Raw genomic sequence first — 72,089 nt, 5'->3', positions numbered from 1 at the left:
GCCTGATGTCTCTCCTACAGGGATATAAGTCTGAGTTAGCTTAACAGGTCATTCCAAAAGATGCATTGGTGTTTAATGTCTAAAAAGTCAAAACGTTTAGTGATTTGTTTCACGGATTATTGTTAAGAGCAAGTTGTTATTTTTCTCTTGATCGTGACTCTGGATTTTGACCATCTTCATGTGAACTGAAGTCACTCCACCTGGCCACTCCTTGTTGACCAACCTGAATGAGAGATATGGCAGTGCCAGTGTCAGTGAGGGTACAGTAGTTAATACCTATAAAGACAGGCAGCTCATCATTGTCTGCAGATACAGCAGTAAGGGAGGTTTGATATGCCTGGTTACAGACATACTGTAGTACTGTAGTACTTCGGGTGGGGTAAGTTTGAATAGTACGCCATTTTGTTATTTCTTGTTGAATGGATAACAATACATTTATAATGATATTACATATATAAACAGAGACATTTATAGAATATTAATGACATAGTTATGGAATGGCATAATTTTAAATGCCTAGGAAAATAATTGAGCAGGAGCACGTTAGACATATTAACTAATAAATAAGAGAGCAGAATATAAAGTAAAAAAGAACTTGAACCACAATAAAAGAACCACAATAAAAAAGGACTTGAACCACAATACCACTGAGGTGCAGTCAGAGAAATTCTACAATGGCAATAAAGTGGCACTAAGGTCACCCTTTCCACTAATTAAATAAGAAATATCATTGCAGTTTTCTTTGATTTTCTTTCCTGATTAAAATTAACTTTTTTGGGGTGGAGCAACTTCTCTAGGCCTCATGGTCATGAGGTTGATCCATTAGTGAAAATCATTTTCCTAAGGTTGTCTAGCAATAGCCAAGAATTTCTTGTGAGTCAGTCACTGAATAAGGGCCATGTGTCTTTATTCTTCTACATGTTTGTATACAAAACATAAAAAAGATCAGGCTAAAAAATGATGCATGGAGGACTTGAACAACAATGCCGCTGATATGCCATTAGATATGCCCACGGTTTCCACATATCTGGATTTTTAGGTGCCTATCAATGCATCTGGGTGGATTTTATAGAACCATCATTTTGTCCTCGTTTTACACACTGCAGCTCTTCATTCCCAACCAGGTTAACTTTTTTCAGTTCACACCCTTTTTTAAAATTATTTCCTACTGTATTATTTTTAATAAACATCAGAAGAACCTGCAATGGTAATGGGATAGATGACTGTTTCTCAAATTATGTGCAGTGCACAAAATGGAAGTAATTACAACCACCCAAGTGCACTTACTTGGAGAGAAACTCCAAGGGGGGTGACACCATTATTCCAGCATCCCCCCAACACACTCTCAGTTGGAGAACTTCTAGGGGTATGCCCCCTCAGTCTTCATTTTTCTTTATTATATTTTTGTGTCCCCTTTTTTGGCTAAGGACCACCATCTGCACTATTCTATAACCACCATAAAGCAACACTAAGAGCTCCCTTTCTAACGATCAAATGGCACACATTTAGCGATCAGAATCTGGATCTGGCTGCCAGAGATGGCAGTTCTTCCAGTTAAAATGTTTATTGGCAGGAAGAGGCAGGTCCAGGTGGAAAGTCACCATAGATGTGTGAAAGCAGTGTGAAAACTATCAATCTTCTGGCCTGCAGAGGGAGGAAAAAGAAAAGGCATTACCACCGAGTGCCAACCCCTGGAGTGGCAGGGAATTACCATTACCACAGCCCTTATACTATCCACTATGCGTACATGCATTACAAAATATAAATTAAGTAAAGGTAATTGGTGGCATGGCTTGTATTAGCAGGTGCTGAAACACACCTCAGCTCGGAGGCCAATTTAACCTGCCCAAGAAGGAATGCCATGATGGAGACACAGGCAAGAGAGTCTCTTGAATTACTCAAGGGATGTAAGGTATAACAGAAGGATAATAGAGAATGTACAATAAAAGATCACACATTCCCTACCTTGCTGGCAGCCAGAGGTTGCTATTGAGGCCCTCCAAGTTTATCTGGTTCATAAAACTTGACCAGCAGAGGGCACTCTGGGCAGAAAACCCCAAGGGTTTTGATACTGGCCTTACAGGTGAGTAAGGGTCTTCTATCCAATCATGCTGGGATGCTAGTCCATCTATGCTGGCATGACATGTCAGCCAACTGGCTGAGAAAAGAGAACATCTTGGTTTTGTTTCTGTGTACCCTTTATCTCAGTTTCCAGCCAGGTAAATGAGTAGCATCTTTACAGTCCATTACTCTCTCTCTCTCACTATATACAAGTATATACATATATATGTGTTGATCTGCCAGTCTGCAAACATCCACATGCGTTACCAGTTAGGTAACCACCCATACAATCAGATCGAGATTCAGACTACAAATGCTATGAATGTAATCACTCCGATCTCCAGGCTGTCAAATAAATGAACCACATGCCGTGGCGCAATGTAAAGAGGCTTTGCTTCTGACGCTGATATCTGAGGTTCGATCGCCGCGACGGGTGTAGTGAGTGTGTACGCCTGATGAGCCCAAATAAGGGCGAAACATGTGTTGCATACTCTTTGCATTATTTGACAGTAAACTATGTAACATTCTATGATTTGCTTCTTGCAACTGAGAGGGCCCCGTGGTGGATGTTTGCAGGCTGGCAGACCAACCACATGTGTTACCTGGTATGTAACTACCATACAATCAGATCGAGATTCAGACTACAAATGCTATTAATATATATATTATATATTCATATAATTCTCTTCCATATATATATATATATATATATATATATATATATATATATATACAGTATATATACACTAGCTGTGTAAGCCTGTGTTGCAAAAAGCCTGGGGTCCTAGAAACTGTTGCAATGGGCAGAAAATTATTTGAAATATACAGATGTCAGGCGATCGAAAGGAACTATTCTGGGCATCTCTCTCCTAGGAGGATTCGTTTTGCCGACGTGCTTGCATCGCTTGTGCATTAGTGTCGGGAGGAAAAGTAAAAGGGATACCGTTTTGCCGATGTTAGTGGCTAAGCGAATTTGTTTTTCTTCTGAGGATTCGTTTTGCCAAAGTGCTTGTGTTATTAGTGGCTAAGCGAGTTTCGGTTTCCTCGGAGGTGGAGCGTTAACCCGGCTCCGCCTCTCACTTCCAGGCTGGACAGACACACACACACACTTCCACACGTAGACGTTTATATATAAGATATATATATGCAAATATAATGACATGCGTGAGCATGGGAGAATGCTTAAGGGCTTTGGTGGTGGTATTACCCGCTGGACCAGGGGTTGTCACTGTGTGCTAATGCCCTTTCTTCTCCTCCCACTGTGGAAGGGAAAATTGGCAGCCACTCCATCTGTGACGTAACTTCAGTGTCCGTCCACCTGGACCTTCTACTTTCTGCCACTTAAACTCATAACCTGGAAACTGGCTATCTTGATTCTGTTGAACTCTGTTCTGAAAAGACTACTCTGCATTTACTGTTTCTTTTCTTTGTTTTTCTCATTCAGCTACACAGTATTAAAAGACACTCAACAAGTACACAGTATTAAAAGACAGTCAACAATTAGCGTCATTTACCTTCGTTCCCGCGTTTGACTTGTGCTGTAAATCTCTTCCTCGTTTTCAGTTCACGTGATTACGTAGGAGGTGTAATACATGATGACGCGATACGTGACTCCGCCTCCTCCATTAGAGTATATGGACAAAAAACAGGTTCCAGTTATGACCATTACACGTAGAATTTCGAAATAAAACCTGCCTAACTTTTGTAAGTAAGCTGTAAAGAATGAGCCTGCCAAATTTCAGACTTCTACCTACACGGGAAGTTGGAGAATTAGTGATGAGTGAGTCAGTCAGTCAGTCAGTCAGTGAGTCAGTGAGGGCTTTGCCTTTTATTAGTATAGATTACATATATATATATATACAGTATATGATATATGATTACATCTTGCCTGAAGAAGGGGCCTGAGTTGCCTCGAAAGCTTGCATATTGTAATCTTTTTAGTTAGCCAATAAAAGGTGTCATTTTGCTTGGCTTTTCTCTCTCTCTCTCTCTCTCTCTATATATATATATATATATATTGAATTTTTATACAAACTGTATAAAATGTGGATTGAACCTCTGATTGTTTGCCCCTTACCAGAGCAATTACGTTTTGCCATTTAAGAGTAGCAGGCAATCATTAGACCACCTTGATTTTCAAAGTGAAATGAAGGAGGAAGTAAGGAAGGAAGGAAGGATCTAAGTAACTTTTCCAAAGCCTTACTCAAAGGCCCATACTTTTCTGGACAAGTAAGCATTTTTTTCAGAAGAGAAGCGGTGGACTACAAAGATCAGAAGGTAGCTGAATAACAAGCTGCTGCTGTCTGCTTTCAAAGACATGTTGAGAGCAGCTCTTGATAAGAAAGAACCCCGCTAGCACCAAATAAAAACATCTGCTGGGACCGGTTATTTAGGTATTGTTGGCAAACACTTGAGACTTCGGCTTTTGAGTCCAACTTGAATAAAAGTGCAATTGCCGGCTGTGATAGCTTGCTAATATGAATATAATACCAGGTAATGTGCTACTAATGTTTTGTAGCCTACAGCTCCAGGTTTTTAATATTACAATGTTCCTTTGCATTTATAACAACAAAAATATTTAATAGGTAAACAGGAATCAGGGAAATAAATCTAGAGGGTTTACATCTTAATGAATTAGCATATAAATGAGTTCATATGATACAAACACTGGGAAATTGCCTATAGCTGTCTGTAGTTCAGAATATAGCCTATGCTCTGGTGATATGTGATAGTACAAGATGATAGAAAATGTAAATTAATGAACTTTATTGATTTATTCCTTTAATTGGATCATCTGCTTGACTTTATTTATATAATTATTTATGTATTTTTTGCTATGAACAAAATTCTTCACTGCCATCTCAGGTTACATCTCTCTGCCTAAGCCGATTTTTGCTGCTTTCTCTGTTTCATTCTCTGCTGCAATGTTGTCTTTCTTTCCCAATTCTCATGCCCTTCTTGTTTCTCTTTTTCTCTGATTCTGATATTCATCTGCTTGCCAACCATTTTTTGCCCCTCTATTTATCATGTATTTTTCTGTGTTTTCTTTTCAGTACGGCTGTCCAGCTTTGCTTTCTATCACAGTGACAGGTGATTATTCGGAATAGATGCTGTATTGAAAATCCCTTTAAAAACACAAGCAATATAATGTTTACATAGCCACCTCTATATATATATAATAAGATATAATATATATAATAATATGTATAATAAGATTGTTTTTCTGTCTGATACTACATCACACAAAAATGGCTAGACAGATTTTTATGACCCCGTGATACTGAACTGGTTAATATGATGTGGATAACAGATGCACTTTAATTAAAGTGTGTATTTAAAAAAGCTTTACACTCATACACATTTTATCCTTTCATATGCAATATATTTTTCTATTTCTTCTTTTTCTTCTTGCTATTATTATTATATTGTGTTACAGTGCTCATTTTTTCTTTTTATATGTTATATATTCCATCCATCCATTATCCAACCCTCTATATCCTAACTACAGGGTCACGGGGGTCTGCTGGAGCCAATCCCAGCTAACACAGTGCGCAAGGCAGGAAACCCCGGGCACAGCACCAGCCCACCACAGGGCATGAACACACACACACCAAGCACACATTAGGGACAATTTAGAATCGCCAATGTACCTAACCTGCATGTCTATGGACTGTGGGAGGAAACCAGAGCAACCGGAGGAAACCCACGCAGACATGGGGAGAACATGCAAACTCCACGCAGGGAGGACCCGGGAAGCGAACCCAGGCCTCCTAATGCGAGGCTGCAGCGCTACCACTGCGACGCCCATTATATATTCCTGATTTTTGTTTTCAATGTAATGCTGTAGCTATCTTTGAGAATAATTTTCTTGGGCTCAACTAGGAGAAATTCCAGAAAAGTTCTTTCTTTCTAGCAAAAGGGGATTAACACTGAAAACAATATTATCTTAAAGTTATGAGTAAAGTTACCACAAACTGGCACTTGAAAACTCTGAGACACTGGAGCACCACAAACACTTAATTATGAGACTTCTGAATTATGGCCATTCATAAACTTCCGCAATCCAACTTTTACATAGTCACATGGCACCTGAAGAAGATAACGGGTAGAGCACTGAGAGACGCCTCAACTAACAGACAGACCAAGAGAGACAGCATGCTGAATTTCAAATGAAGCTTTCCCAGCAGAGCCTGACGTGAATTGTGCACTTAATGAGTCCTCTTGTGAAAGACCACCTGGGCCCCCTGCAGTTTGCCTATCGGACAAAGATTGGTGTGGAGGATGCATTAACCAATCTGCTCCACAAGGCTTGTTCCCATCTGGACAAAGTTAACAGCACTGTGAGGATTATATTTTTTGATTTCTCCAGTGCCTTCAGTACCATCCAGCCATGTCTGTTTAGGGGTAAGCTCAGGGATATGCAGGTGGATGAGCCTATGGTGTCCTGGATAATGGACTATCTCTCTGGCAGACCCCAGTTTGCAAGGCTCAAGGACCGTGTCTCTGATTTGGATGTGAGCAACACTGGAGTACCACAAGGAACAGTCCTGTCTCCTTTTGTCTTCACTCTGTGCACCTCCAACTATAAATTTAACATCAGGTCATGTCACTTACAGAAATCCTCAGATGATTCTGCACTGTGTATTAATAGGGGATGAGGCAAAGTATAGGAGTTAGGAAGAGAACTTTGTTTCAAGATGCAAAGAAAACTTAACATTTGACAGTTATGGACTTTTGTCACAAGGGCAGTATTCAGGAGTGGATGTGATGGTGGTGCACAACTATAAGTAATTTGGGGTCCATGTTAATGACAAGTTGGATAGGTCTTGTAACACACTATATAAGAAAGGGCAGAGCAGACCCTTTTTTTCTTAGGAGACTTTAATGTGAGGAGTGAAATACTTTTACATGCTCTATAATTTTGTGATGGCGAGTGTGATTTTCTCTACTGTAGTGTTCTAGGCTGGCAACAGCCCACTGAATCAATAAGTGTAAAGAGTGCAGGCTCCATTATGGTATGCATTCTTTGCTCACTGGAGGTAGCAACAGAGGAGAGAGTGACAGCAAAACTGACAACCATTATGAACAATGCTGCACATCCTCTCTCTGACACACTAGCATTGAGGACTTTCAATTATTCAGCACAAGTGGGTCAAGAAACGCTGCTGGGGCTCCCCCATAACTATGGCAATATACCTTTATAACGCTCACTGTGACTTCTCTTTCATTTTTTTATGTTTTTTGTAATAATTTTGTGAATTTGACGGGGGTTATTTGTTATAATATTTTTTTAGCTTCTATAGACAGCTACATTTTTCTCCTTTGGACAAGTAAAGTACTATATATCTATCGATAGATATTGGTAAATACTGTATATAATCAATCATGTTAATTTATTTTGGATTTTTTTTGGTTTTATCTTATTATGAATTTTTTTTGTCTTCCATTTTCCCTTATTACCTATTTTTCTCAATGTCATTGTAGTTTCTGAAATAACATTTGTCAAAATTATTACGTCTGCTTTGGTTTTTATTTCTTTTGTTTGGGTGTTTACTTTATCTTATATCAGTTTTTATATCATTTGCCATGCTTTCCTGTTCGTTTTGAGTGTATTTTTAGGCAGGTCCTGTTTTTGTCAGCAGGCAGTTGTTTTAATTACCTGTAATGGTGCAGTGCATGAAAATCTGTTAGCACATCTTATACTGTACTTTCATGCAATTCCCTCTGCTGCATATTACTATGATGGATTTAAAGAATCTATCTATCTATCTATCTATCTATCTATCTATCTATCTATCTATCTATCTATCTATCTATCTATCTATCTATCTATCTATCAAATAGTGCCTTATCTATCTATCTATCTATCTATCTATCTATCTATCTATCTATCTATCTATCTATCTATCTATCTATCTATCTATCTGATGATTAATTTATACAACCATAGTATATAATTACTCTTTTGCCATTATTGTTTTTGTTGTATTATTGTTTTGTATTGTTGTATTATTGAGGTAGTTGTGTTAGTTGAATGACAATTCCACAGTGTATTTCCCCAACAAAGAAATTAATCCTTTTGTAAAGCTAAAGCTCTGTACTTGACACAGGAGTAGGGATGTATCAATCTACGCTGTCATCAACTTTCCACAGTACCTGGCTAGAACAATGATGGAGTTCCTCAAAAATAATCAACCTAAGCCTTCTCTAGAGTTTGTCAAAAACCACAAGAATGAAGAAGCTACAATCTGGAAAATAATATGAGTCATATGAGACCAACATGAAGCTTTTAGCCAAAATGTAAAGTTATACCTAACATGGTCTCATATCCAAAAAATACCATCCCTACAAGTATGGAGTCAGGAAAATTATGTGGTTGCACGCTTCTCATCATCAGGGAGTCGTCATCTTATAAGAATTTATAATTTTGGATGAAGCACAGTAGTATGTGCTGATGTGCAGTACCAGTAGCCCTAATCAAATACTGCAAAAAATGATGATTTGGATGTGTGTTTCAAGCATTTTTACTCCTTGCCAAATTCCATACTAATAATACCATCTGAGATGCTGTTACTTAGAAACCTTCAAACATTCATTAGTTTAGTTTTTTTTTTTTACTGAAAATGAACAAAACTGCTTCAACACTTTGCCAGAGACTGTTCCTTTAAACAGCCTGACAACAGGAGGAAACCAGCATTAAGGCCTTCATATGGGTAAAGGTAGGTAGACTAGGAGAAAATTTGCCTGTTAAAACAATATGGGAAACTGGTGTAAAGGGATATCAAGTGCTCTCCTGAAATGATTCTAATCCTAGTTAGGTGACCTCTGAAGTTGAAAGTGCCAGAAGGCAACTTTACCCTGGTGTCAAAATGGATGTTCAATGCCAATGCTCTTTTAGAAGGAGCATTGGGCAAAAGAAAATAGAAAAGACAGGGACATGTGAGTAAGAGAAGGTGGAATTGCATGTTGGAAAAGTTGGACAATTGTTCAATACACATCAGCTAACCTAGCCAGATGGACCCAAGGATCTGGTGACAGATTTATAAAACCTGCGTAAGCACAAAAAGAATCTTGAAATGTACATACACAGCTTTCCACACAAAAACAAAAATAGCTTAATGGGAAAGCATGTGTATATTTAAATCAACTCTGACCCATCCGTATGCAACATTGTGAAGAAACTAAGAAATGAAGACACGCTTGATCAAGTAAAGAAATGCTGAAAAAAAGCTAAATGACAAATCACACGTATATTAATTCATATCACAGAGTCATCATTAGAACGTGCATTGAAGTGACTAGCATATTAAAGTGATATGATGTACACACTACATTACAGTTACTTTCTAAAAGGGCCATTGCGGGGCTGAAGAACTTTTCTGTTTTTTCAACCTTATATATCATCTACCTGTGGTCGATTCTCAGGATTAGAAACCAAAGAACACTAAAAACACAAATGTGATTCATTCCCTGTTTACAGAAAGCTACAAATCCCATGCCCTACAGCCTTTTGATAGCCTAATGGTTTGACACAACATGGCTTGCTTGGCCCTGCTTGAAGATTATGCAAATGGTCAAATATGAAGGGAATGAGCTTTTAAGATTTTTTTACCCATGATGATGACTTGCTTATGAGCCGATTTAGACCTTCCAGAGCCATTGTCTTGAAACTAGAAGTCAAATTCCATTACAACGAATATCTTTACAACAAAATTTTCATTAAAACAAAGTATTTTATGGTCCCAACAGTTTCCCCATAAGACAGAGTCTATAAAAATCTTGTTACCACGAAATACATTCAGCAGATTTTTTCATTATAACGAAGTGCCCAAAAAACCTTGAAATGCCTGAATGAATCATCCACAGAGCAGTTAGTTCTGTGGTCGCAGCTCAGTTGTGCACAACGATCCCGGAATAGAAACATTGTAATTTTTTTTTCTTTCTTCGAACTTCACTCATACTGTTTTTTGCTGTGTTTGTTTTCTGTGGTTTTCAGTGATACCTTTTGCTTATTGCTCGTCAACATTTGAAAAACATCCATTTGAATTTAACTCATTGTCACAAATTTATAGAAACGGCAGACATGAAAAAACGACAACAGTTCAAAGTGGAAAGTAAAAAAACTTTGATTCCAGCAAAAACAAAAAAAGACGTTGCCAGTGAATTCTGAATTTTGCCATCGACATTGTCAACTTTCTTGAATGACCTAGCAAAAATAGAAGAAAAATCTCGGGTTGCAAACCTTGGGCCTCGGTGCAAATGTATGCAAACTGCTGCCTTTGAAGACATCGAAAAAGCAGTTATTCCTCTCATCATTGGCAAGTTGATCAGTCCTCATGTTTTAAGAGCATTACATTCCTTCCCTGCGAGTATAAAGCAAACCAGCGAGCTTGGATGACTCAAGACATTTTGGGAAACTGGCTGTGACAACTTGACAAGGATATTGTGACACATGAGTCCCTGTCTTGCACCTCAAAACACGAAGCTGAGTCTCAGTACTTTAGCAAAACCAGTTTTATTCAGCTTGAAAGAGGAGCAACACGATTATTTATTGTAGCGTGATCTGCCACTCTCCTATACACAGACACAGAAGTCAGGCAGGGTCGTGGCCAGGTTAGTGCCAAGTAATACTGTTCCCTGCATTTAAAATGTTCCTTGCATCACCCATCGACGCTACCGTGACCACGATCGGCTTGGATTTCCTTCTGCGTTGCTTCGTAAAGAGTTCAGACACCTCACTATATGAAGAAGAAGAAAAGGACGATTCTGCTTCTGATTGATAACTGTGCTGCTCACAGCATGCTTCTACATTTAGATAATGTTCGAGTTGAGTTCCTCCTACCCAATTACATGGCAGTGCTTCAGCCATTGGATTTGGGCATCATTCGCACCCTGAAAATATATTATCGCAAAGGAAATGCTCAGAAAAATTCTTGTCAGCATAACTTGTACACAGGAGGAGATGAAAATTAACATGAAAGAAGCTATTGAAATGATTACAAACGCTTGGACGCAAGTTAAAGAAAGCACTATAGCGACAAATATTGAGTGTCCGAATTTGGGCTCAATTTGTTCATATACTGGTTTTAACAACGTTTGGCTGTCAGGCAACAGGTGCGTAACGGAGAGAACTGATTGACAGGATAGGAATATCTCAGCCAAGCTTTGTCGCCATCATGCCTGCTGTGTTAAACAACTGACGAGGCACAACATTCAGTTTCCTTATGGCTTGTTTGCACAACATAAAAAGGAAATTTGTAGCAGTGTCCAGATTTCCTAACGCATTTGGGGCAATTGCCTCATATTGCAATAAAAGCATCTAGTGAGAATGAAACTGCTTTTGTTAACCATAAGCAGTTACACCCCATTGATGGACAAGTCATCTGCAATGCCAAGAGGAGACTAACAAACATTGAGACTCGGTGTCCTTGGTCAACCTATGATTCATTCATTTTTAGGCAAAGCAGTGGAGATCAGATGACTTGCTGAGGGTGCTGCATGTGATGGCTGGCTTGTTGATAAGGTAACTGGCTGAACCCTCAGTGTTTTACATGACCTGTACTATTCATTGGAACTGCATGCATGTCATTACATGTACCAGGCGGTAGTGGTTACCCACTCAGATGCTGGTGCCCTACACACTTTTGTGTGACCCCAGAGTACAGAGGAGTGGTGCTTTAATTCAGTGGGGGCTTGGCAGTGTCTGAATGTGTCAGGTTGGGAGGCTGCTCTATCCACCAATGAAGAGCTGCAGAATCATGACTGCATATGTATGAGGTTCATTAGCACAGTCCATATATGGTTGTTTCAGGCTGGCAGGCAGGACAGGGTTAAGTTTCGCACATTTACAAGATGATTGTGATTTATAAAGGTAAACTGCATAGAAATGTTCATATGCCTAGTTTTATCAATCAGATTTTTTTTTGGTTGGTGTATGTATTTTTTTACGCTCGAATCCATGCCAAATTTTATAAATGAGACCTCTGCTCTCCTTGGTGCCTTTAGTGGCAGCGTCACCATTACTGCTGGAAAGCCACACAGCTGTTCTCACTCTTGGAACTCATTCAGAAAAGCTTGCAGGTAACTAACGCTTAAATACTTTAACAAAATCCATTTGAAATTCAAAGGAATTAGAAGAAGATATCATTTGTGCACAATTCCTCCACAACATTTAATTCATTTTGACCTCATAATTCCTGTTCCTTCTGTGTTGTGGTGTAACAGATGGTGCTGACAGTATGCATGAAGTAATTAAAAGAAACAGAACCATGAACAAAGCAGGTTCACTCGTTGTGATGCACAAAGAAAAATAAAAAAAAGCTTTTAAAATATTGTGTTTATTCTGGCTGACATGTGTTTATATGTTAGATTCTGTTGCTTCTGTTGTATCATATCCAGTACTGAGTTATGCCACCCACCAATAAGTGAGCACAACAGGCTGTAAACTGTTTTAATATAACAAAGATGGGGGCATCAAAAGCTGTCAGAGCAAAGCACTGATTTTACTAAGCTTTAAGGAGGGGGCATCTTCATGGCACACATCACAATCCTCCAAGTATCAATGTGCATGCCAAGAATTCTCAGTCCCACTGCTGAGATCTACTCTTCTAGATTGTTTTTTCGTCCAATCATCCTAAATCCATACTGAACTACTGCCCTCTGTCTGCAGACTAATCAATGCTTCACAGTGCTATGTTTGGCAAAATTTGGCAGTCATTCTGACACATTAATTCCTTTTATATATTATGCATGCCATACTTCTGGGCATCCTACAAATAGGACAATCTGAATGAAGGAACACTGTCTCCAGGTAAACCTTGCAAAGATCGACCTTCTTTTTATCCCAGCTCGTCCATTTATTCTGCACCTCCTCTGTGTTTAGCTTGGCTCATTATTATTAACACATCTGTGATGGAATGACCAAATATCCTTCACTGATCATTTTTCAACTGCAATGAAGTAAGGAGATCATGGGTTCATGTCCCAGGTCCTCCTTGTGTGGTAGCACTTTGAGTAGTGAGAAAAGTGCTATATAAATGTAATGAATTATTACTATTATTACTATACAACATTGGCAAGATCAGACTGTATCTGACACAATATACAGCACAAGTTCGGGTCCGGGATGTGGTTGTGTCACATCTGGACTAGTGTAACTGAGTCACCAAGCCACTGTAGATGATTCAAAATGTTCAGCCAGGTGAGGCAGTGTTTTGTCTTGGTAGAGTATTAGATTGCTCTGCTTTCCCCTTTTGTATTCTTAATTTGTAGCCTTTGCAGAATGCCTCAAATTTCACAGACTTACCACTGCTTATAAGATTTTGTACCATATAACTTCTCCCCACCTTCCTTTCTACATGTATAACCTCAGGCAATTAGGTGTAATAAAAGACAAGTAGGAGTTAAGTTATAATTTAAACAATGTATTATTGATAATATTCATAAATAATAACAATATGCAAAGTACATTTGAATATTGGCAATCATACAACGTGATAAATGGTGATGTGTAGTTTCAGGCTGCACACAGACTTTTTAGTTACTTAAAAATGTCTCTAGTTAAGGCATCATTTGAGGCTGCATGCCTTTCTCAATATGGCTGCTGAGCTGTGCTCTTCATTGTGATGTCCTTTTCAGTTCAGGGTGTGTGATGGTCTTTCATCAGTTTGGTAAGAGAGAGAGAGAGGGTGAGGTAAAGCAATCAAATTTATAGGTTTTCTGTCCAACCCCTACAGCCAATAGGGCGTCATAATACTTAAAAGCTTTTGATACAAGCCAATTCCAAACACCCATACTTCAGACCAATGGGGGAATAGAACACCATCATACCTGCCATCCCCCAAAACCATATGTTAAGGTAAAGCTTGGCGGTTAGGCAGTCAAGCATTCCTATGGGGGTTGAGAGAGAGTCCTGCAGAGAAACACTTCCACCAACCCTGTCGTAAAATTACCCTAAAATGGGGGGGTGGCGGTTCTTAAACCATCAGACCATTGCTGTTATTATCAATAATGTAACACTAATATTACATTGCTTTGTCTAAGTTACAAATAAAGACATACAAAATATTTATCAACTTGTATGCAAAATTTCACATCACAACAGACGGGAACATGTCACTCCTCTGTTCTGATCACTACATTGGTTTCCTGTCACAGCTCGTATCAAGTTCACATCCTTGATGATAGTCTACAGAATAGTCAATGGGTCAGCACCTACATATATGGAGACATTTGTGAGGTCCTGTGCTCCTTCTCGACTGCTCATATATGCTGATGAATGGCATCCAGTGATGTCACCTCTGTGTGGCATCAAATCTCAATCCTGACTCATTTCATGCGTACCTCCTAACTGGTGGAACAAGCTGTCCACCTCCATTTGAAATTCTGACTCCCTCAATGTGTTAAGAAGCATTTGAAGACTCTCTTGTTGGGCAAACAGTTTTTAGGTTTTGGTAATGTAGGTAATGCTGATTTCATGGGCAACGTCATATTGTCTGTGGATAATTGATATGTGATTTGTAAATTGCGGCATCATTTGAATTCCTCTATAATAGATTGCAACAACCACTGCATCATGTCCAAGCTTTTGATTCTCTACCAAATAACAACAACTTAGCAAAGGTTGGGTTCAATTATACAAGATATTTTATTTTTGGCTATGAATAACATTTGACTATGATTTCTGTGCTTTGTGTTACTAGCTTTGATAGTTTTTTTTTCTGATTCTCTCCCCTGTATTTTTGACTCTTGTTGTTTGCCAACTAAGTAACTTCTTGGCCCTTTAAACTATTTCATCTCTTGGTCATGCTTGCTCTTATATTAACTCTATGCTTAAAAGAAGCAGTCATCTATTTCTTCATTCATTTCCTTAACCTTCTCATTCCAAAGACCTGCACCTATTCTAGCCAGTGATGGATCAGATGCCAGTCTGTTGTAGGACCCTCCCACAACCATGGCAAAATTAAGAGTTGACTCTTAACACATATGTCTTTGGGAAGTGGAAGGACAACTGGAGTCCCCAGAGAATAACACATGATGACAAAGCAATAAAGCACAAACGTCACCCAGATAATGGTCGGGTTCAAGCCCAGGATGCTGATTCATTGAAGCAACACAATGGCATATGAAAAATGGGAAATGATAGATCTAATTAAGCAAGCAGATCAACTGAAGTGTGTAAGAAGTCTGTTGTGATGTCCAATGCCCTCGGCCCAATACGTATCATACTCCCTGACATCTTGTAGTTCAAGACCGGGCACCAGAGAGATAATGAAGTATACAGGCAACTGCCATAGCAGTGCAAAACCAAACTTTAATTGTTGATTTGATTTAAGTTGGAACAAATTCAGTATTTCACGGGGTGCACTTTCTTCATCCTAACAGTGTTCAAGTTGGCTTTCACACAGAAAAGAAATACTTAAAATCTTAAACTCTTCTCTAATTCAACTTGTAAATGATAGAAATCCACTACAGCATTTTCCCTCCATTGCATATCTCCCCTTGTTATTCTAGGAAACGTGATCAAAAGCACTACCCGATGCCTTCCTTTCTGCCAAAATACTTACAGTCTTTTCTCTGTTTCTAGATCCTCCAACATCCATGATTCCTTTATGCACCGCTCTACTGGAATTGGATTGCTACCCATAATCTTCCCTGCTCACTCTCAATATGCTCAGCAGGTCCTGTACCAATCTAGAAGCACAGATCCTCCAACATCCAATATTCCCTTCTGAACAGGAATTGGTTTGCTACCCACAAGCTTCTCTGCTTACTCTCAGTCTGTTCAGCAGGTCCGCTACTGATCTGAAAGAAATAAGTTCAGTCACCAAAAATGCACACCACTCTCTAAGATCTACACTGGACCTTAAATACTTTCCAAAAGATGTCTACATTCAGCTCTGCTGCCTCATACTTAGAATGACAATTACACCATTTGGATTCTTACTAGCGCGGGACTGTTTCAATCATTCCTGAAGTCTCTTTAGTGAAACCCCATTTTTGACGGTAACTTACACTATGCCGCCTACACCACGTGGCCAACAAACACCAGCCTGATGTCTTTCCCCTTCCGTCTGTTGATGTGACAGTCTTAGAAACCACACAAACACATACCCTGGAAGAACCTCAGCTCCACACTTTCCCCCGTGCCAGTGCCAGACCAACAAAACACACTGCACCCTCCACCTCAGGTAAGTGCAACTGTTCCTAAATATTGTCACATACTTGTGCATAAGGGACAGCTTATAGGACTCTAGTAATGGTGATATCAAGCCAACGGTTGGCTCTGTGTAATAAAATCTTTTCTCTTCCTCCCTCTACAGACCAGATGATTGATGGCTTTACCACTACTGACACCACGTCCGGTGTCCATCCACCTGGACCTGCCTCTTCCTGCCAGAAGTCCTCAAAGCTGGATGACCCACCATCTTAGTTCAGTTCACTTTAAGATCTTGGCTCTGAAAAGACATTTGCACATTTATTGTGTATTTTCTTGCCTATTTTCCTTTCAATTACTGTATATCGGGTAACCAGGTTGGTGCCCTAACTCTTTCTTATTGTTTGTATGGATGCTTACACTATTTATTCTCACCTTCATCCATCCATAAATACAGTACCTGATTACCAGACACTTCAAAGATGCTACCATACAGTCAAAGTCTATAATGAAGCAGAGGAAAAGCTTTGGAAGTAAAAGAACTTTCCTCACTGGTACTGGAAGATGTGGGATCTCACCCTGAAGAAGGATAGTTGTTCTAGGAAGAAGTGGAAAAATATAAGCCACAAGAACATGGAAGAAGGAAATTGACATGGAGGTTAAAGGAGAAAACTACAGTTATATACAGCAGGGTTCTGAGCCAAAAATGCAAAAAAATGGAAATTAACAATGCATATTAATAAGAAATTATAGCCAAGAAACACAAAACAGCCTAGCTCCTTGAACAGTTTATTCACAAATTTGATGTATAGAATTTCACGAATGTGGAAGCCATGACAATTTCTGATTAAGATGGCATCATGTGTGCAACAGCCACAGCCATAAAAAACACACCATACTGGCACCTGTGATCGGAAATAAACACAAAATGGCAGCACGGTGATGTCACCAACAGGATAATAAAAATATAATAACAGTCAAAGATATGTTTAAAGATCAAGCAACTCCTTGAACTGGTTTTTATTTTCTTAGTGGGATAAACCATCAGTGCGAAGTGCAATAACTGGTTGATTTCACCTGGGAATTGTAGGGGGTATTTCTTGGCCAAAGTGGGCATAATTGAACAATACAACTGCAGGGTTAATGCATTCCAATGGTTCCCCTGATGAAACTGGGCATTTTTTTTGGTCACAGACACCACATCATAAATTCAAGTAGTCCCCTCTCAAATATTTGACTTCAGTAACTGTATTAACCATATTAATGATTCAGAGCCCTGATTTTGTGATCTTTGTTAACAAAGAAGCAATGTTTTGCCATTCAAGCCCAGTTAAATACCTCATATTGAAGATGTGTGCAGTGCACTGAAGTGTAATTTCTCAAATGCCAGCCATCCCTTCATTATCAAAACATTTTAGTCTTATTGAGGGTCATGGATGCCAGTGCACATTCTAGCACCTTTAGGTGGTGCCAGTCTATCACAGCTTATATTTGTACATATTCATTTAAACTTGGATAATTTACAGTCAATTTCATACTAGGTAAGATCAATAAATTACAAAGTTCAATTCTAGACGGTTAATCTTACTGTTCTGTGGCAGTGACATTAAAAATATATCTCTGAAACTTGAGTAGACATTGAGAACATAGTAGTCTTCCACAGTGAAATGGGGACTCACCTCCTTACTCCTTCCTTATTAAGAGTTATTCCTTATTAGAACTTTAGAAAATCTGTGAAGAGAACATGCCATTCAGTGTAACAAGCTCATTCATACTCTTCACCAAGATTGTCCAAAATAGCACCATGACCCTGAAGTCCTGCTTTTCAACACATTGCTTGATAACATATCCCATGTGTCCAAAGTTCTTTCATGAATAAAAAAATTCTAACATTTGTGCGAAATTTGTCCTTAAAAAGCGTCCAACGGTGCCCCTGTGTTCTTTTGCAGAATTTATTTTAAAGTAACAACTTGGACCTACTATACTAATTCCTTCCATAATTTTAAAAACTTCAGTAATGTACCCAGTACTTAAACTGAAAAGGTCCAGCTCCTTCAATGTCTCCTCATAGCTCATTTTTCTCAGTCAAGCCACTCTTCTTGGGACTTTCTCTAGTGTTGCTATGTCGTTTTTGTAATACGGAGACCAAAACAGCACACAGTACTCCAGGTGAGGCTTCACTGGAACATCAAATAAGTTAAGCATAACCTCCCCTGACTTGTACTGCACACACTGTAATATATAACCCAACATCCACATTAGCTTTCCTGGCCGCTTCCTAATGCTGCCTGGATGTAGACAGTGATGAGTCCACTATGACTTCCAGGTCCTTCTTATAAACAGTACTTTCAAGTTTTAGATTTTTCGCTGTGTATTTAAAGCTGACTTTTTACTCACTATATGTACCAGCTTATATTCCATGAAATTTTATCTGCCACAAATCTGCCCAAGTCTATACGCTGAAATAATTTGGTTGATTCTGCTCTGCCACTTAGTTTGGTATCTTCTGCAGACTTATCCAGTATATTGATTATATTCTTGTCCATATTGTTTAAATATATTAAAAAGATCAGCAGCCCCAGCACAGATCCCGCAGGGACACCACTTTTAACATCACCTAATTTTGAAAAGTAGCTTACTACCCAAGTGATGTAAATCCTGCCAAACAAATCAAATAAAGAGGTTCTGCTCCATGCATTTCTGAGTGAAATGTCCAGGAATGAGACCCCTTGATGAATCTGAAGAAACATCCAACAATTATTTTCCAACACTGTGTCTTGAAGCATGGTGTGCAGCGATAGGTGGCAAACAATGATCAGAAAGTTAGGATGCAACCCTGTGAGCTCCAAAAGCCTGGTGGCCCCTGTGCTGGGTTTGTTTTTGTTTTCGTTCCAAGATGAAATCACTAGAGACTTGATGACTTAGTTGCTGATACAAAAATCTATAATGAACCTATTATGCCACTGTTTCAGTTCTACGGGCAACAGCAGATGCTGATGGAAGCATGCCAGAGTTGTAAATGAACTTTAATGAATCACAAGAAACCAAATTTTGCATCTGAGTTTAGTCCGTTGATATCTAAAACATATTCTAGGCAAACTGAGATAAAAGTGTGCTTTGTAGTTGAACAATGAGACAAAAGCCTGGAGGCAAACGTAGGATGCCAGCATTTTTTTGTAGCTTATGGTCAGGCCAGCTGCTCCAAAAAGACCAGTCCCCAAAGAGCATTAGGCTAACAAAACCAACATCATGATACTGGGGGCAAATCTACTCCTTTGCTGGCCCCATTATTTCTAAGCATCGCTATTCTATGCACAGCATAGAAAGAAATGGAGAAATGGAAACTTACCAAAAATGTATGGAAACAAGCAGTTTATTATATGAAATATGGAGTTGCTGTGAAAATGCAGCTTGAAATTCCGGTAACATGGAGTCTCACTACTCACTAGCTATCCTTAGGAGTTTAAAAATAGTGTGCAGATAAATATACTGTACAATGAAGAGGTCTATTTGTCTTGCTTTTGTATACCATATATATATATATATATATATATATATATATATATATATATATATATATATATATATATATATATATATATTAAGACAGCCAGCATACAAAAAAATGTATATAACAGTTTACACAAAGTGGCAAGGTGCAGCCTGAATAATAAATGACCTTATAAAGAAAATCTTTAAAATAAAGTTATATTGTAAAAGCTTTGCAAAAAGATATAGCTTTTTTTGTGGCAAACATATTGCTTTCCTTTTCTCAAACAACAGACTGTAACCATTCTCTTATTTAATAGAGGCCCTGCATCAATTGAGCCAATGTGCTTAAAGTGCTGCACACAATGAGGATAATACATAAAAAGGCTCGAAACAAAGGCCTGGCGTGTTAACCAGCGAGGGCTCTGCAACCACTCCAAGAGAAAGGCAACAATGCGTCTACTTCTCACCCATAAACTGCATTGTTTTTTGGCTTTAAACGACTACCTTACTTTTTAATTTAAAAAACCACATGGGCTCTTTTTAATTATATTGATCGTTCATTCTGGACCACTAAGTATTTCCCCTCAAGTGAAAACATTTGAGAAACCGGCGTGTGCCAGGGGCCTGCTCAGATCTATTGCCGAAATCCTCTCATTGTCATACAATTGTATTTATTTTTGAATTTGTTTATTGAAATGGAGCTTATGTTATAAACAGGTTTAATTCTTAGTCATAAGTAATACCTAATAAAGTGCTTTTCATAACTATTGATTTCATTTGGTATATCTACATGAACTGCAGTTGTGTTTCAACATGAGAGAAAAAAAGACAGGATGTAAAAACTTACTAATTTTTTCTTTGGAAAAAGTAAACAAGTAATATGGAAAACTCAAAAGAATATGATTAATGTTTTTATGTTTAAAACTCAACAGTACTTTATAATATGTTTTATGAAAGCAGAATAGAAGTAGTTTCTAATGTTTACAAATACAAACAGAATACTGCAGAGTTTAAGAATACAGTATATTGTGTATGAATAATGCATTATGCAAATATGTTAGCGATGACTTACGGTTTATGTTCTGAGTTTTTAATCACATTACCTCTGAAAACAATGATTAGAGGTATTATGAGGAAAAAAGTGATGTTTTGTACATATAACAGGGAAGCTGATATTTCTTTTTTTTTAATTGCACTCATGGAAATTGTATTTTTATAAAGTAAAAGGATTATGGAGCTGTATTTTAGAAGGGGGTTAAAATATGAAAATGTATTTTTTATGTTCTGTTTTTGGTGTTTCAGTAATTTGTGTGTAATTTTAATATTGTTTGCAGATGATTTTTGATTAAAAAATTACAAATTTTTATTTTGAAAAATATCTTATATGGAGCATTTCATATCTAACTATGATAGATAGATAGATAGATAGATAGATAGATAGATAGATAGATAGATAGATAGATAGATAAGGTACTATATTATAGATAGATAGATAGATAGATAGATAGATAGATAGATAGATAGATAGATAGATAGATAGATAGATAGATAGATAGATAGATAGATAAGGCACTATATGATAGATAGATAGATAGATAGATAGATAGATAGATAGATAGATAGATAGATAGATAGATAGATAGATAGATAAGGCACTATATGATAGATAGATAGATAGATAGATAGATAGATAGATAGATAGATAGATAGATAGATAGATAGATAGATAGATAGATAGATAGATAGATCTGTTGAATCCATCATAGTAATATGCAGCATAGGGAATTGCACATCTTATACTATGCACTGCACCATTACAGGTAATTAAAACAACTGCCTGCTGACTAAAACAGGACCTGCCTGTAAATAAACTCAAAATGAACAGGAAAGCATGGCAAATGACATAAAAACTGATATAAGATAAAGTAAACACCACTCAAGGAAAATCCTCTTCCTTAGGGTGACAAATTAACAGACAGAAAATTAGGAAAAGTTAAATCATGATACTGAATAGAAGAACATGAACAATGCATAATTTATCAAATATATTATATATAATCACAAAGCCACTCCAGGAGAAATCAATTTATTATTGCAGCATTTACTTTAGAAGATAATGACATAATTGTATATAAAAGCATACAAAGAGAAAAAAATAAAGGCACTTTAAAGTAAAGTACTTTAAAAAATGTAAAGAAACTTTCAATTTAATATCATTAAGTGAACGAGACAAACTAAGAAATCCTGTAGCTTACCTCAGATAGATATGGTTTTGAAAATGGCTGAAAACAGACCAACAGGTGGAGAGATGGAGTTGATACTGTGCTGTTTGTACAATGTAAACAAAAAAGAAAACAACACCCCCAGCATTCCTGACTGTATACAAGCTTAGTGTATTTTGGCTTCATTAGATTTATGCACAAATGCCTCCTGTTACCATTTTGGTAATTACTTTGGGCACAATGGGCACTGGCTGGTGGCCCCAGGAGCTTAGGGGTCCACAATGTTTCTGATGCCCATGTTTGTTTCTATTTTCTATCAAAACAAGGGGCCCCAGCACACTACTTTGCCTGGGGGCCTATGATGCTGTAAAGACAGCCCTGACTTTTGGAGGAAACAGTTCAGTACAATTCATGTTTTTTGGTATACGGTAAGGTACAAGATATTAATAGTGGGAATTTCATTTTAATGAATATATGCAGCCTTGAACAAAATTTGACCTTTCCTGGTAAGATATCTATGGGTTTTGCATGTGTTTTTACTAGTCTGTCCTTGAATCTACTGTATATCTGTGGCACCCATAATCTGTAAACGAATTAACTGTTTGCAATCAAATTTATCACTTTTATTACAGTCCTGAAATGCTGGAAATCTATTGGTTTTGAGCTTTCATTTTACATGAATTAACCTTTTATGAAAAATAGTTCAGATAAAACCATAAAAGGTATACGAGCTTTCATTTATAGCATTTTTAAATTCTTTATATTGTTTCTGTCCTGTTGTTATTTCATTATGCAATGTTGTGGTGAGTTTCTGGAGTTTAGGATTCAAACAATTTTTATTAAGCCTCTAATCATAAAGTAGGCTTGGCCCTGAAACTCCTACACACACGCACACGAACAAATAAAGGCCAATCTTTCATATTCAAAATAAGGGAAAGGGAAACTGACAAAACTCCTGGCCTAAAGAACAAAAAAGAGTACTCTTTTTATTATACGTTTATTTTAAAAAGTTTTTAAAAAGGCAAGGAAAAAATATTGCTCCAAAAATAACAAAGGCCAAGTCCTGAATGCAAAGAACTAAATCTTAAAAAGCTGAAAGAAAATTGATGGAATTAATTATTATGGTTAAGATCTGACATAAAATTTTTGAAATGAATTTTTAAATTGAAGATATGTTGCTGTCATTGCAGACCTGAGCACCAGTTTGCCACAACTGCCTTGCTGACACTCTCCGAACTCGAAAGTTGTCACAGGGTTAACATAAAGGATCTGAAACATCTGAAAGCTAACTTACGTCTATAGCATCTGAGAATGTAAGAGACTCTGATGAATTAAACATTCTTGTACTCAGCTGCTCAGGAGCTCTCTTACACCTTATCAGAAGAACAACTTGTCCAAGGATGATGGGAGAGAAGATCTTGAGTGAGGATAAAAGTAAGGTGGAAAGGTTTCAGAACTGGTCTGTCTCCGATTAATGAGGAAGGTTCAATTGTCTTTAAATAAGTTGCATGAACTGACATATCTCATGGTGAGTCATGGCAAGTTCAGGTACTGCGTCATTTTGTGTATTACGGAGAACTGACTTAAACTTCTGAGTTTATACCCTATTTTAATGCTGGACATGTTTCATCTAATACAATCAAATTATGAAGAGAATGTAGGAGAGGGAATGTAAATGTATGTGAATAGCAATGGTAAAAAGTGAACACATCAAAATTAAAACTAAAATGTGTAATCCAGACATTGAAATACTGACTGAATTTGCCAATGTTACTGCCAAGAAAAAAATGTTAATGTTTATTAACTCAGCAACAGAAATAAATTACTCTGGTACCAAAACACTACTGATGAATTTTCTAACCCTGGAATGCTAGTGACTTCAACCAGGAGAACACTGGAAGGAACAAACTTCTATCAACATGTTATTTTTATGAATACAACAAACTGTACCTGCTCTATTCAAATGCTAATAATTTTAAATATAAGCCGATGGTACAACTGAAAAGATCTGACCACATCTTGTTGCCACCCTACAAGCCTGTTATCAGACGACAACAGCTCTTTTATTATCCAAGTCCAAGAATTACTTATCTGAGCTTAGGAGTTACAGTATATTTTGTTACAATATTGATATCTTTCTTGAGCTTTTGTACCTAGGCATTTCACTACAATTTCATCTACATGTATAACTGTATATGACAAATAAGATGTGATTGGATTATTAACCAGAAAATCTAAAAAAAGAGAAAATATACAGAGAGCAGATGAACAACAATTATGGGAAAAGTAACTTATGCTTTAACAAAGATGCTGAAGCAACACAGGCCTTAAAAAGAGCTAAGGTTGGCAATGTTTGGGGGGCCCACCTCCTTAGGCTCAATAGATGGAGAATACAGAGCATATACAGTGGGTACGGAAAGTATTCAGACCCCCTTCAATTTTTCACTCTTTGTTATATTGCAGCCATTTGCTAAAATCATTTAAATTAATTTTTTTCCTCATTAATGTACACACAGCACCCCATATTGACAGACAAAAAAAAGAATTTTTGAAACTGTTGCAGATTTATTTAAAAAGAAAAACTGAAATATCACATGGTCCTAAGTATTCAGACCCTTTGCTGTGACACTCATATATTTAACTCAGGTGCTTTCCATTTCTTCTGATCATCCTTGAGATCACCTTCATTTGAGTCCAGCTGTGTTTGATTATACTGATTGGACTTGATTAGGAAAGCCACACACCTGTCTATATAAGACCTTACAGCTCACAATGCATGTCAGAGCAAATGAGAATCATGAGGTCAAAGGAACTGCCTGAAGAGCTCAGAGACAGAATTGTGGCCAAGGTTACAAAAAAATTTCTGCTGCACTTAAGGTTCCCAAGAGCACAGTGGCCTCCATAATCCTTAAATGGAAGACGTTTGGGACTACCAGAACCCTTCCAAGAGCTGGCCATCCGGCCAAGCTGAGCTACCGGGGGAGAAGAGCCTTGGTGAGAGAGGTAAAGAAGAACCCAAAGATCACTTTGGCTGAGCTCCAGAGATGCAGTCAGGAGGTGGGAGAAAGTTGTAGAAAGTCAACCATCACTGCAGCCTTCCACCAGTTAGGGCTTTATGGCAGAGTGGCCTGTCGGAAGCCTCTCCTCAGTGCAAGACACATGACAACCCGCATGGAGTTTGCTAAAAGACACCTGAAGGACTCTGAGATGGTGAGAAATAAGATTCTCTGGTCTGATGAGACCAAGATAGAACTTTTTGGCCTTAATTCTAAGCGGTATTTGTGTGGAGACAACCAGGCACTGCTCATCACTTGTCCAATACAGTCCCCACAGTGAAGCATTGCGGTGGCAGCATCATGCTGTGGGGGTGTTTTTCAGCTGCAGGGACAGGACGACTGGTTGCAATCGAGGGAAAGATGAATGCCGGCCAAGTACAGGGATATCCTGGACAAAAACCTTCTCCAGAGTGCTAAGGACCTCAGACTGGGTCGAAGGTTTACCTTCCAACAAGACAATGACCCTAAGCACACAGCTAAAATAATGAAGGAGTGGCTTCACAACAACTCTGTGACTGTTCTTGAATGGCCCAGCCAGAGCCCTGACTTAAACCCAATTGAGCATCTCTGGAGAGACCTAAAAATGGCTGTCCACCAACGTTTACGATCCAACCTGACAGAACTGGAGAGGATCTGCAAGGAGGAATGGCAGAGGATCCCCAAATCCAGGTGTGAAAAACTTGTTGCATCTTTCCCAAGAAATAGAAGACTCATGGCTGTATTAGCTCAAAAGGGTGCTTCTACTAAATACTGAGCAAAGGGTCTGAATACTTAGGACCATGTGATATTTCAGTTTTTCTTTTTTAATAAATCTGCAACAATTTCAAAAATTCTTTTTTTTGTCTGTCAATATGGGGTGCTGTGTGTACATTAATGAGGAAAAAAATTAATTTAAATGATTTTAGCAAATGGCTGCAATATAACAAAGAGTGAAAAATTGAAGGGGGTCTTAATACTTTCCGTACCCACTGTAAATAATTACAAACAGAATAAACATACAAAACAACAGCATTATAATTGAAAATCAAAAATACTTGCAATGAAAAAAATAAAAAGCAACAATCAACAAAAATATTTATTTATATGAATATAGAAAATTAAATTAATATAGAAAAGTAACAAAAAAAACCCAACAAAGCAAAACATACAATGTTAATAAAATTAAACAAAGACCAGGAACAGAGCCCTGGTGGAACCATAATATTAACAGTGAAAGGTTTTGACACTCAATGGCATTGTAACTTCTTTTTTAAATGTTTTAAGCAAAAATGTTTGACAATTAACATATCAACTAACCAAGAGTGAGGGTCCTACCTACAACCACACGCTCATTCAGGAAGTGGACCCTGGAGGCAGAGAAGGCTCTGAGAGACTGTTTTGGAACTACAGACTGGGATATCCTGCAGGGATCACATAGTGAGAACATTGAGGAAGTTGTTGACTGCACTACTGACTACATCAACTTCTGTATGGACATTGTAGTTCCAGTAAGAACTGTACGCTGCTATGCTAACAACAAGCCATGGATTACAAGTGACATCAACGGCCTTTTGAACCAGAAGAAAAGTGCTTTTAAAGGCGGTGATCAGCATGAGCTCAAGCGCATGCAGAAGGAACTCCGAGTCCAGCTCAGGGCGGCGAAGGAGCAGTACAGGAGAAAGCTGGAGCAGAAGTTGCAGAATAACAGCATGAAGGAAGTGTGGGATGGGATGAAGATCATCACTGGCTGCAGCTCGAAGCGGGGTTCCACCATTGAGAGAGATGTGAAGAGAGCAAACCAAATGAACAACTTCTTTGACCACCCTAACACACTCTCACTCTCACCTCGGAGTACTGCACCCTCCACACATCCTTCTGCTGAAACCAGCATAGGAGAGACATCCCCACCCATAATTACAACAGTGCAGGTGAGCAGAGAGCTGAGGAGACTTTGTGCCAGCAAAGCAGCGGGTCCAGATGGAGTATCACCACGACTGCTGAAGATCTGTGCATTGGAGCTGGGTGGTCCTCTACAGCGCATCTTCAACCTGAGCCTGGAACAGGGGAGAGTCCTGAGGCTTTGGAAAACATCTTGCATCACCCCAGTCCCAAAGGTATCACGTCTTAGTGAGCTGGATGACTTCCGGCCTGTTGCTCTGACATCACATGTGATGAAGACCATGGAGAGGCTGCTACTTCACCACCTGAGGCCACAGGTTCAACATGCCCTCGACCCTCTGCAGTTTGCATATCAGGAGAAGGTGGGAGCGGAGGATGCCATCATCTATATGCTACACTGATCCCTCTCCCACTTGGACAGAGGCAGTGGTGCTGTAAGAATTATGTTTCTGGACTTCTCTAGTGCCTTCAACACAATCCAACCTCTGCTCCTTAGGGACAAGCTGACAGAGACGGGAGTAGATTCATACCTGGTGGCATGGATCGTGGACTATCTTAAAGACAGACCTCAGTATGTGCGTCTTGGGAACTACATGTCTGACATTGTGGTCAGCAACACAGGAGCGCCACAGGGGACTGTACTTTCTCCGGTCCTGTTCAGCCTATATACATCGGACTTCCAATACAACTCGGAGTCCTGCCACGTGCAAAAGTTCGCTGACGACACTGCTATCGTGGGCTGCATCAGGAGTGGGCAGGAGGAGGTGTATAGGGACCTAATCAATGACTTTGTTAAATGGTGTGACTCAAACCACCTACACATGAACACCAGCAAAACCAAGGAGCTGGTGGTGGATTTTAGGAGGCCCAGACCCCTCATGGACCCCGTGATCATTAGAGGTGACTGTGTGCAGATGGTGCAGACCTATAAATACCTGGGAGTGCAGCTGGATGATAAATTAGACTGGACTGCCAATACTGATGCTCTGTGTAAGAAAGGACAGAGCTGGTTATACTTCCTTAGAAGGCTGGCGTCCTTCAACATCTGCAATAAGATGCTGCAGATGTTCTATCAGACGGTTGTGGCGAGCGCCCTCTTCTACACGGTGGTGTGCTGGGGAGGCAGCATTAAGAAGAAAGATGCCTCACGCCTGGACAAACTGGTGAGGAAGACAGGCTCTATTGTTGGCATGGAGCTGGACAGCTTGACATCAATGGCAGAGTGACGGGTGCTAAGCAGGCTCCTATCAATTATGGAGAATCCACTGCATCCACTAAACAGTGTCATCTCCAGACAGAAGAGCAGCTTCAGTGACAGACTGTTGTCGCTGTCTTGCTCCACTGACAGACTGAGAAGATCGTTCCTCCCCCAAACTATGCGACTCTTCAATTCCACCTGGGGGGGGGGGGGTAAACATTAACATTATACAAAGTTAATGTCTGTTTTTACCTGCATTGTTATCAATCTTTAATTTAATATTGTTTTTTGTATCAGTATGCTGCTGCTGGAGTATGTGAATTTCCCCTTGGGATTAATAAAGTATCTATCTATCTAACTGTAATTCTTTGAAAGGATTTTTTACTAATTATGCATTGTGTTGAGCAATGGAAGTAATCAACGAGATGGCCTGACATGCCTATTCAGCAATATTTGTTCCATCTTTAGTATTTGGCATTTAATGAACATTTATACCGAGGTGACTTCTGCCAACTGACCCACAGCGCCAAGTGAACAATAGCACTAACCCCTGGTCTGCAGGAGAAATGCAACCATGGGTTGTGACATTATATATTTATATGTGATTAACATTCTATCCATTTAAGCAAGTACTTACATGAATTTTAGCATTAACATTTCTTCAACTAGTCTCTCCAAGATGTGATTCAGCAGAGCTCACTGTCATTTTATGTAGCTACTGGACGATTTTTTACATAATTAAAACTGAGTTTCAGCTTCCCTGTGAACTCCAGTAAGCCACAGATGGTAGCATCTAAAGAAGCACAATCCTCATTGCTGATTGCTGCAAGTAGTATGGGTTCTTTACAATAAAGAGAAGATTTGTATGGAAAAATGGCTTTAAGTGAAGTAGAAAGCCATTTTCCTTATTTATTTGTCATTCACTCAGTGAAGTTAAACAGTAAGAATCAAAAGGAAAAGTGTTTTTACAGCACCATTTATGGATTAGGCGAAACACAACAGTGGTTTAGTGTTCTGAAAGAGCTTTTGGTAAAGAGTGAGAGAGAAAGAGAAAGTATGGAGAAGGATTACTGTATAAAGTTTTCTAGTTCTTAAGGGACATCCAGAACAGTAATCAGTGATGCAGGATCAGACTCACTACAGAATGAATTAAAGAAAAGCAATGGGCAAGACAAATCGTTAGCTTTTAAACAAGCAACAGATTCAAAAATCACTACTCCCAACAAGGAGCTGATTAGCTCGAAAATCATTGACAGTCTTAACTTTGAAAAGAAACAAAGAGCAGATGCAAAACAAACTGCTAGTCAATGTTAAATAACATGGCTGCCATGAAGTCACATATGGCATTGCAACATTGAGATCTCAAAATGGCACTGCTGCTGATATCACTGAAGAAGATGATGAAAAATAAACAAAAACAAACAAAAAAACTGAAATCCTGACAAGAGAATGTTCTTTTGGCATTAACACTGAATAAGTTCTAAAAATAATAAAAGTGTATGACTATGTAGTCATAAGTGGCATGATAAGGACAAGTGAAGAAGAAGTGGGAAGCAACACTCAGAAATTCATACAAGAAGTGATTGATGGTTACTTCGCTGACAACAAATAAGTAGATAGATGGAAAATGCACTATATAATGATAGATGGAAAATACACTATATGATAGATAGATAGATAGATAGATAGATAGATAGATAGATAGATAGATAGATAGATAGATAGATTTATGTGAAAAAGTTATTGTTTTACATATGTTACCACGAAATGTTTTTATCTTTTTAACATATGTGGACATATCAATATCTGATCTTCATTTAAAGGGATAAAGGTAATGTAATAAAAAAAACAATAAAAAGTGTGCAAAGATATATTTAATGAAAAATAAAGATATGCTGTTTCCATCTGAGAAAAAAATGTTTATCTTCAAAAAGGAGTTTTCTACAACTGTCTAGCAGTCTCCCACATTGATAGGGAGAAAGTTTTTCCCCACTCTTCCATGCAGAATTGTTTCAGCTGTGTAATGTTTCTTGCAGATTTCTTGGGATTCAGTTATGGACTTTGACTTTTCAAACCCTTCATTTCTTTTTTTTTCAACCATTCCTCGTGCATTTATTGGCATGTCATGTTGCAAGATCTACTTTTGGTTGAGCTTCGATCTTTTGACAGATGGTCTCACATTAACCTGAATCACCCTCTAGGACAATGAAGAATTGATAATGCATTCTATGACATAATTCAGCAAAGCAAGCCCAAACCATAACGTTTCCACCACCATGCTTTACAGTTGGTATCAGGTTCTACTGGTCAAAGGCTGTCTCAAACAGGACTTCTGGTACTATCACCAAATAACTTTATGTTTGCTTTGTCTGTCTCGAGCACTGTTGCAGAAGTCCTTGTCTTTTCCTGGTGTTCCTTCTAGACAGATTCCTCTCAGCACATCCCCATGTAGAGTCTAATTTGTGCAGCCTCTTTCTTATGGTGGACTGCATGCACTTTGACATCAACAGTTGCAAGAGCTACCTGTAACTCCTGTGATAGGGTTCCTAGAGACTTGTTTCAGCTTCTGGCATTCTGCTCTTGGACTAATCTGGACCATGTTTGAAATGTTCTTCACTTGTGGACAGTAGAATGATTGATTTAAAATTGTTTGGATATTTTTTAAAATTAGTTTCTAGACTCTTAGGTATCTATAACCTTCTTTCTGAAGGCTTAAGATCTTGGCCTGGTGAAAACACTCACTTCAAACCAAACTAAATGTGTGAGATTTAAACAAGTCAGTTTCAGACAACATCCTCTCTGATGACGTTCTAGTCATATGCACCAGATCTGGTGTGCCTAGTTTTAATCTGTGGTATTTGAAGTAGTGATAAATGTAGGGGTGCACTTATGTTCTCCATATGTGAAATTTGTATTGATGTTTATATCAATTATACAATGAACTAGAAAATGTAAATGTGGCATGATGTTTGTTATATTATGTCGTATCATTTCCTGACCCATTCTATCTAAACTGGGTTTGTGTTGGTTGGGACTGGAGCCTAACCCAGCTAGTATAGGGTACAAGGCAGGAGCAAACTCTGGACAGGGCTCCATTCCTTCGCAGGAGGAACATGCCCACACACAAAACGCACATGTTTTGTCTTAGTAGAGCCCTATATTACTCTACTTTGTCAGAATGCCTCAGATCCCATAGACTGTTTACAAGGTATTGTACTGTATAACTTCTCCCCACCTTCCCTTCTACATCTATAACCTCAGGCAATTACATAGAGTAAAAGACAAGCAGGAGTTAAGTTACGACTTAAATAATGTATTATTGATAATATTCATAAAATAATAACAATAAGCAAAGTACATTTGAATATTGGCAACCATACAACCTGATAAATGCTGATGTGTAGTTTCAGACGGCACACAGGCTTGTTATTTACTTTAAATGTCTCTAGTTAAGGCATCATTTTCAGTCAGCTTTCTTCAGAACAGGCAGCATGCTTGTCTCAAAATGACTGCCTAGTTGTGCTTCTCTTTACAGTCCATAGTGTGTGAGATGCTCCTTCATCATGATGGTGTGAGAGAGAGAGGGAGGGATGGGTAAAGCAACCAAATGTATACATATTTTGTCTAAATCCTTACACCAATAGGGCCTCTGATTCAAACCAATCCGAAACAGCCGTACTTCAGACCAATGGGGCACACAATACCTTTCACATCTGCCCCCAAAACCTTTGTTGAGCTGATGCTTGCCAGTTGGGGAGTCCGGCTTTCCTGTGATGGTTGATTGAGAGAGTCTTGCAGAGAATCACTTACCAAACTGGGCTGAGGCACTTCCTCCAACCCTGTCATAAAATTACAAAGACACTCAGTCCTTAAGAGGGGGTTTCGGGAGGCGGGGGTGGTTAATTAAACATCAAACCATTGCTGTTCTTATCAATGACATAACACTAATATTACATAGCTTTGTTTAATTTAAAAATAAAGACATATAAAATATTTATCAATTTATATACAAATTTCACACCATAACAGCATCCTAGGTCCAATGTAGTGTCACCAAATCAGCTAACCTGCATGTTTTTGGACAGTGGGAGGAAACCCAAGCAGACACGAGGGGGACATGCAAACTCCATGCAGTGAGAACCCGAGATGCACACTACCACTGTGCCACCATGTGACCCTTGTTATATTACATCACTTTTACATATAGGTAGTGCTTAGATTAAGATAAAATAATGATATGTCCACATATCAAATAAATCAATGGGATGCACTTACTTTTTCACATAACTGTAAAAGAAATCTGTTATAATGTGTGCCTACAAATCCTCTTCCGGATCTAATATCAGCTTTCATTAAAATGTTTAACAGCTTGGAAGATATGCCCAGGCTGTTAATAAGCAGCTAACTAACACTGTAGGTGAGATTGCCTCGTATTTAAAAGCCAGTCTTCCTTGCACCTGTGAGCTCGTTTGCTGAGGCAGCGGTTGCCGTGAATGTACATAATGGTACAGCAGATGCAGCCTATAAATACACCTATATCAGAGATCACATGTGGTATTACCCATCCATACCTTTTCTTACCCCACTTTTACCTCGACAGGGTCGCAAACATCTTGAGTTTCACCCATAACAGGAGGTACAAAGCAGGAACAAGACCTGAAGGTATACTCACTCACATCAGGGCAATGAAGTGTTGCCAATCAGCCTGAAGGCATGCCTACTGATACATGACAGTGAAAGGAAATCATATCACATTTTAAAACATTATATTGTGAAGGTTAAAAAAAAAAAAAAACTCATTTTAACAATCATGTGATGACTGCATTTTTTCCAATAAATGTCATGCAGAGTAGAACAGGCTATGGATAAAACATCACACTTGAGAGAATTGCTTTGTTGTGCAGACTATAGAGGAAACCCACTTGACTTTTCTTTCTGGTTCGTTCTTTTGTGTTCTCTTTATTTTCAGCAGCTAACCTCCCACAGAAAGCTAACACGATTCCTTAGTTCTACTGAAAACTGTGATGAAGACGGATAGACTGAGGGCAAGTAGATTAAACAGTTAATAAGGGTGCATTACAGAGGAGTGTGCGTCTCGGAGAGCGAGCGCGAGAGAGAGAGACAGAGAGAATTGACACCCTTTCAAAGTACATTAGAGCTTAATCAGATTTTGCCTCATTCTGTTGCAAATTGAAATGATATAATATTCCTCATTTTTTTAAATTAAAAACCTAAAACCTTTTAGTTTTGCTTTTCAAATGCTTGTGTAAAACTTCATCAGTGGTTCTAATAGAATTATTTTTCAATATCTTTCCTTTCCACATACATTTATTTACAAGATCCCACTTCCTTGAAGGAAGGGTGATTAAATTTTCAGGAGGATACATCAAGCACTTAAGGATTTTGCACGGATTGATTGATTATTTTTTATCGTGTTATCTTGCCTGGAGTAGTTTGATAGGGCCGCTCTCTCTCTCCTGTTCTCTATCTCTTATTTCACATAATTTTGTCCCTCTGAGCTTTTAAGCTAGCTCGTTTTTCTTAATGTGTGTGTTAGACACAGATAGGGATAGATAGCCTTGTCCATGCTCAGAGACAAATTAAGAAGCAAGAATTCCAATTAAGAAATTCAAGCCAAGCAACCCCTGAAACATGGCAAACTTTAACTACATCCCTCACAAGAGTGCTGGCATTTGGTTCTTCCCCTTCTTCTTTATCTTATATTTTATTACTCGAAGCAATGGACTTAAGGGGAATTCTTCATCTACCTGGAATCCAGGGCTCATGTAAGTTTTGTTTCAATGCAGTGGACCAACAGGTCAGTCAGTAACTCAATCATTCAATCAGTACGACACACTTTTCATGGAAATCCAAAACCAGAAATGGGCTGCGGTGTAGTTTACGATATTTATTATAGCATCCTTAGTGGTTATCACAGTGAAAGTGTATCCTACAAAGCTTCCTTATGTTTCTTTTCGTTAAGATCTCAATCTAAAGCACCTCACCTGTATAGCCCAAAGCAAAACCAGAGTTATAGATATACAGTGCGTTTTTCAAAACAAATGGTCACACTTTTATTGTATACCACATAAGAAATGTATAGGCCTCATTTCTATAATGTCTTCCAAAGTAATCTAAAAGCAAAATTCCTCACATGTGGACTAAAAAACATACAAATACACAGTCCTCATTTTATATGGTGCCATTAATCTCCTTAGCATTATGTTTACTCCTAGAAAAATGAACCAAATTTTTGAATTTGTTGTCAACAAGAAATTATGTTATTATGTGTAACAGAAATATCAAAAAGTCAGCATAAATACAGTGGGAAAGATATGTCTTGTGTCCACTGCTATGCTGATGTAGAATTATATATTATTATGAATTAGAATTTTGAATTTCCCCATGAGATTTCTGAATTTCCCCATGGGGTTAATAAAGTTTATCTAATCTAATCTAATCTAATCCACTTACTTTATGTAATACTACACTACAGCCCAATGTTGCAAATGAGACAGTAGAAGCGTGTTTCTTTGTACAATTTTCTAATAATATTTTTTCTGTTTCTTACGCTTGAGATGGTAGAATATCAATGCCTGATCCACACGATAAATGCACCCATTGTGTTATTGTATGGTACCACAGCACAAGGCGCAGTGACTTCTACATTTCCACTGACATGAACATTATCAGCTGCTGCATTGTCAACAATGCTTAGGGGACAATATCTTTCTTGACCTTGCACTTGGTTGCAGTCATTTTGCCTTTTTGCTATGCACCACAGTGAAGTTTCATGTGACAAATATCAACAAGCATGTCACGGCAGATCAGTCATACAGTGCCATATGTGTCAGTTGCACTTCCCATGTCAATGTTTGATGATCAATTCACATTGTCATCACTAACTCTCAATTCCAGCAATGGTTCACATCCAGTTTATTCTAAAACTGGCTTTACAGTTTCTCATTTACACTCCATTGTGTTTAGGCTGAAGGCATTACCCCTTTCATGAATATTCAGTTACCTTACAGTGGTAAAATGCAAAGAAATATTCATGATTTTTTGCAGCATGTTATTTCATCCACTTATATGGCAACAAAATACTGTCCTGAGATTTATTTCGTCCTAACTCCTTAAAGTGCATCATTAAATGCCACCCGGAGTCTGACTCGGGCTTAACCATAGTAAGCCCTAGTTTATTACGAATTACGAGTCTGAGTTATACCCATGGTTAATGCCAAGGAGGTTAAAGGTTATCACTCCACAGAAATCTAACATATGCAATTAAAAAATATAACAACAAAACATATGCTTATAAAGTATCTTTCATTGTGATCTCAGTCCAAAGCAGCTCCAATGTATACATCAACATAATATAAAAAGTAAGTAAATCACATTATATAGTTCCTTTTATGTTGATACACTTTCCAAGCTGTCTCACCAGCAAACCTGCACACAGTTACGCACAGAGAGTCTGAGAGACCTAAGTGGCTTGCCTGTTGTTACATAGTGAGTCAGAGCGGGGTTTAATCTTTTTGCTTTCAAATTCATGCTCACCTTCTTTGCACTAAACCACTTTGCATTTTTTACAGAGATCACTATGGTAAGAAAGACTTTTACATTTTTTCAAAACAAAAGATTTTCAACACAAACACATGAGTAAGAAAATTGTAAGATTGTTAAATGTAATTGCCAACTTCACAAATATCTCTGTTGTGACTTAAGTGCACTGCTATGGTGAAACTGAAGGCTCCACAAGCCAGGTGTAATAGAATGGACGCTTGGTGGCACTGTTGCCCACCATTTCCCCAACAGACAGATGCTCTAGACACAAGTTAAAAGCACCAAGAAGTATTTTAATGCTTCTTCTTCTTCTTCTTCTCAAACAGTGCCTACAAAGCTCCACAGCCACCATAAACACAATAAATCAATAACCACACAATATTCTTCTCCTCCATACCTTCCAGCAAGCTCTGTCCTACTCCTCCCAACTCCAGTTCACTTGCTGGGTCTCCACCAGTCCTTTATATAGTCCTTAACCCAGAAGTGCTTCTGTCCTTCTGCCCATGTGACTTGCTAGCACTTCCAGGTCAGATGGAGAATTGGCTTTTTCTTCAGCTTAGAACTACTTCAGGGATACCATCCTCGTGACTTAGGAGTACTTCCAGGCTATGGATAAGGCATGGCTCCTCCGATCCTCTCACAGCTCCTCCTGGCGGCACCCACGGTACCCAACAGGGCTGAGAAAATGCACTCTAAATCCCAGGATGCCCTGAGGGAATCCAGGGCACCATTACACTCCAGGGGAGCTGCTATCTAATGTTTTGGGGGAGGCAGTGTCCTGGAAAAGCTGCCTTCCCCCATCCTTCCATCTCAGGGGCATCCTTCCTGGGATGAGATGCTGGCCGTCCACCACAAAGGCTAGGACTTCCCAGCCTATCTAGAAAAGGCCTCACCCCAAGCAGTCTGACCTACCTTGTCCACAGGGAGTCTTTGGCCTACTCAGGCCCAAAAGGAGGAGCTGTCTTTCAAAGTTCCAATCAATCTTTTTAATGTCTCAGAATCAATAAAATACACAAAAATGTCCTTGTAGTTAGGTAGGGAAAGTACAACATATAAGTCATTGTTACACAGATACAAAAAAATAAGCCAAGACACAAAAACTGAAAAACAGCTTTATCATAAATACTCACACTCAAGATTAGTTTAAAGATGAATAATGACCTTTACCAGTACACAATAATAATAATACAGAGGTTAGCCGAATCCCTACAAGTAACAAAATTCTAAATGCTTATAGCTCTAGGAATAAAATAGTTCTTAAATCTGTTGCTTTTTACCCTCAGGAACCTAAATCTACAGCCTGATGGCAAGAGCTGAAATATAGTAAAAAGGGGGTGACTACTGTCTGACAGAACTAAGTCGGCTTTCTTTCTGACTTGTTTGTAATCAAAGGCAGTTTCTGGATTGCTTAGGCTGGGGGGGAAATTAATAGCATGGCCGGCATGGAGGGATGATTAACAAGGTGGAGGGAGTCCCCCCTGCACCCTCCAGACAAGCCATGTTTGTGACAGAGTGACAGAGGTCTGCTGGAAATCAATAATTTTACATTGTTGTTAACTTTATATTCTTAATTCTGAGGATGCCAAACCATCATATAAAAGCAAATGTAAGAACATATGTGACAAATGGTTTTGTCCTTTTTAAAACAATTGAGTTTCCTAAGAAAAAAGAACTGTTTCCGCTCCCTTTTACAAGTTTGATCAGTATTATGATCAAATGTAAGCCTGTTATCAGTGATTGTCTCTAGATATTTGTAGTACTCCACCATGTCCACTGTCTCCCTGTTAATTATTTTTGAGAGAGTGGGAGAATGGAAGCACCAAAATCTATAGGCATATCCTTGATCTTAGAATTATTTAGCTATAAAAAGTAGCAATCATACCATTGAACAAAGTCATCAATAACAGGTCCATGGCTGTCCTCCTTACCTTCTAGAAGACTCTCCTCCCTATCTTATGGAAAGGAGCCATCATAACCTTTGGCTAGGAAGGACAAAGCCACAAAGTAATATTTATAAAGGTAATTATTTATTTGAAGATAAAAAAGAATAAAAGTGGCAAAGAGGCAAGGAGGAGTTGACCAAAAAGAAAATCCTTAACGAACTAGTCCCAATACATAATCTGCAAGACAGAAGCAAATACTGTAAATGTAAAAACCAGGAAATCTAATATTTACAATTGTACACTTAATAGAATTTCAATGGACCACTAAAGTATCCAGTCTCGGCTTCAGAGGGTAAAGGCCGAGGGCAGTCCTTCAGTGGTGACATCACGGTGGCCCCACCTCTTGCAGCTCCACCCACAAAGTACAAGGCAGAAAACTTCATTACACATAAATAATAAACAACTTTAAAGAGGAGGAGGTTGAGAGCATGCACTGATTCCAGCACATTGCCTCATGACAAACCATTCAGATTGGGATTTGAGTGCAGCTGGGCAATGGGTGACACCTCAGCACCAAACTGAATAATGTCAGTTTTTTTTGTTTTTTTTTTACGGTGGCTGGAGTGCCAATCCTGCCACCAACCCTCAAGTTTTTCCTGCAAATTGGAGGACTTGCTTGTAGGGCTGGATGCAGATTAATGTCATACCCAGGATGGAGCAATTGCAAGTTAAAGGCCTTGCTCAAGGGCCCAGTGGAGTAGAGTCACTCCTGGCGTTTACGGGATTCGAACTGTCAACCTTCTGATAGCCGGTGCAGATCCCTAGCTTCAGAACCACCACTCTGCCTCTGCAGAAAATAATGCAATCTCACATACTGTCTCTTTGTCAAAGATACTGTATGTTTTACATTTGTGAAACTTCCTGATTTTATGTAGTCTTTGTTAGGTTAAGGCTTTTATTGTGAAAATCCAAGTTTCCTTGTCAATCTCTACAAATGAATCACACAAGCTAGGTATTTGGTCAAAGCTCTGATTGCACACTTACTCTTTGCCCTCATATTTGGGTGCAATTTATCAGTTCACATTAGTGGCACATAGGTGTAACAAGAAGCAGAATTATTTCAATAGAGAGATCTACATTGGATGGTGGAATACATTAGAAATCTGAAGAAAAGCATTATTAAAATTTCATTGCTTACTTATTGCCATGGCAACTTGATCACAAACAGTGACATTTTGTAAACATGTTAACTTATTAAAATCTAATTAAAGTTACTGGAAGGCCCGCCCTCTGCTAAAGGGAAGTCACTATCTGTATTCTGTAACTGAATTGAGTTAAACATTGGAGACAAACTGTGTCCTGGGTAAAAATTGCTATGGTACATCCCGAGTTATTGCCATGGCTCAAGTTTATTTCTTGTTTATTTAGTCTTTTCATTGTTACTCTACTATAACCTGTCATATTGTTTTATTAATTCTGCTTTTGTTTTGTCTTTGTATTTTTCTAATATATTTTCTATGTAGTAATGCTGTGATCTGCCCTGCCTCCTGTATGTAGTACCTAAGAAGGTGGGGTCACCTATCTTTATAGGTGGAGTTGAAACTTTAGAATGTTCAGCTTTAGCATCTTTAGTGATTGTGGTTTGTTTGTGATTCTAGCTTTGTTTGTATATGTTTGGATTATCTTGCTTTTGATCTCTACAATTGTATTAAAGCATTCTCTTTTAGCTCTTATCTTTGATTTGGTTACCTTAATTTGTAGTTTAGATGATCCTGTAGAATCATTCTTAATAAATCCTTAAATATAAAGGAATTTGCTCTGTTTTGTTTTGGATCAGTAGTTTCACAATTTTCTCCATTTTTGTGGAGATCAAGTGGACTTTTATTATTTTAAATTCTTGAAGACTGCCTTTTAGATTTGGAGCTAGAATTCCAATAATGTGAGCCCAAACCTAAAATAAGGAAAAGATTGACCTTTTATGTGAGTTTTTACAGACCTGTTCCCCTTTTTGTGCCTTTGCAGTAGAAGGATTTCACATCAAAATTCCAGTTAACAGCAGTCTTGAACAAGGTAGCTGATACGGAGGATTCCAAGCCAGGTTTCTCCCACCTGCTCTTTCATGTAATTGTGCTGAAGTCAAACTGGAAGTACAGAAAATGCTCAACCAGGAGATAATTGATAAGATCAGGAGTCTGTGGTGTAGCCCTATTGTTCTTGTTTCAAAACACAATGTGCCCTGGTGGTTCTTTAATGGGTTCAGGCTATTCAACAAAGTTTCTAAATTCAATGCCTCCTTTTGACAGTTTAAAATCATATTGAAAACTTTGCTCACACTCATTTTCTAACCACCATCAATATGACAAAAGTGTATTGGTAAATCTATGTTTCAGTGAAGCAGCTAAAAAAAACACCTTAATCACTCCTAGACATTTAAAGCATGTGTCCTTCCTTTAGGGCTTATGTGACCTCACAAAGCCTATAGTTTTACCCGCTTTGACAATGTTATCATTTAGTTTGGAATATGGAAGATACTCTTAGGCCACCTGTTGGGTATTTTGCAAACTCTGAAATATACTAAACCAAATATCAACCCCAAAATATTTAATTTTAGGGTGGCAGAGACAAAATATCTTTGGTATGTGATAAGATAGGAGAAAGTTACACCACGTGTCCAAAGTAGGTGTCATCTTTAATATAAAGCCCTCTTCAATGATAACTTAATTAAAGATATCTAACTATTGCTTTCTGTTCCATAACAAATTCATTAATCAATCAGTCTAGTTGATTTAATAGTTAGACTATAATAAATCTATTCACAATAATAATAAAAATAATAATAATAATAATTCATTTAGGACATCATAACCAAAAAGCAACTAACATTGCCTTGAATGCTTTATGTATTTAGAATTTTTCAACTAGCAATGTTATCTGATATAGCTAGTGAGTTAGTGATGTTCCATGGCTAACATCGATATTAAAGTGCTATTCAGAAAACAATCAAAGTTTGATATCCACTTGGCAAAAAAGCCGGCAAGTCAGCTACACAACAGGAGAAAAGCTAGCATTTACAGCTACATGTTTTATGGTAGGTAAAAGCTATTATTAAATTAAAAGCCTAATTTAACTCAAAGAAACTTGAGCATTTGGGTATTTTTTTCAAGTACATTTTAAGATGAGTACTTTTACTTTTGTTTGAGTTTTTTTGGGTGGCTACTATACTGTTCTCACCTCTGCATATAAACATATCTCACTCCTTTCTTTAATTGCAGTAGTATTTGCAAATTGAGGATTAGCATATTTTTCTCTCATAATTTCAATATGTAATCATATTTTGAGCTGTTTACAATTTGAAATATAGGAAGTAATGAAATGAAGTGACAACAGTAACACACATTGTTTCATCTGTAAGTATGAAAAACAACAGATAAGAAAATTAGGTAAACTTACATAATGTAAAATATCATAACTACTTGATCTGATTAACAGTCATTGAGAGTGTGCATAATATGTAGCACTGGACAAAAATCAGGACCCAGTTCTGAATGTGGCGCCAGTCAATTGTAAGACCAATTAGTGTACACACTAATACAGAGTCAATTTGGGATTCTCAATTAACTAAACATAATTTTGTGAATGTGAAAAGTACAGAGGATCAGAATAGAAATTTCTGTAGACATGAGTAGAATGTGCACACTCCATAAAATGAATTGATTATCTTTATGTTTTATGTGATGGCTAATATGTAATAATAATAATTACTTTTATAGAATACTTTTCTAACCTATTCAGAACACTTTACATCAACAGAAGAGAACCACTTCAATCACCACCAGTGTGTAGCATTCACCGACATTATGTGGTGGAAGCCATTCTTGTGCCAGTACACTCACTACACATTATTTATTAGGTGGTATGATAGATATTTAACCAATTAGAGACAGGGGATACCTTACACTTTTTTGAAAAATGCTCATGGATCTTTTACTTAAAAGGTTGAAACACCCAATGACAGTGAGGTGCACAACTGAAGATGTGTCCCAGGTAATATCTGCTAATTGGTGAGAAGATGGTGGTGTTAAACAAAAGCAAATTTGTTTATTGTGAAGGACCTTTTTTTAGGCACAAAGGATTATAACGTTACATCCTGTGTATTTGATTATTTATTTACTTATTTACTAGGGGCTTTGCCCCCTGCTCACTTTGCTCACCAACCTCCCCGGCCTGCGCTATGCGACAGCCACTTTGCGCCTCTGCCGCTTGCATATGTGGATTTCACTTTCACCAAACAACAAATCTTTTAATTCTTGCGATTACGCCTCTTCATTGGGAAGAACTCTACTTTTCCCTGATGGCGGCACGAATTAGACGATCTATAAGTCTCCATCTTAAAGTTTAAATCTGAACAATATATTCGATCTTTTAATAATTTCCATTTGTTAGTGCTAATGCGATCTTTACTATCATTTTTTTGAGATTTTCGAATTTTAGTATTTTCATTATCTCTGACCCGCTCTGCCTGAGTATTGCGCCGATGTTTTTGATTTCTACTTTGTCATCTACTCTTTGTCTTTTATTTCCGGCCCCAGGCATGATTAAATCTCTTGGCACAAAGTCTCGTCTCATGGGATGTGAAAGTATCTCTCTAAAAAAGTCACATCTCGTCCCAGGCTAAAAAGTCTCGTCTCATCTCAGGATTTTTTTATTATGATAGAGAGATTTATTTATTTAACTGATGCCTTTATCCAAGGTGATTTATAAAGCAAGTTCTAATGAATACAAGAATAATTAGATGATGGACGCATCAAAAGCAACAGAGAACAAGACTAGAACTGTTACTATATAATTATTCCAGTAAATAGGGCAAGACAAACATCAGTGTCCTAAACTCTTCATCATTACAGCAGCTTTTATCTTGTAGAAGAGACACTAAGCGGTAGCAAAATATTCAATGAATATTCAATGAAAAAGTGCTTAAACTTAAATAAATTGGGTGCATTTTGAATAGGCAAAGGGACATCATTCCATGGCTTTGGAGCAAGAACAGACAGGCATTGTCCACAACTGGCATGGCAAGAGGAGGGATGGCCAGCAGATAGGCAGAACAGAGATTTCTGGAAGGGACATATGGACAAACCAAAGGCAGTAGATATTGAGGAGTAGAACCATTCAGAGAACTGTAAGTCAAGTCAATAGTTTTGAACTGGATCCTTGCATCAACAGATATCAAAACAAAGGAGTACAAGGAGTGAAACAAGGAAGAGAGAGCACCAGTCGAGCAACTGCATTCTGGAGGAAGTGATGGGGCCGAATAGCAGTTGAAGGCCCCACCAGCCGAGAGAAAACCAGTGTCTGAACAAAGACTTGTGTAGCATAATTAGTAAGGAAGGGTCAAATTCTCTGGATATTATGAAGAAAGAAACAACTATGACTGTGCCGCTAAAGAAATATATTCAATAAATGAAAATAAAAAGATCAAAATCATGTGGAGATTCCTGACCATGATAGTGAAAGTGTGACATCTTTAAGAGCAATGCTTTTGGACAATGCTTAGAGAATCAGAAGGCAAATATGGGATATCTGACTTTGAAAGGTTAGCTTTAAGTTGATGAGCATTCATTCTTGATGAGATGGCAGAGAATCGAATGGAGATCTGGACTGAAACCTGTGGGTTGCAATGAATGAAATGAGAAAATGATCTGTGCATCATCAGCAAATGATGTTGTAGGAGAAGCCATGAGAAGAAAAAACTTTGTCCAAGAAGTGAATGCAGAGAGACCAAACACTGATCCGTGAGACACACCTGTGGATTGTTTGATTGATCGGTTGCTGACTGTAAACAGGCACCATATTAGTGAGCCTGGGAAGGTGCGATTGTCCTGTTAATTGGCACCTCATTCATGATACCTGGTGTTATCAAAGAGCTTACATTAAAGTGAAATGGAAAGCGCAGGTACAGAAAATAACTATGGCTAGAAGTATGGACTTCAACAAATCCCTGAATGTCCACTTCTCCCATTTAGAAAACATCAGTATTTCACTGATAATATTACAACAGATTTTTGTGTGGTTTTAGGTCATTTCAAAAATGAACATGTAGATGAAATACTAAAAATTCAATCAAATAATATCAAATGGCTTGAGGCATTGACACAAGCCCAGGGTGAGTGTTACAATGATCCAGTATGTCGCAAAAAGTGAAGTGCCACATTATATCACCTGATAAGAGTGAATGTGTTTGTGTTCAGGAGGGTGCCCTGGCATCACATCCTGGACTGATTCCTGCCTACCTTCAATGCCAACAAGAGAGGATCTGTAATATAAAAAGGCTATTTAGAAAATGAAAAGATGGATCAATTGTGAAATGTCACTAAGGTAGCCCAGCAGACAAACATGTCACTGCCCTTCAATAATTTTCATCCGTCACTGCAATTTAAGGGTTTAAGGGTTAAAAAATATTAAAAGTATTATATAAATAAAAATGTTATTTTTCTATTTTAACTATGTTACTGAAAAAAAATCCAACCACAAAAATATTTGAACAGCAACATTTATTTCTATAAGCTCAGTTTTATACACTGGATGTATCTCAAAGTGCTTTACGATATGTCAAAGAAACAGTTGCAAGAAAAAAAAACCAAATGAAATTAAGTAAGAATAATAATGAATAAACCAGTTTTAAATAAAGCAACAAACAGAGTGATAAGTGTTTAAAAAAGAGTGTCAGATCTATATCCAGAAGGTAACCAACCAAGAAGCAGAATCCAGATGTTAGCATGCCAGTGGATTTGCTGGCATGCCTGGCATTGTTCTGCGGAGAACCGTAGGGCCACAAGCAAGCTTGGAGATAAGCTGCAGCAGCAAGTCTTGCGGAGGCGCCCCGAGCCCCCCAGCTCTGTGGTTTGCTGGTCATGTGACCTGTCACCTGACAGAGTTGCTATGACTCAGCCGGCAGCTGCCAGGCCCCAAAAATAATGACAAAAACAATTAGCAAACCAAGCAGTAGCCTCTCCTTAATTATCTCCTCAGAGTTTAATTAACTAGCTAAATTATCAGCAGTAATGTAGGCATTAATTATGTCAAATTACAGTGTAAAAATCACGAAGTGTGGAAAATGTCAATTCAGCTCTGTTCACCTGCCGGGCTGAGATTGGTTAGTGACAGCTGAGACTTTGAAATATATCTGTATATGCAGATATATATTTTTATCCAAGAGTACAGGCAAAAAGACACAAAGATAATTATTTTTTCTTAAAACAGTAATGTTATTTTAAGGCATTGGCAGGCAAACATTTTGTGTTCAAACAGTTGGAACTGGGGCAGACATTTTTTTCTTTTTTGATTCCTTCTCTTGTTTTAAGAATCTCTTGGGGAAGATGCTTGACTCACCCTGCATTTTTCCCCTTCATTCCTTTTTGGCTTCAACCCTAAAATGGTAAGGAATTGTGCTCCCCAACCAGATGGACTCAGATGCTGAATTATTAAATTATGAATATTAATACAAATCAGACACGAAAGAGGTAATAATTTTGCTGCCCTACAGAAATAATTAACATAATTTTGATAAATTACATGATAGCAGAATCTCAAAATTGAGGTAGATTTATCTTAATTAATATCTTGGACCTGCTTTGGAAAAGGTAAATTGTTCCGCTGGGGACAGCGCCGGGGCGAGAAGCAGAGCTGTCTCTGAGTTTCAGACCTTTTTTCATGGTTTAGCACACAGCAACCGCCAGAACAAAGTGCAGGCGCTCTCCCGATATGCAATTAACTCACTTCAGACGTCTCATCAGCAACTTCACGAAAATCAACGCTCATATTACACATGATGGTGCACATGGTGCATTTGCTGGCCGTTAAGTGTGCACATGTGGCACATACCCTTGTGTTCTGCCATGCTGTTCAAAGTATAAAGTACCAATAACTTGGAATAATAGGCCAAGAATTAAGTGACATGCCACAAATCCACAGAGGAAATACAATACATATTGTCCTGGGTTGGACATTTGTGGATGACACTCTTTAAAGTGAAATGTATAAACTTGATATGAAAAACAAGTATTTCTGCTTTCTTCACTCTGTAATGCCAAGAGTATGTGGCTCACTCTCTAAGGATTTCTCACTCACTGCTACATTAATTCACTGATTTATTTCAATGTGCTCAGTTCTGATCAGTGGGTGTTGTTAATGGTGTCTTCCTATTGGCAAGAGGAGCCTTCCCGTAGATGATGCTTAAAGGTAATTACAGGCTGCTTGTCCATGCACTGTATGCCTTCCAAACAATTTAAGTTAAGAAATGGCACCATTTGCATTGCTTTTGCAAGGTACGAACAGTTTGAGAGAGAATAGAATCAGAAGGTGGCACGGAGAAGTCAGAGTTCACACACTGGCTGTAACCAGAAAGATAATCATTAAATAACAAAGCTCGGGATTTGTGGCCAGAGTGGCAGTCAAAAAGCAGAATGGTAAGTTGCAGGCCACAAAGGATACACACAACCAGAGTCAAGAAACACAAGATGAATGATAGGGCAGAAAATATTGTCATAACCAGAAACTTCAAAACTAAAAGTATTTAATGATACAAAGGTTTACTCTTTCATCATTCTTGGATGATTAGTCACACGTGGCACCTACTACTAAAACTTAGTGACGGTGATAAGATAAGACATCTTGTCCAAGCAACCTGTCTCCAACATGGCACCAACCAGAAGGAAAACAAGATGGTGCTGATGGAGAACATGAATTATATTAAACAATTGTCTTATCTTAGAAGGTTATGGGGTGACCCTTAAACCAGGAAAGGCAGACAAGACTGTATATACATGTCGCACAGCCTGGCCATACACCACAATTTTTTCCACTGGAACACGATGCTTACTGGACTAAGACTCGTTGTTTGCCGAAAGAGCTAGTGTGGATTAAAAGCCTGAATACGATTTTTCCCCAATGGTCTAAATGCTAAATAATTTGACCAAAAAAAAATAAAGATAAAAATAAAGGGCCATATTACATGTGTTTTTATGGAATTTTTCATAAGACAATTGAACCATTAAGGTTTAATTATTTATAATACTTGGGTCAGTGAACCAGTGTGTACCAGTCCAGGCTGGTATGCCCTACCTTAAGTCTAACCATATTAGATATTGATTCTGTGTTAAGTTCACCCACACACATGTTCTCCACCCAAATGTTTGTCTTCTTGCTCTGTTACTCACCTGGCCTGGAAGGAGACACAGCCTGCTGACACAATACTCTTGCACCTGGGACTCTGGACCAACTTCATCAGTACTGACAGTTACTGGGCTTCACTTCTCCTGTTAGAGGATGTTTCCTCTTTTCTGTATACCCGCAACAATGCCAGCAAGGGGAGCAGGCAATAAACTTATATTAAGTTATTATAGATTTTAACATTCTTAAATATTCTTAATGTTCCAAGAAATTAAAGCAAACAAAAGTAAGTGGGTTTAGCAAATAGATTAATACAACCTGAAATATTTCAGGAGCTTTCATAAATGATTATGGCTAACACACTCAATGCGTGTGTGGATTTTGGGCCCCTTAAAGTCACCGTGCTGGTCTCTTGTCTCCCTTCTTCTCCTCCTTCCTGGTTATTGTCAGTCTCTTCCTGCTTGAAGCTTATCTCTCTATTATATAAAAAAATCTTGGGACGAGACAAGACTTTTTCAGAGAGACTAGACAAGACATTTTCAGAGAGATAATTTCAAGTCCCGCGAGACGAGAACTTATGCCAAGAGATGAAGTGAAAACTTAACAGGTCCAAGCGGGGTGGAAATAAAAGACAAACAGTAGAAGAAGAAAAGACAAAGAGTAGAAGATAAAGTAGAACTTCGTAAATGAAAGTACTAAAATTCGAAAGTCTCAAAAAAATGATAGTAAAGATCGCATTAGCGCAAACAAACATAAATTATTACTCAGTGAAATAACAGAACAGCAAAAACAGATTGAATAAATGGGCATAGGTGATATGACAGAAGTATTTAGATATTGTTCGGATTTAAACTTTTAAGTTGTGGACTTGTAGATTGTCTAATTCATGTTGCCATCAGGCAAGAGTAGTGTTTCTTCCCAATGAAGAGGCATATCTGCGAGAAATAAAAAGGTTTGGTGAAAGTGAAATCCATATACGCGAGTGGCAGAGATGTGAAGTGGCTGGTGCGCCCACATTTCACTCACTTCTCATTTGTGTGAATGCTATTGTCAGACACTATTCCTGCGCTCTCAGTCTCCAAGCAGGGACAAAGAGTAGAAGACAGAGTAGAATGTCGTAAAGAGGTTGAAAAACTTTTGCACGATACACATGCAGAGCAGGTTAGAGATTATGAAAGTACTAAAATTTGAATGTCTCAAAAAACTGATAGTAAAGATTGTGAAAGTGAAATCCACATACGCAAGCGGCAGAGACGGCAGAGCCAGGGGTTTGGCGAGCGAAGCAAGCAGGGGGCAAAGTCCTTTAGTTTTTTAAAAGACCGTCAAGTCCTTGGAACCCCACTCTCCAACCAATGCCATTTCGACACACCATACTGTATTGGTACATGTACATGAGGTGTGCATGTTCAAAAATAACCAATGGTTTTAATCATGTGAAAAGTGCAGAAAATGGTCACTTTACCATTTAAAGTTCTAACTATTCAGATTGCTAGACTGAACTTTTCACACTTGTTAGTTTTACTTTTGCTAGTTTAGTCTTCTGTATGCTGTCTCTACTAATACTTCCCCTTTAATGTGGTTAGACAAGACATTTTACTGAGTTCAAAAGTTCAAGCCAGAAAAGTTCATTTACAATTTGAAATGTCACAAAATAGTGTCTATAACCCTTCTTAACAATTTAAAAAATATGAAATATATCATTATAAAATCAAATTTCTCCAGAATGCCAAAACACAAAGTAGCAAAAAAGAATATGATCACTTCATTCCTTGGCCTCAGAAACCCAGAAAATCACACCCAAATAATTTTTAGAGGCCAAAGAACAGTTCATAAACATGTAACATTTGAGCCCGGTTATGGCACCATTACGGCCAAGATCAGGTCAAAGTCGTAAAATTAGGAATAGTAGGATGTGTAGAAGGAGAAAGGGCATTTTGGCTGGATCAGAGGACGTACCATTAACTGGATGGGAGGCCTGAGAGGAACAGTGGACAGATTGGCTGGCAGATTGAAAAGATAACTCTGTGTCCACCTGGTATAAAATAATGAATGGATCAGTGGAAGCCAGAACTTGGAAGTGGTTCCATCCCCCATGCGCTAGGTGGCAGTGGTCCTTGTATGAGAACCCAGTTGGGACACCTGCAGGGGTGCTAGGGAAATGGAGTACGAAAGTGCAGCCTGTAGGGGTCCCTTGGGATCAGTAAAGGGTGCTGTCGGGGGAGGACAGCCCTACTTTGTCTATGGCCTGGAAGTGCCTCATAGAGGAGACAAAATGGCAGCGGAAATATTCCTGGGTTCAGCATTAAAACTACCACACATGGACAAGTCAGAGTCGGAAGGCAGCAGGCAAAACAAAATGGAGTTAGAGAAGGAGAGATAATTCTTAGTTTATTGATCATTGATTGTATAATTGTGGCTCACATCGAGGGATGATTATGGATAGTGTCTGAAGAATAAAAGGCCATTATTTTATTTATATATTTTGTGGATTATTACTGTGTCTGTGGTTTGGAGCTCACTGGTTCCCCTGTGTGGTCACGGATGCTACAGAGTTTTATAGGGAAAAAAATGAAAGATGGTCAAAAAATCAATCAGGGTCAAGTGCCAAGAAGTCAAAAGACTCTAAATACTAAAAATCAAAGATGTCAAACAAAGTATAAAAAAACAAAAAAAGATTATTGATAGACATTCATTGTCCTTTGATGCCATGACCATGAAACCAGGCATCATTACCATAAACAGTATAGCCATAGATATAAAAAACAAAGACAACCACCAAATGAATTTGATTCAAAATGCCACTAAACTTATGCCAAAAATACCATATTAAAATGGAACAGTGGAAATATGGAAAAAAGGAACGTAGACCTTATGATAAAAGTTGCTTATAATGAGAACACATGAGCTAAATAAACAGCTATAGTAATTATCTTTTTACTTACATCAGGTCACATTTTATACGTGCAGGTCTGTCTATCCCTCTGCCCAAAGCATTCAGCTATATTCAGTCCAGTGAACTTAAGGTGATGATGAGCAGAGTTTCGATTCAAATACATTTTTATAAAACAAACACTAAATTTAATTTTGCAAGTGACTTCACACTTGCAAAATGTGAAACTTGCTAAAATGAGTGTTTATATTGTAGGTTTAATAATGCAATACAAAGTTGCAGAACATACAAGAAACAGGAAGAGGCTTCAAGTCAGAGAGAACAGTAAGTGAGGAAGACTCCATTAAATACACAAAGCAAACCAGGTTAGTGACTTCCTATTAGCCATATTGCCAAACTAGCTTGTTATTGACAACAACAAGTCTTCATTATCCAAGACAGAAATTGTTATGTGAGTTGGGGGATTGCTCTTTGTTTATTATAAGTTTTATATACTAGCCATGGTACCTGTCGAAGAAAGGTAATAGAATAATTTAAAAATATTTGCTATCTCTTGCCCTGTGTGTACCTTCAGCACCTTTCCTCTGTATACATAACTTTTATGTATCCATGTGTGTCATAACCTCTCTTAACCAGTGATCCCTTTCTTGAGTGGCTTCCCGTGAAGCCTGCTTCTCAGACTCTGTCATTATTTTTGAGGCACCTTACTCAAATCCTGCCCAATTTTATACTTTCCATCTTTGAAGGCGACTTCCTCAGTCACCAACGCTAAATTGACCAATCAGATTGCTCTGTCGATTGTCATCCATGTGCATCACATTATTGCCTTTCGGGACCACCCTGGGATGAAAGGAGGCGCTGTCACTAACTGTGACATCTCCCTTTCCCTCCATAGTGCTGAGAAGCCACTTAGTGAGGGCAACTGACTGTGCCCCTTCTAGTTGGACACCTATAAAGCCCAGGTGGCCCCAGAAGGAGGCGTCTGTTTGTGGACTGAGGAGACTGCAGCATGGAGCTGCTATTAAAGTTGACCCACACAAAAGAGCCGACTAATCCAGCCTCGAGAAGGTTATGATTTGCTTTAAACCCCTTTTTCCACACCAGTGTGCAGTTGGAATTTAATTATTTAAATGAGATGACCCAGTTGGCGCACCAACATTTCTTTTTGGTCTTGGTTATTCCCTCACCCGAACACTATATATATATATATATATATATATATATATATATATATATTTATATATATATATGTTGCATAGTTTACTGTCAAATAATGCAAAGAGTACGCGACACATGTTTCACCCTCATTTGGGCTCATCAGGCATACACACTCTACTGCTCCCCTTGCAGGGATCAAACCTTGGACGTCAGCGACAGAGACAAAGCCCCTTTACGCTGTGCCATGGCGTGTGGTTTGTTTATTTGTCAGCCTGTAGGTCCGGAGTAATTACATTCATTGCATTCATAGTCTGAGTCCTGACCTAATTGTATGGGTGGTTACCTACCAGGTAACGCATGTGGTTGGTCAGCCCCCGGCAAACATCCGCCACGGTGCCCTCTTCAGTTGCGAGAAGCAGATTGAATGCAATGAATGTAATTACTCCAAACCTACAGGCTGTCAAATAAACGAACCACACGCCATGGCGCAGCATAAAGGGGCTTCGTCGCTGACGTCTGAGGTTTGATCCCCGCGAGGGGAGCATTAGAGTGTATACGCCTGATGATCCCAAATGAGGGCAAAACACGTGTTGCGTACTCTTTGCATTATTTGACAGTAAACTATGCAACATTCCATGATCTGCTTCTCGCAACTGAAGAGGGCACCGGGCGGATGTTTGCCGAGGGCAGACCAACCACATGCGTTATCTGGTAGGTAACCACCCATACAATCAGATCGGGACTCAGACTACGAATGCAATGAATATATATATATATATATTGTGGCGGGTCCCATGCCCAGCCGGGACGTCCCTTCTACTTATGTTCCGGTGGTGCCTCAGTTTCCAGCAGGGTTCCATGGGAGATGGAGTTCTCCACAACCCTGTGGGGATCTGGGGTGGCCGCCAGGAGGTGCTGCATGGATCCCGGAGCCAACATGGACACCTCTACAGCCCCACCTGGAAGTGCAATTAGCAACAGGTGATCAAGCACCTGGAGCACTTCCGGGTGGGCTATAGAAAGGACCATCATCCACCACTCAAGAGCCAGAATCAAGAGGAAAAGGACGAGGTTGCCTGGGAGGAGTGGTGGTGCCAAGGTGGAGAGTTGTGTTGTTGAGATGAAGTGCTTTTGGGACTGTGTTGTGGCTGGGGGGGTTCACGGGGAAGACGTGCCCTCCAGCTGAAGAAAATAAAGTCTGTATTGTGCTTTTACACGTGCCTCTGTGTCAGTCTGTGCTGGGTTGGGCACTATATAGCGCTTTTATCACAATATATAGTATATATATATATTTATATATATACTAGCAAAATACCCACGCTTCGCAGCGGAGAAGTAGTGTACACATATCTACATATACATATATATGCATATATACATATATATATATATATACATATACACATCCACATATATATACATATATATATATATATATATATATATACACACATATATACACATATCAGCATATATATACACATACATATACACACATACATACACACACACATATACATATATACATATACACATACATACATACACATACATATATATATACACTCATACATACATACATACACATATATATATATATATATATATATATATATACACATACAGACACATATATATACATATACATACTGTATTTACATATCTACTTATATATATATATACATAGCTACATATATATATATATATATATATATACACACATATATATATGCATATCTACATATATATATATATATATATAGACATATATATATACATACATACATTCACATATATATATATATATATATATATATACATATATATATATATATATATATATATATATATATATATATATATATATAGCCAAATCCCCGCGCTTCGCAGCGGCGAAGTACTGCTTTTAAATTTTTATTAAGAAGAAAAGAAAACCTTTTTAAATTGAAGGAAAATATACCAATAACAATTTGTTAAGGATCTGTTTTTTTGTGAAGCTGCCTTTACACAGCCTCTCCGCTGTTTTATAAACAAACACCATATAAGGCCGTCCTTTCTCCTTGGTTAGCGGTTCTGTATTGTTTTATTGTGTGTTTATTACGATTGTTATAGTTATTGTGTAGCTATTTGAGACTCACTTTTCTGATCAGGTACCCATTTCCTTTATGTAATCCGCGGATTCTCCGCTATTTTTTGTTTGTTTATTACGATTCTAGTTATTTATTGAATCCCTTCTTTAGCTGACTGCCTGCTCATATAAGGCGCTCTGCTGTTTTTTTGTGAAGCAGCCTTTACACAGCTTCTCCGCTGTTTTATAAACGAACGCCATATAAGGTCATCCTTTTTCCTTGCTTCGCCAAGGAAGCAGCCTTTTTATTTAATGCACGGGTTCTCAGCTGTTTTATTGTTCGTTTATTACGATTGTTATAGTTCTCTTTGTATACCACGTTGTCAGTTCAGCACTCCGGTTGTAATATGACCAAGCTGTGCAAGCTTACTGTTGAGAATGCAACGTATAGTTGTACAGGAGAAAAGCAATCTTGCCTCAAATCAATGGCAACCTTTTGTAGGTCTATAAACTTAATTTAAACTTTAGGTTTACACGGTGCTTTGTTTCCGAAGTACCTGCACTCATGAATATGTCTGTATGCGTCAGTCGCTTCATATTCTTTTCCTACATTATCAATTGTGTAATGTGTTTTTTGAACAGGTTTGATTCATCGAAGTGATCACTCATGCTGCGTTCAGTCTGTTCACGTGAGCTGCTCTCTTGTGTGATGTTGCGATGTCCACGGCTTTATTTAATGTTAGCTAAGACCCAGCACTTAAAAGTTTCTTGCTACAGCAATTTTAACTCTGTTACAAAGTGATCCAAAGTCTCGTTTATACCTCGTGTCTTCTCTTTAAACTTGTATGTCGCGAATATGGTATTGCAAACAGCAGCGGGAGCATTTCTATAAACTTAATTTAAACTTACGGTTTACACCGTGCTTTGTTTCCTCAGTAGCTATACTTATGAATATGCTTGTATGCGTCACTCACTCGCTTCTTATTGTTTCGCTGTCTTCTCAATTGTGTAATGAATGTTTTCTTCAGCGCTCTTTGGGGCTCTTCCTTGTTTTCTACGTACTGCATTCACAGTCAGTTCACGTGATTACGTGGGAGGCGTGATGATGCGATACGCAACTCCGCCTCCCACGGCCATCGAGCTGCAGTCTATTACAGTATATGGACAAAAAAGAGGTTCCAGTTATGACCGTTACGCGTAGAATTTCGAAATGAAACTGCCTAACTTTTGTAAGCAAGCTGTAAGGAATGAGCCTGCCAAATTTCAGCCTTCCACCTACACGGGAAGTTGGAGAATTAGTGATGAGTGAGTCAGTGAGTGAGTCAGTGAGGGCTTTGCCTTTTATTAGTATAGATTATATATATATACTCACACACTTTTTTTCTTTTCTCCAATTTCTCCAAAGTTTTAGTTTATTCTTGGGGAAAAAAAGTATATCTAATCATATTTAATTTAACATAATTTAATAAAAAATAGGTTAGCAATATTTGTACCACTATTCCTATCCTAACATTCTCAAAAACTCTTAATCCAATTCAGGGTCTCAGTGGGTCAGAGCTTATCCTGGACACACAATTTGGAATAAATCATCAAGTAGTGTGGTGGAGTGTAGGACTTTAGAGATCTTCATATCTCAACTCAATATTATTTTGGAGAATCAAGGTAAATAGGATCAGAGATGAGAAGATTATAATAACTCTGAAGAAGTTACAAGCTACAGCAATTCAGCCTGGAGAAATTGTGTGGACAAGAGCTGCTACCTAGGTGCTTCAGCAGTGACAGCTTAATGGGAGAGTGGGAAAGAGAAACTCATTGTTAAAAATAAAAAGATGATATCTCATCTAAAGTTTACCAGAAGGTTCATGGGAGAATCTGAAACCATGTGGAAGAAATTTCTATGGTCTGATGAGGCCAAAATCAACCTTTCTGTGCACAAAGACTTGTTCTCGTTAAAACTGTTCTAATGCTCTAATAGGTAATTGATAATTAATCTAACATAAATGTTTTTGTGGAATGTTCAAACTCCAAACCACCAACGACGGGGTGCAGGATTTAAACCCTAGTTGCTGGATCTCTTAGTTGACATTGCTAACCACTAACCACTGTGCCACCATAAGTATTCCTCTTATTCCCTATGGCTGGTTTTTAAAAATCTAATATTTGATTAACAAAGATAAGTATTTTCATGACTTATTGAAATGCATTACCACTTATTTCCTGGAACTTCACATCTAATAAAGTGAGATGGTAAACCAAAACTTGGAATGTTTTTAATTAAAAAAATTGCAATCAGTTCATTGCTTTTCCCAGAAAATCTTTGGGCAAGGCATAGGTGAAAAATGTAATTTCATCTGCAAAAAGAGCTTCATTCTAACTGATAGCACATTTTTCTTTCTTTTGTTGTGAAGCATGATATTGAAGTGTCTCGTGTAATATCTGTTCTGAACAAGTAACGTGTAAAATCAAATGCTGCTTGTGAGTGAAATGTCACATTTGTGAATTTCCCCAGTCGTATAATGTAGCTATAGAAGACAGCAGGTTTTTTTTATCACAATATTTATACAAGACAATTGAACAAATACATGTTTTTACAACATAATAGATTTAAACTGATCACTTTATAAAATGTTAAAGTAAATGTGCAGAAATGTTTTAAGACTGCTTTCCTTTACAATGCTGTATCATAATGTTCTTTTATATGCTGCTAGAATGGCTGTCATTTTCCATCAATTCAGACTTTTCATTTGAATTTGATTACGTGGTTAAGCACAGTGACAGCACTTCTGCTGCGGTTCATTTTAGCATTATCTGCCAGTGTAACAGCTTTTCTCAGATCTTATGTGACTACTCTGGTGGCTTCCTCTCGCTCCGTCTGCTAATGGAGACAGTGAAGCGGAAGCTCTTGGAGCACATGCTCAATTAAACAACATTTTTTACCAAAATGGCTCTGTAAACCTGAGAAATGTCTTATTTTTGTAATTCTGAATGAAAGCAATGACAAGAAAACTTAGTAGAACTGTCAAATACCTAAAAAAACAAAAGCTGATGGAAAATGTAACCAGTGCCTACAATGGAAGAACATTGACTCACAGTAGACTGAATTTGGCTTTTTTATAATGTTGATCAACCGAAAAAGACTATTTAAAATCACAGTGAAAACAGATCTAAATTAATTGCAAATATGAAACACTAAATACTTGATGCATAAGTAATATTACACACCTTAATCATAACTGTTGCTGCCAATTGCTTTTAGAAATCACAGAATTTAATGGAGATCACCGGCATGTAGGCTGGTGGTTTCAATTGATTGTTTTACAGATTCACCTGACCTAGATGGTCCAACTTATGGTTAGTCAGTATCATGGCCTAAGCTACACAATGGAGATAAAACCAAAACACTCCAAGCAACTCTGTGAAAAGGCAACTGAAAAACACAAGTCATGGCATTGAGACAAGAAAATCTCCAAGTCATTGAATATCCCTTGGAGTCCAGCTAAATAATTCATTAGGAAATGGAAAGAGTATGGCACAGCTTGAAATCTGCCTAGAGCAGGCCATCCATAAAAACTGAGTGGTCGTACAAGAAGACTACTGAGGAACAGCAGCAAGAAACCTGTGATAACTGAGTTACACGCTACAGTGGATAAGATTGGAGAGATTGCTTCACCAGTTGCATCTTTATGGGATAGTGGCAAAGATAAAGCAACCATTAAAAAAAAGTTCAGAAACAGCTTTATCCCAGGAACTATAAACGCAGTCAATCAGTCCATTAAGTGCTCCTTGTAGAACTGTTTGTACTTATAAGTATAATTATCTCAATGTAAACTTGCGATATAGTTATAATATTGCACAACCTGAGCCACTTTATAAAGCGCGTATTTACATATGATGACGATATCATTTTTAAGATGAAGTGCAGCAAAATATGTTTATTATATTATACAGATAAAACTTTAAGTTCATTTAAATAATCTATATTGTTAATAATTAAACATGTAAGGACATGGTGTCGCTGCGCTAGCAAGGATCTGGTGCTCCGTTCACGGACTTTTCCTGACTCACGCTGTATTCTTGCTGGGACTGGGGTGACATTGAATGTATAAAATTAAACACGTACTATGAAGATATTTCAATGTTCCTTAAAAGTTTTGAAGAATCAGCGTTCTAAGCTTACAGATGGCTTAACATCTATCACAGAGCTGATTGTGTGGCGATTGGGTATTTGGAGAAAGAAAAGTAAGGACAGGAATTGGAGGTTAGTACGTTTGAAAGAGACAGTACTGCTGTGATAAATTATTTCATTGAAGGTCGCGCATGGCGCAGCAAGCCTCTTGCGTGAGACATGAACAAGCACTGCGCCACTGTGTTCCCATGTTTAATAACATGCTTTAACTCCTATTATCATGAAAATGATATCAAGTATACATCTCAGTATTTTAATTATTCAGAGAGCTGTAATATTACGAATGTAATGGATTCTGTGTCCTGTCAGAGGAAGAGAAAGCCCGTTTAAGAAGCACATAGGTAATTCACACACATAAAGCACACAGAAGATCAAATACAAAACAAAGCATTTAATGCGCTACTTTATTTACGCTGGGATTTGAGAAACTAGTAAATTAAATGATTTTAAGATGAAGTTTATGATGTTCTACTTTAATGACAAAATAAACTACATGATTAAAGTGGACATTTCGAGATTAAAGTTGACATTTCGTGCTTTTTTTACACTGTGTGCCTTTTTTTTTTCCCTGTACCCTAATAAGCTTTCATATGACACTCAGACGGTGACCTACGACTTGCCTTTTCACGCCGACTTTGATATGTGACAACTTCTTTTTTATTTCTGGCACTGTGCAACTTTGTGAACTTGAGCTTTCGAGTTTCTCCGACACGCTATGTCACTCGATCAACTTCCTTTTGTTCTTTATACCACTATTTAAACCAACAAATAGTAAGTTTTTCTTTGCCTCCACTTGGTATTCACTGAAATTCTTCTATTTTCCCCTGTGCATTTGCCATTGTCTTTTCACAGAAGGCTGAGCTTAAGGGCTATTTATATTGATTTGTATATTCAAAGAGACATTATTCTGGGAGGAGTTGGGGTGGGACAGCAGGCACATGCACATGCGTTACTTTCCATGCTGACCGGGATTTATGTAGCGGAAGAATGTGGAAGTTGGCGTTTGCACAGATTTATGCATATGGATTTTTTTGTGCGTAAGCACATTTCCACTTTTGTCCGTACGCCATGTTATAGTGTGAATTCTACACACGGCGTTATACATGAGGCCCCAGATGTATAAAGCTGACAGAGACCTGTACACACAGACTCAAGGCTGTCATGGCTGCCAAAGGTACAGCAACTAAAATAGTGAATTGAAGGGGATGAATACTGATATGATTGATTATTATGTGTTTTATATTTGTAAATAAGTTAGATCTCTCTGCAGAGATCTGTTTTCATTTTGGCATTAAGAAGTCTTTTTCTGTTGATTAGCATTAAGGAGACCAAATTAAATCTGCTGTGGTTTAAAATGTGAAATCATCCAAGGGGTTGAATACTTTGTATAAGCATTATAAAACTGTGCAATTCTGATACAGAAGCTAGGTTTAATAAGTGGTTTATTTGGGGTGGTACAGTGGCCCTCTTAGCTTTGGAGTCCTGTGTTCAGTCATGGCCTGGGTGGAGTATGGATGTTTAATAATAATAATAATAATACATTTTATGTTCTCAATTGTTTCTATGACTTCTTCTCCACATATTTTAATTTTGCCCCATTGACTCAAAGATGTGCACATTAGGATAGTGGATTGTCCCAGAATGAGTGTGAGTATGTCCTTTCATAGGCTGATGTCCCTTCCAGGATTGACTTGTACCTTGAGCCCACTACTGCCATCTTGGACATTGGTGCTGTACAATCCTAAAGTGAATGAGCTTATTAAAGCATAAACTGAAAGGGTATGTGGTTATCTTTGGCTACAAAAAAAAAATTACTTCATCTACCATCTGGTTAGGTTACAAAAGGTCAACAAAAACCTAATTTGATTGATTTGAGCACTCTAAAGGCTTGGAAAAGGTTTACTGGTGTCACTGTGTTATTGAAATATATGTTGCTTTCTTGCTGTTGAGTTTAAGTTGAAAATAAGCTTGCATCTATTGATAAAGCTCTTTAACAATCAATTGGATATTACTTTGTGTGAGCATGAGTTTTTTGGGCTAATATGACAGAACTAAAAGACACAGCTTGCAGCATATGAAAAAAATGTTATTGTTCAGTAGAAGTGCTAGAGATTACATTATTAAAATAAAATTGTTCACATAGAAACTGTATATCAATGTAAAAAGAGTAACTGGTTATATCTGTGCATGAAAATTGGAATAAAAGCTTCCAGGGATGTTCTTTTATTTTGTTATTCTGCCTAACAAAAAAAAGAATAAGCTACCAAGAGAAGTAAACAAGATAAAAAAAAAAAAAACAGGTAAAACCTCGTAGAAGATCAATAAAGCAAAACGGCAGATCCAGAAACATAAAACTAAATCAGGAGAAAGCCAGAATGCTAATTCTAAAAAGCCCACATGAAGGTTCGACCAACCAGTAAGTGCACAATGCTGTCCTTTATATAGTCACAATAATTTTGAACTTATGCATCACATACTTCTGGTCATCCCAGTAGAGCAACACAATGGCAACCACAAAAGCAACTGGTTAACACAATTGTGGAACCTGTTAAGAGAAAAAAATAGGGTAAAGTGGGAAAACGAAACAAATTTATCTTATATGAAACTGAAATTGTTCCCTTATTTATTAACCATCTCAGAGTAGGAAAATGGCCTCAGGAGGCTCAAAATTATCATAATGACAGCAATAGCAATTTTATCAATTTTCCTAATTTAAGAAACTAACCCTAACTTCACTAGGATTTCCAAGAGCTTGAGAGCTGCCCAAACTTACTAAGAAATGCCAGAAGATGGCATTCAGGCAGACATTGGCACGCACATGCCAGGAAAGGTAGAATGTTTTGGAAACACTAAACAACAATGAACTCATAGTAAGATATCAATTTCACAGAGATACAATAATATTTGTAACAAATCTTGTATGTTAACTGATTGATCATCCTACACAGAGAACCCATACACTGTCAGCTGAAATGAAGGCGTTGGTAACACAGAGAAAATGCAGTTTTGCAGTAGCAATGATTTGGGTATGTCACAACCAACACATTTCTTGAATACTGCAAAACATTTAACACCCTTACAATGCATAATGTAATGTGCAGATTTATACATTTGCCTACCATTTCATGTGAGCTAATGTTATAGCAAGCTACATTCTTGCAAATCAAAAAATCATTGCCCCAAGTGCGGATAAGCAAGCAAATGTGAATCGCAAGAGATATCACAGTATCAAGACACAGGTGGTCCTGAATGCAAGCTGTATTAGAGTAGCCAGCATTACCCTGAGGATAGGCGGGGCTCAATGCATGATTGACAACAGAATGTCACACAGGTATGCGGCACTCTGCATTTTATGAACCCCTGAAACATTCCTGTTACATTTTTTAAGCCTGGAAAAGTTCAAGAAGGCAAGTGGAGATTCCTGGAGCATTAGAGGAATAGAGCCACACAGAAGATAATGGGGGATCACAGAAAGAGATGTGGCACAGCACAGTGGAACATGATTGGAACACAGGAAGCGTGACTTTAGAAACAGTGGAAGTATAACTGTGGCTGGTTAGTTGACAAGGCGTTTCCCGTGGCCGTAACAAAGGGAAGGTGATTCATCTTAAAGTACAGATATGGATCGTCCATCCATCCATTCATCTATTTTCTAAACCCATTTTATCCTAAGCAGGACCTTGATTTTATTCCAGCAAGCATAGGCAGCAAGGCAGAAACAGTCCCTAGAGCATTCATTGTTAAATAAAAATGCCCGATTTCTGGCTTTACTCTCATTCAGTGTATGTGAATTGGTCTGTCCATCTTGGTGCTCATTGCAGTATTATTCTTTATATTGTTGGAAAGTGGCAACAATTACATGCAGCTTAGCACAATGTCCTACCTTATTATGCTTTTCAAAAAAACTACAAAATGTCATCATAAGTTCCAATTTATGTCTTGGGTGCCGTGAAGTTGTGTCATCATTGTTTCTCAAATGTGAACTCACTCCTAGCTGGGAATGATTGTAGGATGCTTCATAAAAACTTCTTATGTCCTGCTCTGAAGTAGGACAAATTCTTATCCTAGTATAACATTTAGAATAACTCCTATGAAGTGCACTAAGACATTTGATAAATACACGGTAGATTCTAGATTAAATAAAAACATCTAATTCAGAACAATATATATATATATATATATATATATATATATATATATATATATATATATAGACATAATCAAAGAGGAACACAAAGAAATAAAGATATTACACAACCATAAACCAATCAATATATCTCCAAGCCTCAACATACACAACGTTTTTAATGCTAGATTTCACTCCCATTTAAAAACATAAAGGAAGCCCATGGAACAACATAGTGTCTTTGTGGGGATCCGATGTTCACCTGTGTCACCTTTTGGGTGAGCGAGATGATTGTCCAACACATGGACGTGGCAAGTATTTTATAATTTTCGAGCTATTATTTATTTGAAATTACACCATCAGGTAAAAACTCCTTTTCATGTTACTCTGATTTACCCTTGTTTACTATTTCTCTGTTACTTAAGAGCAACACAGATATCCATCTAATAGCTCTATAATCTCAACCTTGCTTTCACATATTATTACAGCTGTTATGTTCAGCTCTTTCTTTATTAGACTACTTAAAAATCAGTTTGGTAGAAAAATTGCAGCTTCTGATTTCTGTTGTGGATAGTAGGTGGATGCACAAGGGACATCCCCTCAGCCAAATAAAACCATCGAGGCCACAAGTTTTATTAAGCAGATGTATTATAAGGGAAGGTTAACAAGACAAAGCAAACCCAAAGTTAAAATAACAAACACCCAAAACTCCCACAATCTTATGGTTTGTTGAGGAAACCTCTGCCTGAGGGTTTTCTGCCTTTGTTTTCTCGAAGATATCTTGAATTATTTTATTTTTGCTATCATTTTGTAATCCTTAGTTCCTCCTGGTTCCTTTGGTTATTTTTGTCATTCCCTTTTGCATTCTGTCAATTATGCTTCTCTTTAAGGAAAAGGACAAGGTCCTTGACTAGATAATTGCCCTCAGGTGCTCCTATTAAGTAAAATGGCAATACCTGAGGGCCATATGAAGCACCTGTTGTTACTGATTAGATGCTGTGGCCTTGTGACCCTGGGCTGGCGTTCTTTTCTCCCATTTGCTCCTTAGTTTGTTTAAAGTTTTGCTTAGTTCAGCTCTTTTGAATTCCGACATCACTCTTAGCTTCTTAGATTTTTCACTTGTATTTTGAAATCCTGCTGAAGCTAATTTTATATTTTTTTCCAAGGTTTCATCCTTCATCTCTTTAACATTTACATTTATTTATTTGGCTAACGTCTTTATCCATGGTGACTTACAACATTTATTATACAATTGGTTATGTTTCTTTTGGTTTTCCAGTTGGAGCACAGACAGGTCATGTGACTTGGTCATGGTCACACAGTGCCAGTAGCGGGATTTGAACCCACAACCTCAGGGTTTGAAGTCCAAAGCCTTAACCACTACAACACACATTTATTTATTTTTGTTTATTAATAAAAGCATTTTTATTAAATTCTTTCTGTGGTAAACATTTTTTTAAATAAATACCTAATTTTCAACTATATAATAATTTTCTCTTTGTCCTTTAAAAACATCTATTTACTTGGTCCTGTTTTCTGTATGCTGAGCCGAATGGGGTGGTTCCCCTTGGCACTGCAGCTGGGATCACCTTTTTTCCTATTTGAAGGCTGGAGTTGTTTCAAGCCTCTGATGTGTCATAAGCTGTAGCTTGTGTTATTTGGGTCCTTGGATACTCCTTTTCTAATTTTTGTTTAGTTACTTAGATATTACGTTTTTACTCTTGTTTTTGGATCTTGGAGTATTAGCTTAGATGATTTAGTTGTTTCTTCTTTAGCTTGCCTTTCTTTTGTACTTTGTTATATTATTTCTTGACTGTTACTTCTTTCACAGTTTATTTAAGATTTTTTTTATATTTTTGTCATATTGAATTAGGTATACTTCTGACCTTCTCATAGTTTTTTGGATTTATTAAAATACTCTTTATTATTGTGTTTTACTATTTTGTTGCTGTTATGTTGGCCAGTGGTTTTGTCCTTTTCCACTGCAAATGTGGGAAAATCAAAGCACACCGTGCTTACTATAACACTGTTATATCCCTGGCTTTGACATTGAGGGACTAGTCCGCTTCTGCATAATCACTGCAATGGGACATCAAGGTCCATCTTCCATTAGAACACTTCTTTTCCATACTCTACTGTCTACCCTCTTGCCAATGGAGCCCTCACCAATGTCTAGCTTTCTGACTTCTAAAGTTCAGTGGTGGGCTAGACAGAGAAGCTTTTAAGTGATAACCAGATACTAATTCTGGAGCCATGATTGCCTTTTGAAACTCCTGGTTCTGTCCTCCAAAAACTACTTGGCATTCCTGCAGTCATTCCCCTGTCATCTCATATGTATTTTCATGCCCTTGGAGTCATTATTTCTGGACTGCCATCTACAAACATGTACTTTAATGCATAGCCTGTTCTACTAGAAATACTAGAGAAGGTTTTGATTTTGTAACTAGAGAAAAAGATGTAGTCATAAGCACCAAAAAGGGATCAAACGAGTGGCTACCAAAACAGGAATGCAAAGCAAAAGTGAAACGTACAGGCAAGGATCAAGAACCAGAGAGTCTAAGAATGAAATACAAAAGCCCAAGGGAAAATGGTCTGTTTAGAGATCTCTCAGCTCGGATAGGGAAGTGATCTTTATAAGCTTATTTAACCTCAACACATACTTGATTAGAGGTCATCATCTTCGAGGATACACCCATAGAGATGGTAGAGCAGCCCTATAAACCAAAGTATCAAATGCAATATTGCAAAAACTAACAGCACATTCATAATCTGCAGTAACGAGAACTCCAAATTTGAGTATAAGATTGCCCTAAAGGAATAGGGGAAGCAAAGAAAAATCACAAATAGAAGGTCAATATAACAGAAATTGTCACTGTATGGGGATATGTTGTGTGTGTATGTGTTTATCTCTGGGTGAGTGAGAGTGGTCGTTGTAATAGACTAGAGTCCTGTCTGGGACAGTTTACAGCCTTTTGCCTAATCAACCCTGAAGTGGATTTAGAAGGTTCTAGAACCTACCTACTGAACTAAATGCATTGAAGGCTACAGTGTCTGCACAGCTCTCAAATGCACTTGAATGTTGAGCCATGTATATATTTTCTGTCTTGTTATTTTCTGGTTTTGACATTGTTGTTTTGTTGTTTTCTTTTTTGGAATTTAGATTATCGGATGGCGGCACGGTGGCGCAGTGGGTAGCGCTGCTGCCTCGCAGTTGGGAGACCTGGGGACCTGGGTTCACTTCCCAGGACCTCCCTGCGTGGAGTTTGCATGTTCTCCCCGTGTCTGCGTGGGTTTCCTCCGGGCGCTCCGGTTTCCTCCCACAGTCCAAAGACATGCAGGATAGGTGGATTGGTGATTCTAACTTGGCCCTAGTGTGTGCTTGGTGGGTCGGTGTGTTTGTGTGTGTCCTGCGGTGGGTTGGCACCCTGCCCGGGATTGGTTCGTGCCCTGTGTTGGCTGGGATTGGCTCCAGCAGACCCCCGTGACCCTGTGTTTGGATTCAGCAGGTTGGAAAATGGATGGATTATTGGATTATGGACTGTGTTTATTTGCTTAGGGTTTCCTTTAACCTTTTTGATTAATTTTTGTTCCTCCTTGATCAGTCTCTTTTTTAAATTTTTTGTTAATAAACTCTTTTAATTTTTGTTACTACACATTTTAAAGATAAATAATAATTGTATTGTTTGGATAGGTTTCCACAGTTCCCCACTCCTGTTTTTTGTGAATATAATAAATCTGGTTTCTTCTAGCATGTGTATGCCTCAAACCTGTTTCTTTAGTTGGAGGCTTGGTTTGCTATTATTTTTAAGAGCTACTATACGTTTCCAGGCCACAGTTGAGTCTTGAGATGTGGTTTCGGTAGACAAGGCCGCAGTTTTGAGTTTTGTGAGCCAAGCAGATCATAACACCTTGTACCCCTTCACACTGTTTAACCCTATGCCCCCATCATGTATAACATTTAGCTTAGGCTGGTAAAATGTAATGTCTTATGATTTCATTTCTGCCATATGTAGTGTAACTGTATGTATAGTTGAGTTCACAGATCCAAGATTATTGCTTATTTTTCACCTTCACTAGAAGCTATCAGTGGTTTGTATGTGCCAATGGCAGTAAGAGTTAAAAAGATTCTTTGTGACATCAGTAGATGTCTTGGCTGTTAATTAGTTAAATAAAAACTAAGATTATGTCAACTGACTACACTGACTAAGGGGAGGCAGTTAAAAGGAAAATTTGATATCTTAAAAATGTCTTCCTCTTGGGAACACAGATTCACTTTGGTGGAGAAACTGCACAAAAGAAGAAATTCTCCAACCTATAGTAAAATTTCATAGCAAACCTAGAAAAGCTAATGGAGTCCAGAGACGTAATTCTGAATAGTTAAAGCTGTGGCTTATCTCATAATATGCTCATGTATGCTCACCAAAGGCTAAAGTACAATGTAGAGTTCATTCACATTGGCTATATAAGATCCTGGCATGTCACTTAATCACACACAACTCTCTTCTATCAAGGACATACATGTATGTTATTAGTAGTAGTGGTGATAGTTGTACTATTTTCACATATACAGAATATACTGAAACTCTTACAGCGTTGAACACATCATCAGACCATCACTATCTGGCACCATGACACAAAAAATGTATTAATATATTACTTCGTTCCATTTAATAGAAAACACCAATTAGATTTCCTGATGGGCTTCTAACACTTGAAGGACCTGTCAGGTACAGGGCTCACTAACTTTCACTGGGCCATAGAAGTCAATGAACCCAACTGTCTGCCATTGTACTGTTGGAGATCCCAGAGAAATTTGAAATTAGTGTATGTGTGTGTGTGTATATGTATATATATATATATATATATATATATATATATATATATATATATATATATATATATATATATATATATATATATAGTAAGAGGAAAATGGGCATGCCAGCCAGAAAAGAAAAGAATCCAGCACGGAAAGGCAGATGGACTGCCTGGCAGAACAAATGAATAACTTTGTTCCCAGCCACTGTAATTTAAAGGAAGGATCAGAGATAAATGGGAGTTAGGAGTAGTTCAATCCCTAATACGATGGGTTGCAGTGGTCATCACATGGAAACCCAGTCGAGACACTTGCAGGGATGCTTGGGAGTTGGAGTCCAGAAGTACAGCCCTGTCAGGGTGCCTGAGTATTATTAGAGGGCACTGTCAGGGGAGGACTTTCCTACTTTCTTTATGGCCCTGAAGTGCTTCCTGGATGATACAGTAACACACCGGAAGCATTCACAGGTCCAGTTTAAAAAGCGCCCCCCTGCCACATTTGGACAAGTCAGAGTCGGGAGGCAGTGGTCAACACTCAATGAAGGTCAAAAGGAGGAAGATTTTGTGTGTTTTCATTGTACAACAGGTGATTTGGAAAGGTGCTTACGAGTAGAATAAAATCCTTTTTTGTCATAATCTTATACACATGTGCTGTGTTTCTGTGTCTGTGGCTTGGTAACTGCCAAATAAGAAAAAGAGAAAAGGATAAAGAGTTAGGGACCAGGAAGGCTGCCCTGTTCATTTCAAGTAACTGAAAATATCTAAAAAGTTGAAAGAAATGGACATCTGCCATGCCATTTTTCTGTGTAGAAAATGTTGTCTAGCTCACTAAGCAAAAAGCTCACAGGGTGGGATAGATGGGACAACTGGAGCTATACTGGAAGTGATGTCTCAGCCCATCCTGGAATTTGTGCTTTGGTCTGCAGGGAAGAGAAGTAAGGTCATTAGTGATTGCCTTTGCCCTGACACTGAAGATGGTTGTCATACCTCATCAGAGCCATCCAGATGCCCCACAAGTGCTTGCATGTGATGACACATGTACATGTGATGTTTGATTTAACATTAAAGGAATTATACTGTAATGATTACTTATGTTATTGTTCTTGTTTTATTTACTGTGTGAATGTAACTTTATGTACTTTATGGTCTTCATGTAGTTTGTGCATTAGCTGTGGGTTTGTTAGAGCACTCTGTCCCAGATGGATGGGGACCCTACCCAGCCGGGATGCCTGGATGGTCCCCGTGATGGACAATACCCTCCTTGGACCACGGGGGGGCAGCCGCCCAGGTCTGCTTATGGGCCACTGGACCGGAGCTGAGACGCTTATTCCTACCGGAGGACTTGGCCACCGCCAGTGGGTGCCCAGACGGTTGTGAAGTCTTGGATGGCAGCACTTCTGGCACACCAGGAAGTGTTGCCGGAGGAATTCCCAGGGGCACCCGGAGTGCTTCCAGGGGCTCTCTTGACACTTCCGCCACACCAGGAAATGTCGTCAAGGGGAGCACCTGGAGCTCATCCGGGTCAGTATAAAAGGGACCGCCTCCCTCCAGAAGCCTAGCCAGAGCTGGGAGGAAGGAGACGAAGCTTATGAGGAGGGGAGAGGAGGTCAAAAAGAGAAAGAAGAAGAGAAAGAGAAGAAGAAAGAGTGTTGGAGGAAGGCATTGTGGTGCTTAAAGGAAAATAAAGGAGTGTTTTGGACATTCTGGTGTCTGTCTGTCTGTGTCCGGGGGTATGCTTTCCACAATGGTGCCCGAACAGGGACCCTCCTCCTGCTAAAAGGGGGGGACCCCGTTTTCAAAAATAATTTTGTGGAGGCAGCCCGCACAGCAGACGAAGGCGCACGTCTACCGCGGCACACATTCCTGGGCCAACACCACGAGAAAATGCTCACCGAGGAACACGCCTAACGGACGTCCAGCACAATGGGGAAGAAGAAGGGGAAACGCGCCCTGAAGGTAGCGATGCCTGTACCCAGCGTCGTCTTCGTGGAGGCACAGGTCGGCGGGGCAACGGAAAAGGCCACCCAGCCACAGCGCGCTCAAGAAGACGGGATCCGGGAGGTAAGCCTCGCGTATGACGGCGATACACTTGGCGGGGCTTACCCTGCTGTCCCCTGGTCTTGCTTTTTAGCAGGGGATTGCCCAAATCCGCGTCTGTGGCCGAAGCACGCCGACCCATGGAGTGATGGCGAGACGGCAAAGGGAGATGAAGAGGAGCCGCTGCTGACTGCAGAAGGGCTGCGGGGCGGAAGCTACCTGGAAGACTCTTCCCCGACCGAGTCCGCTCATAGGGTGGAGGGAGCGTTGGAGGACCGGAAGTCCCTCCCAGAGACAAGCACAGGATTGGACGAAGTGTGTTGTGTACCCGCCGGTGAGTGGTCAAAGGCGGGCAGGACTAACGAATGTCAATCCTAGCACGGTCGAAGACCCAACAGAGCAGGCCCAGGAGCTCCATGGCTCCCAGCTGGACGGGAGAGCCAAACAAACCGTAAGTTCCTCGCCGGCTGATGTTTTGGTTTTGCTGGCGGCTGTACGACAGCTGGAGGAAGCCCTTCGGCCCGTACAGTCACTGTTTCAGGTCCTGCGCTAGATGTGAGAGGTGATCGACGGGCTGGAGAAGAAAACGAAGGCTTCTCTGACGACCATAAAAGAGGGGGGGGGGGGGTAAGTACACCGTGGGATTCTCCAGCCAGAGCGTTGATGCGGTGCAGGTGAGTACTACTGGCACCGTAAAGGAAAGGGGAAGCCCTAGTGAAGGGACCGTGACGTAAGTGACCGGAGTCAAGTAGCAGGGTGTCCTACAGTAGAGCAGGGGACGAGTACTGAGGAAGCAACGGGAGAAGAGATGGGGGGACGGTGCCGGCTTGTATGTGTCGGCACCCAAACCGTCCCGCTCCAAGAAGCAGCTGCACTCATAACCCAATCGAGAGGAGTGCAAACAGCACGGGGTCCCTCTTTGTCCCATAAGGGGATCCAGGCTGTTGCAGCACCCCAGAGTAATGGGAGGCCCCGGAGAAAGAAGGGGGGGGGTCTCCCGACAGAAGGAACCGGGGGCCAGAGAGCTCACAGGTGGTGAGAGAACTCTCTCCACAACAATGGAGAGCAGCCCCAAACCTAGCTGAGGAGACACAGGCACGGGCATTCCCGTCTTATTTTCAGGTCCGGAGGGCACCGTAAAGGCAGGGGGTCTGCCGATGTTAAAAGTGCCATGGGGCTGGTCATCTGTGGAAACGTTGTCCATATGGCAGTAGGTGGCGTTGGGACGACGTCTCCGCCTCTTTTGTATCCTGTTTTGCAGGACCGGACCGTGGACGATGGTATGCCGGCACCCCACCGTGGGAAACACCTAGCCCTCGCGGGACGGGCCGCTTTGCCGTACGGGCTTCAGCTGGTGCTGGGGCAGTGTCCCAGATGGATGGGGACCCTACCCAGCTGGGAAGCCTGGATGGTCCCCGTGATGGGACAATACCTTCCCTGGGCCACGAGGGGGCTGCCGCCCGGGTCTGCTTATGGGCCACTGGACCAGAGCGGGAACGCTTATCCCTACCGGAGGATGTGGCCACTGTCAGTGGGCGCCCAGACGGTTGTGAAGTCCTGGATGGCAGCACTTCCGCCACACCGGGAAGTGTCGTCAGGGGGAGCACCTGGAGCTCATCCGGGTCAGTATAAAAGGGACCGCCTCCCTCCAGAAGCTGAGCCAGAGTTGGGAGGAAGGAGACGAAGCTTGTGAGGAGGGGAGAGGAGGTCAAAAAGAGAAAGAAGAAGAGTAAGAGAAGAAGAAAGAGTGTTGGAGGAAGGCATTGTGGTGCTCGAAGGAAAATAAAGGAGTGTTTTGGACATTCTGGTGTCTGTCTGTTTGTGTCCAGGGGTATGCTTTCCACAACTCTGAACCTGGGCTTAATAAAGAGTGCTATGCAACAATAAATTGCAATAAATTCTGCTATTGGCATCAGATGTAGCGGAGATTGATGTGAAAATTTCATTTTGCTGACTACACATAACAATAAACCTGAACTCAAACTTAATTTTTCATCAGGTTAAAATGACACATTTGGTCAGCTTGTAGGCCATACCCTCTTTTACTTTTTTCATAGAATTTCTTCAAGAGAGCAAAAGTGAAAATTTGATGGTTCTGAAAACTGTTCCTTTTACTTCACATAACTTTCTCTTAAACAATAAGGCATGATGATTCTTTGAAATAATTGAAATAAGACAGACTATAAAATGTATGTTAAAAATGTATGAACATCACTTTAGGTGAATTGCTGACTTATTTGTCAAATTAAGTTTATCAGTTCAAATTTTAAAAAGGGAAGAAAGCTTTTCAAAACCATACCAATTTCCACGATAAATCACTGAAATAATTATAGGACATAGAGTTTTTTTTTTAAATAATAGGATCATAGTCATATTTTTCAAACTTCTCAAGAGATACTGTAGAAAATTTAAATGCCTTGAAGGAGAGTCATTTATTTTGAACATCAATGAAACACTAACAAGATAAATTTAATAAGTCACATTTAAGCGAAACTGCTTCAAACCCTAGGGGGTAAATTACAGAATGTGTGTAAATCAAATCAGTATAAATCTGATGTATTATAGCATTTTGTGATTGTGTTCTATTAGTATACAAGCTGAAAATATGAAAAAATTGTATCTTGTACATGTTAATTACTTTCTGTAAAAAAAATTAAATTATTAACAAATTGAATATTCAGGGAATGCAATTATTTCTGCACAAATAATATATTATAATAAAATATATATGTGTGTATATATACATATATAGTATATAGTATATATAATAAGGGACGACAGGCATGTGCTGGCATCCTGACCTGGAAAAGGGCATGATCCATCACCTGGCTGGGAAACCAAAATGATTTAGGAACAAGGGGAGACATTGTATTCAGAGCTGTAGCTTCTTCAATACGCTAGATCCAGACTAGGATTCCCACACGGATACCCACAAGGCATAATGGGAATTGTAGTCCCATGGGGCAGCCTGGTTGGGTTCTGTGTTGGCTGCAAGAGGAAGCCATTGTGATTGGTAATCCCTACTTTACAAGACTTCTGATTGACTGAGAAGTTCATCCATCAGGCTATGTCCTAGCACCGGAAGTACTCCTGGGTCCAAAATAAAATGAGCCTCTCTGCCACATGCAGGAGAGTTGGAGACGGGAGAGGAGATAGGCAACACCTGCCTGGGAGGAGTGGAGGAGAAACAAGAGAGAGAGAAGACAAATAATTGTAATTGGTGGTGATATAGTGATAAAGAAGCCTTTTGTTAATAATAAACCTTACATTTTTTTTCACAGAATATGTGTCTGTGTGGTTGTGTTTGGGGTTTTGGGATGTTTTCTATACGTGTAAAAGTATATGTTTTATTTACAAAGTTCAAAAAACAATCCACAGAGCAACTTTGTCGTATTGCACGTTCATACCAATTACATTCTCACTCTCAAATGAAGTACAGTTTCTATTGTCACATACAGTAATCCTGTACCATTACACCATATAACAAAAACATCCATGTTGAGAAAAATGCATTATCCCCTTATTGCCTTTTCATAACTGAAATCGTCTTTCCAAAATATTGAACCAATAACCATTTTACATTCATTCATCGTTGATTAAAAGTCAGTTCCCATTGCCCAATATCCACAAACCCTTCCATTTCTCCTTAGCAGATGCAAATCCCCACTTTTCAATTTCTCTCTTACCTTTCCCTTTTAGCTCCTTGTCCAAACTCTTTTGTGCCCACTGTACATCGCTGGTCACTTTTCTATTTATTAGTATACACCTGATATCCCATATCCTCTTCTTTGCAAGTCTAATAATAAGCCATATCAAAACGGCTTTCATTGAACGTCTGCCATTCCTAGCGAGACCCTCACTTTTCAAAAGTAAATCATATGACAAAACAACTGAACCTTTCAGAAGCACCCACACACCTTGTGCCCAACTGCACTCCCAAAACACATGTCTAATCGTCTCCACCTGGGCAAAGTCTGGCCTCGGACACTTCGTGGTCTGTGACAAACCTTGTCTAAACATCCTCTCCCTTACACATAATCCCCCCACATCATTGTTCCAGTTCAAGTCCTTTAAAGTATCTTAAGCATACAAACAAGGTATACATATACATATAAGAAGAATTATCTATAAGT

This window comes from Erpetoichthys calabaricus, chromosome 11 (assembly GCF_900747795.2).
Source record: "Erpetoichthys calabaricus chromosome 11, fErpCal1.3, whole genome shotgun sequence".
Classification (NCBI taxonomy): Eukaryota; Metazoa; Chordata; class Cladistia; order Polypteriformes; family Polypteridae; genus Erpetoichthys; species Erpetoichthys calabaricus.
Note: the sequence above shows the minus strand (reverse complement) of the source record.